At 37.8% G+C, this 72,089-nt stretch overlaps 2 protein-coding genes and 1 long non-coding RNA gene across 7 annotated transcripts; 1 reads left to right on the top strand and 2 right to left on the bottom strand.

Moving 5' to 3' along the window:
* Positions 1-10,440: 10,440 nt before the first annotated feature.
* LOC145789812 (uncharacterized) lies at positions 10,441-11,688 on the top strand. The gene is made up of 2 exons (XR_014328185.1): positions 10,441-11,430; positions 11,529-11,688. It is a non-coding gene; the product is annotated as an uncharacterized LOC145789812 (long non-coding RNA).
* Positions 11,689-27,086: 15,398 nt separating this feature from the next.
* LOC114264730 (uncharacterized) lies at positions 27,087-39,328 on the bottom strand. Of its 4 annotated transcripts, none has more exons than XR_014328187.1 (4): positions 39,227-39,328; positions 28,131-28,684; positions 27,799-28,025; positions 27,087-27,687 (listed from the first exon to the last, which is right to left on the bottom strand). XR_014328187.1 is itself a non-coding variant. In XM_082867270.1 (3 exons), the coding sequence occupies exons 1-3, from the start codon at positions 39,237-39,239 to the stop codon at positions 28,023-28,025; spliced, it is 570 nt and encodes a 189-aa protein (XP_082723396.1). In that variant the 5' UTR covers positions 39,240-39,328; the 3' UTR covers positions 27,087-28,022. The 4 variants fall into 4 exon arrangements, 2 of the variants coding, with proteins under 2 accessions (XP_082723396.1, XP_082723395.1); XR_014328186.1 differs by having other exon boundaries at positions 27,799-28,022; XM_082867270.1 differs by having other exon boundaries at positions 27,087-28,025.
* A 195-nt stretch (positions 39,329-39,523) lies between these two features.
* On the bottom strand, positions 39,524-42,832 carry LOC114264729 (uncharacterized). Of its 2 annotated transcripts, XM_028205428.2 has the most exons (3): positions 42,618-42,821; positions 40,340-40,712; positions 39,524-40,238 (listed from the first exon to the last, which is right to left on the bottom strand). In XM_028205428.2, the coding sequence occupies exons 2-3, from the start codon at positions 40,709-40,711 to the stop codon at positions 39,837-39,839; spliced, it is 774 nt and encodes a 257-aa protein (XP_028061229.2). In that variant the 5' UTR covers position 40,712; positions 42,618-42,821; the 3' UTR covers positions 39,524-39,836. The 2 variants fall into 2 exon arrangements, with proteins under 2 accessions (XP_028061229.2, XP_028061228.2); XM_028205427.2 differs by having other exon boundaries at positions 40,340-42,832.
* Positions 42,833-72,089: the final 29,257 nt, after the last annotated feature.

Here is a 72,089-nt window from a genome sequence, read left to right as displayed (position 1 = left end):
GGGACGAAAATTGTAATTTTTATTATCCTTGACTTTAACAACATTTACAGATGAAGTTAGATTGGGGGGCCAATTTAAAATATTTGTTTTACATTTAGAATCAAATTGAAAATTTAAACATTTTAAATTAAAATGATACAAATTACACATTTTAGGGATTAGGGTTATTAACCATAAAAATTAACTTGGCCACCAAGAGAATCTTCGAGAGATTGAGCTTTTAGCTCTGTTTTCTTCACTATATTTCAACAAATGAAAATTAGAGTATCAAAGCACCAACTTAATATGTTGATATAGTACTTTTCAAACTAGTAAAAGTAGTAACCATGGATAGATGGAACCGACGTGAGACATGAGATCATTTGTCTTACTCTCTTGATTCTGACAATATTATAATATAAAATAAATATGAGATAAAGAATGAGACAAAAAGTGATAGATAGTTTGTGCTACTGATCTGGCCTACTTTAGTCAATTAAGTAGAAAACAAAATCGACCTCATGAATTTTTTTTATATAGTTTTAATAATTGAGAACATCTCACCTATTTCTTTTTATGTAGTTTCAATAATTGAGAACACCACATATATATTATTAACGAACCGTAATAGTTTATCATAAATCAAGACATGATATGTAGTACTAATACCAGAGCAAAAGTTGGGCTGTGTATGTGAATGAGGGAGACAGAAGATTAGTCTGGCTGCGGATACATTGCTTGGAGAAATTATTGGTTTGTTCGGGGTATCGTCAATTGGGCTTAATAGTGTTGTGATTGGTAAATGAATTGTTGCTCACCATTCTATGTTGATTGATTGAAAAACATAAAAGAATATGAGAGGAATTTATAATGTGTACCCTTTCAAATGATACATACTGTAAAAAAGTTATGATTTTTTTATGATAAATGTTATGATTGTTTGTGAGGTGTGTTATGACATTTTGTAATAAAGTTATAAATAGTAAATTTATAATGTGCACCATAAAGTTAAGTATGATAATGTTATGATATTTCGTATTTTTTGTTATGACACTTCAAGATTTTATTATGACATTTTTTAGTGAAAAAAATTATGACTTTTGTAGTGAAAAAGTTATGATATTTTAGGTTTAAGTCATAAAATTTTATAAAAAAATTATGAAATATATATCATAGATACCTTTTTAAGGGTGTACATTATAATATCTTTCCAAAACATGATATATTATAATTAGTGAGAAGTGTGGTCGCGTACACCTTAGAAACACCAAATAATTTTTCCATTGCTTGGGGTGGTTTATGATTAAGGAATCATCTTCTACCATTAATGGAAAGTTTTTTTTGACAAAAGTCTATTAATCTGGGACACCTCATTTTGTTTTAACAGTGATGCCTTATACCCAGTGGGGGTCGCACCCCTAGTGAGGTGGCGCATCCCCACTGGCTGCCAATTGAAAATAAAATAAAAAAAATAATAATTTTTTTCCGCCAATCATGGCCCTCCACCTCACTAGGGGTCGACCTCTGTGGGGGATATAAGTCATTTTTGTTGTTCTAATATGTAGGTACATCCTTCTGATTGAAGAAAAGAGTGAAAAGAAAGTCTAGATGCACTGGTTCACTAGGTAGGACAACCTGTCGTTGAGGAAAGGACATGCATTCATTTTTCATTTTTTTTTTTTGGCAAATTAAATTACATATTCTTTCTTAATATTTCAAAATTACATTTTGTCCCATTACAATTAACATCATTGATGTAGATAATAAATTGACTAAAATGCCCCTCATTGTGTTATGTAGAGAAATGATGATATTTGACTGATACATTTTATCAAGTTAGTCAATAGTTGCTCAGTACTTGTTTTAGAAATTTTTTTAAAAAAATTTAAAATTAATTTAGGCAAATAACCTACACTCCCTTGAAGTTTAGCTAAATTATAAATTTCACCTGAGATTTCAGAAATTACATCCCGTCTCTCAAGATTTATATTCGTATAATAATTTACCCTTTACCATTAAGTAAATGTTAAGAATTATTCTTAGTAGACGATATTGTCCCTGGTACCTTTCCAAAGTATTGAATAACATGATTTAACTTGAAGTCTCTTTTGAAAAATCTAGAAATCCCCTAAATATTGATTTGTGATTATGTATCAATTTTAAGTAATAAATAACAATTCCAATCAAGACGAATCGGCACACCGATTTTACGTGAAAAAAATCACAATTCGAACACCTTCAATTGTGATAAAAAACCACGGGCAACAGCTACAAAACAATCCACTAAGAAGATATAAAGGAATTATACAAGTATACTCTCAATTACCTAGCGAATCCACGCCCGAATTGAACCAACCGCTATGTGCCTCTTCTAGCCCCGTCTTCACCTCAGAATTGTCTTGACGATGAGCCACTCCCGAATCCACCAAAGCTTCAGGCTCGAATTCTTTAGAATCCACCGAAGAACAACTCTCTCTTTTTTAGTTTAAACAAACGAAAATTTGATGTATTCTTCTTAACCCATGAGTTGAATACTCAATTAAACATCAAAGAAAAACTAGCAAAATATCCCCAGATCTAAACCTTAATATCCAAAAAGAAGATCTGGAGCAGTAATCCTAAAATCTAACAGAAACACGTACTTATAGAAATTTGGGACTGCGAAGCTCGCTCGCTTGAGCAAGGAACCAAAAACATGTGTTTTCTATAAGTGGCTTCGCTCGAGCCATGCAACTTGCGCTGGAGCGCACATTCACCTCTCTCAGGTTTTTGCCAGACGCAGTCTTCGCTCGAGCGAGTAAGGGCGGACAACTTCGAAAGCAATTTTGCAGTTTGCTTCGGGGGCGTTGCCCCTCGACCTCGCCTGGGCACTGCCTTGGACCCGCCAAGGGACGTTGTTCCCTGGACCCCCACGAGCTGACCGGGCAGCTCAATCCCCGTCATAGTCAGCGAAGTGGCAATCTTGAAAGAATTAACATCACAAACTTCTCTGCACGGCACAATTCGGGTTGGATTCACATCTAACAAACTCATAGCCTTACTGAAATAAAAGTGCAAAAACAAGTACAACTGAAAGGAGTTTTGTCTAACGGGATTGCCAAGAATAAAAACCTAACAATCTCCCCCTTTGGCAATGCCGTGACAAAACATACCTAACAAATAAAATCCTAATCACCCCAACCCATTACAGCCAACAAACGCAAACTTCTTTCTCAAGGTCATGAGCTGCAAAACAACTATTAGTGCCACAATCTCCAAAACAACTATTAGTGCCACAAGAGTATATGAAAAAGTAATACACATATGACAAGATTATCTTGAAGCATGAGATGGAAAACATGAAATAAAAGCGACTTGGAGATATTAAGAACATGTAGCATGAAAACATGAAAACTAAGACACATGCACCTGGCAACATTTCCCCCTATTTTTGTCACGAATTGACGAAAGAAGCTCAAACAACTAAAATAAAAGCATAAAACACACAAGTAATGACATGATAACGATTAACCAAACTCTCCCTCACTAAAAGTAACCACAAACACTAAAAACAGTGAACAAGAAGAAAACGACAAAAATAATATGACGGAGCAAGCAAGGAATTTCAGAGTTATACCTTAAAACACACAAGATTATCCAAGAAGCACAATTACTTGAAAACATAATGTGCACAGCCTTTAGAGGATTCCTCACAAAAAAAAGTGATGCATTACGTGAAAAGCACAGATCCCATGATAAAAGTGTGTGAGTGACTCTTGGAGTTCGACAAACACTAGATTCAAATCCTAGTAGTGATCGGATAGATGAATCTCCGTCAAGAGAATCTAAGCACAACTACGGAAAGTCAAACCACTAGGAATCAAGGGGTATTTGGTGAGTAAAGGCGGAGGCTCCCCCTCAATCAATGAATCCTTTATTTTTTCCTTTTTTTTCTCACATCTTTTTATTTTCTTTCTTTTGCACATCCTTTTTTTTTTTTCTTTCTTTTGCACATTTTTTCTTTCTTTTACACACTCATTGGCGGCTGGCACTCTCAAAAGTATGGAAACCGAACCAGAGAAGCACGGATATAATAAGGATGGCCTGGTTAGTGACTCTGAGGTAGTCTTTTCCTCATGCCTGGACTACAAAGAACAGAGGGAAAAGCCGTAGAGATGCAAAAAGATGGAAGGTGGTTTAAGAGACTCAACATCACCCATGATATGCTAGTATAGATCAATTCCTCTAGAAAAACAAAAGATACAATGCCAAAAGTCTATAGAAAAAAAATAATCACTAAGGCGGAAGACTCCGATATTTGCTGATCTAAGAGTGTGTACAGAATAAGACATACTAATCACAAAACACACACTTCAAAATGAGTAATGACCATAGAAAGCACACACATATTAACATGTAATGGATATTTTTATTAATTCCAATATGCACCAAGGACCACTCAAAAATTTTAAGTTTGCAAAACCATATTAAAAAAATCTTTTTGGTTTTTTTATTATTTTTTTTTGTTTTTCTAAACAAAGCAAGTGAAAGTGAGAATGTCAAAATAAAGGCGGAGATTTCCGAGGCTAGGATTGATGCCATCAAGATAGCTAATGATCGACAAGCTCTTTTTGCAAAACTCTTGACTTGTGAGATAGAGAGGAATGAGCTACAGCAAATCTATGCAATGTATGAAGAAAAGATTGAATCTCTCGAGATGTCTCAAGTTACCTTGGAAGAACTAATGATCAAGAAAGAGGAAGAGCTCAAGTGTGCTATGGTTACCATTGGTCTTTGGAACAAAGGATCAAAGACTTTGGAGGATATCATTGGGTCTCAACAAATGTGTTGTGACAAGAGTGACATTGGCTTTGGTGATAACAAAGAGCAAAAACAGAGTGCATCTATATTTCATGATACAAGAACTCAAGGAAAGGGAGAACAAAAAATTCAACATAAGGATAGACTTCTCAAACTTCCTAGAGTTGGTAAGGTAAAAGAAAAGAAGGTACACCCTGTACACCCTGTTTTTATTTGTCATCATTGTGGTATGCATGGTCATATTCGCCCTTTTTGTTATAAGTTACATGGGAGAGTATCTCATAGAGATGGAAGAAATTCTAACATCTCGTGGGGTAGAAGACACTTCATTGGTAGTAATGAGGTTAAAAGTCATAGTAGACCTCGTTATTTTGATCAGCTTGAGGCCAAACATGGAGCGAGTTTGTATTTGCCTAGACCTAGAAATAGAAAGTTGGAAACCAAGTCGGGACGGGTTCCATTGAAAGCAAAGGGAACTACAACGTCAAGATACCATCCAAGAACCGCAATTCTCAAAACTTTCTTCATACTAAAGCGGTTTGGGTGCGAAAACTTAACTTGTGTTAATTTGTATATTCTTTTTAGTTTTTAGGTTTCTGTGTGTTTTTTTTTTCTTTTTGAGTCACTTAATGTGTGCATGTTCGTTTTCTGTCTTACTTTGATACCAATTGAAAAATCTAGAAATCCCCTAGATATTGATTTGTGATTATGTATCAATTTTAAGTAATAAATAACAATCACAATCAAACAATCAAGACAAATCGACACACCGATTTTACGTGGAAAAAATCACAATTGGAGCACCTCCAATTGTGATAAAGACCACGGGCAACAGCCACAAAACAATCTACTAAGAAGATATAAAAGAATTACACATGTACACTCTCAATTACCTAGCGAATCCACGCCCGAATTGAACCAACCCCTATGTGCCTCTTTCAGCCCCGTCATCACCTCAGAATTGTCTTGATTATGAGCCACTCCAGAATCCACCAAAGCTTCAAGCTCGAATTCTTCAAAATCCACCGAAGAACAACTCTCTCTCTTTTAGTTTAAACAAACGAACCTTTGATGTATTCTTCTTAACCTATGAGTTGAATACTCAATTAAACATTAAAGAAAAACTAGCAAAATATCCTCAGATCTAAACCTTAATATCCAAAAAGAAGATCTAGAGCAGTAATCCTAAAATCTGATAAAAACACGTACTTATAGAAATCTGGGACTGCGAAGCTCGCTTAAGCGAAGACTCTCTCGCTTGAGTGAGGAACCAAAAACGCGTGTTTTCCATAAGTGGCTTCGCTCGAGCCACGCAACCTGCGCTGGAGCGCACATTCACCTCTCTCAGGTTTTTGCTAGACGCAGTCTTTGCTCGAGCGAGAACTCCTTCGCTCGAGCGAGTAAGGGCGGACAACTTCGAAAGAAATTTTGCAGTTTGCTTCGGGGGTGCTGCCCCTCGACCCCGCTTGGGCGCTGCCCCTTGGACCCTCACGAGCTGACTGGGCAGCTCGATCCCCGTCATAGTTAGCGAAGTGACAATCTTGAAAGAATTAACATCACAAACTTCTCTGCATGGCAGAATTCGGGTTGGATTCGCATCTAACAAATTCATAGCCTCACTAAAATAAAAGTGCGAAAACAAATACAACTGAAAGGAGTTTTGTCAAACGGGATTGCCAAGAATAAAAACCTAACATCTCTGATAAGCCAACAAAATTTACAAAAGAATTATGTTATATGGAAAAAGAAATTAAGGCTCCGTTTAGTTTAGTTTTTGAATCATTATTTGACTTTTGAAGAGAGAAAAATTGTTTAGTTTTGAGTTTTTGAGTTTTGAATTGTATTTTAAAATTTCTTGGGTTTATATTTTTTGATATTTAAAAAATTTCTTAATTTTAATTTTTTAGGGTAAATATTTTTATTGTAAATATTTTTTTTAATGTTCATTGTAAATAATACATTCGCGCACTGTATTTTTTTAAAATATATTTTTATTTTAAATATATAATTTTTATTTTTTATTTTGAATATTTTATTTTATTTTTTAAAATATGTTAAATATTTTTACAAAATTTTTTGAATATTTTTTGAATATTTTTAAAATTTTAAATTTGTTTGGATCTATATATCTAAATCATAACAAATTATTTGGCCACTATTTAAAAAATAATAATTTTTTTTTGAAAAAATAAAAAATAAAAAATATTTATAAAAATAAAAAAATATTTTTTGAAAAAAATAATAAATAAAAAATAATTTAAAGAACAGAATAAAAAATATTTTTTTTGAATTTGTTTTTTTTTAAAATAAAGTTTTGTAAAGAGTTTTGAAAAGGGTTTAGTTATGAATTTTGAAATTTTTTTTTATTCAAATCATGATTTGAGTTCTAAACCAAGTGCTACTTAAGTTTTTGGAACCATATTTGATTTGTTGTTTAGAAAAAAATTTCAAAATATTTTTTTGAAAAAATGGAAACTAATTTAATAAAAATATGTTTAATTTGTAAAAATTATTTCTAACCTCTCAAAAATAAAATTATATAAAATGATAATTTTTTTTATTTTTTTATTTCTTAACTAAATTAATTTCTGAAACTTTAAGAGAGAATATGTAGTTTATCTAAACCTCAAAGGTGTATAGGTAATTTGTCTCTGTTTTTATCAAAAAAAAAAAAAAAGGGATGTTCTATAATGTCATCGTTGCATCCGCAAGCCTGATCCCGAGATAATCGATGATTGGCTAAATTTAACCAAATTCATAAGAAATGATTTATCACCTATCAATGAAATTCAACCATACAGCACCAAGAAGTCAAAAATCGATCGGAGCATGTACGGAATCTTTTAAAAAAAATAAAAAAAAAAAACCCCGCTGAATTCATTTGGACACCCACATTTTCATCTAACAATAGGGTACACACTACAGACCCACCAGATCATGATTCAATTCGTGGTTGCTTGGTCATGTACCTTTCAAAATTCTCGTGGTTGCTTGGTCATGTACCTTTCAAAATTCTGAGCTGTCCTCTTCTATGGAGTAAGGATCCTCTAGAGTGATTTTTTCTTAAAGTTTCCTAAAGTGTTATATTGCGTGGTTGAGATTTACTGGCAAGTCACATCAATTTTTCTGATGTGACTTACCAGTAAATCTCAACCACACAATATAGCACTCTACGAAACTTTAGGAAAATTTCACTCTAGAGGATCTTTGGTGTCTCCTATGGGAGTAAATTTCGTTTTCACATGCCCCTAAGCACTCCAAAAAATATAAAAATATTAAAAATCTTAAAAATTATATTAAAAATTCAATTAAATATCTCACGTAAAACTTACATAAGACCCATACACGCTCATGTAATATATTTGGTATAATTTTTTATAAAATTTTTAAAATCTTTAATATTATTCCAAAAAAAAAAGTTATAAACCCTGATTGATATAGTTTATTACGATTGTTTATAATTTATTTTATTTTTTTATTATTTTGAGAAACAGGTTTAGAGTCAGAGTATAGTGCAATTCTATTTATAATTTACAAGTCATAAAAAAATATGGGTAAATTACGTTCACCTCTCTTGAAATTTAGAAAAAATACAATTATTAGCCTTATATTTTTGACATAGTTACACTAATCTCTTTCAGTATGGATAAAATGACTGAAAATAATATCATTAGTGGATAGACACTATAATAAATAAATATAAATATATATTTTGGTAAAAAGAAAAAAAGAGAAGATGATAATATCATTTTTTTAACTCAAATAAATAACGAATTATAATATCATTTTTTGACTCAAATAAATCACGAATTATTGATAAAATAAAAAATTTAAAGAGAAAGGAGTTCAAGCGTTATTGTGAATTAAGATATTGAGACAAATCAATATAATTATGTCAAAAAGTTAGGACTAATTATATATATATATTTTTTCAAATCTCAAAAGATGTGAATGTAATTTGCCTAAAAACTAATTATTTAAAAGTTCAAAAAAAAATATGTTTTTAACTTAAATTTTTTAATTATCAAATTTTAATTTGAGAAAAAATTGCACCAAACAAATGCTTCATTACTTCGTTATCCCAAGGACTGCATGCCAGAAATATTGGCCTTTCAAGAGTCTAAGCATGTCACATGCTTGTACAAAATTTTATACAAATGTCCTTAAAAGATAGTGACTCTGTATGAAATAATTGTTTCTATAATTTAGTTCATATATGTTAGTTTTAGATTTTGAATTTATTGAGTGAATTGCGGTGAGAAATCAAAGAAAAAGGAAAAAATTAAAAAGTTTCTATTTTATTCTCTCTTTTTTTAAACAAATTTTAAATTTAAATATAACCATAAAAGATTGATAGGACTGACTTGAGCAAAGGCCTACAAAGCGGTCACTTATGATCAGATTTTGACTAGAAAAAGTAGGCCTAACTAGAAATAGACTAACTAAGGTCAAATACAAATTTAGAAAAAGATCCAGACCCCCTTTTCTGGCCCGCCCTCTTGACCCCTTCTTTCTCTCATTGGTCAATTTTTATTTATTTATTTATTTTTTTTCACCACTCGCCATGTTTGTGTGGGGGTGGTGGAGATGGTGATTGGAAGGGGTCTCTATCAAAGCTCTACAAATTGATTCTTGTTAAGTTTCGATTAAATGAAATATCTCAAATTCAAGTTCAAAATCTAAACATTGTTAACCTGCCAATTTAAGTTCAAAATCAAATGGATTTTAGTTGATTGATTGTAATGAGAGCTTAATGAAACAAAGTGAGATTTAAGTGCCGAGAGAAAATAAAATTTCTCAACCTTCAAATACACTTATAGAATTACGCAATATATAGTTTTAAGAATGATAATCTAAGGGTTTTTTTTTTTTTTTTTATTTTTTTATTTTTAAATTTTTTTGGGGGGTTAGGTATTACTTTATAATAAAATAAAATAAAAATTACCCTCTACAATTATAAACTTTCTTTGTCGGTTTTGATGGGCATAGAGAGGTAAGTTTTTTGATAGGTACTATTTATGAAAATAATAGCATAAACAACAATGATTCATCCCATTAAAAACATCATCACTAATAGTACTAATGCATTAAAAAAGTAAAAAAATAAAAATAAATAAAACTCCAAAATCAAAACATCACATCATTAATAACAAGACCCACTACCACCTAATTAATAGGAGTATTAATTAGTGCTCCCAAGCATTTTTCTAGCATAAAGCGAGTGATGCAAAAGTAATTGATGGATAAAATCATAAAAGTGATGCCGTGCTGCTTTTGAATAGGTATAAGATGAACCCATCTTGTCAATTTGGTTGAGTGTGGTTTGACACCTCCCACAAATTTTAAAAAAATTTATTCACACATTTTTAAATTGTGTAAACAAAATATAATATTTAATTAATTTAAATTGATGATCTTACAAAAAATTAAAAATTTAGGAAAAATCATGTAAATGGTCCATATAACTTATACGTTTTGTCATTTTGATCTTAAATTATACAAATGGTCCTTCTAATTTCAATTTATTTGATTTTGACCTTAAATTTTAAATTTTGTATCATTTTAATCCAATTGAAGATGGAAGTTAAGAAATTAGATGGAAAAAGCCCACGTGGACAACATGTGCAAAGTTTTTAAAGATAAAAAAGTCAATTTGCTCGCACTCTCAATTAACTCAATGATTAATCCATCTACCGCAAAGTGAGTTAATTCACTCCCATTTAACTCAATGATATATATATCTGTATATATATACAAAAGAGAGAGAAGAGGGGGCAAGGAGGAAGTGTCGTCGATGAGTTGGGGAAGAAGAGGGAGATATATATGTATATATCTCTATACTCAATGGTATATATATATCTTTATGTTCAGAACTGGGTTCAGTGCAATGACACAAGAGGGTTTGAACGGGTTTTTCAATGGCGCATATCTCAGCCTCTAGAGCTTCAAAGCAAAGAAGAATTGGTAGAAAAAGCTTCGAGGAATCTACTCCAACCCAGATTCAATTGATTGTTCTTCGGACGAAGAACATGGTATAAGGGTAGATAAGAAGTGAATCATTCATCAAATTGATCTTGAGGATGTCGTTTCTTCTGAAGGAACAACAACCCAGAAAACCCTCAAAAAAAAAAAAAAAAAAGAGGGTTTCGATTCAATCTTCGAAGAAGAAGTTGAATTCGAAGAGTCCTTATAATGGGGTTCGACAGAGGAAATGTGGGAAATGGGTTGCTGAGATTCGAGACCCCATTAAGAAAATTCGCCTCTGGTTGGGCACTTTCAACACCGCCGAAAAGGCCTATTAAGTCTATCTCGGCAAGAAGATTGAGCTGGAGGAGAAAAAGGTTAGGATTGCTGCGATTTGTAAGGGACTATGGTGTTCAACTGGTCGTGTCTCCTTATTTTGTGCTTGCCAAAGATGGCCCTATTTTCGCCTAATGATGGTGGTACAGAGACAAGTGCGAATGCTCAAAGTGGTGGTCTCGGTTTGTTGATTATCGACAAAAATGGGTTTCTTTTGGGAGAATTTAGCAGCCTTGATGATATGCGAATTTGTGATGCCAAAAAGGAAAACAACTGAGCACGACCCGAAAATATCTTTGTTAAACGATTGTCAGCATGTGATAGTTTCACAGTTTATAATGAAATTGCAAGGTTTGAAAACTGTTCATGGAGAGAACCCGAAGATATTTTTGTGTTGTGATTTTTGATCTAGGGTTGAAAATTGATTTTTGTTTTGTAATTTTTGATAGTTATGATGATCTGTTGATGTTGGGATTGTTGTTTGGCTGTGGTGGCGGTAGTGGAAGGCAATGGAACGGCAGACAGCGGTGGTCGACGCCTCTGTTCAATCACACGTAAGGAAAAAGCTAAAAGGGAAAGCAAAATATCTATTTTGCCCTTGGAAACCAATCACATGTCATTCACGTGCAAATTTTCCGTCCAATTTCTTAATTTTTGTTTTTAATTGGATCAAAATAATACAGAGTTCAAAATTCAAGGTCAAAATTGAACAAATTAAAAATTAGAGGGACCAAAATGACACAACGTATAAACTATAGGCACTATTTGCATAATTTGCACTAAATTTTATTATTTTAGATCAAGAGAATTTATTTATTTATTTATTTAAAAAATGTGTGAACAAAACAATTAATTGTTGGTAAAGGAAGGATAAAATGTGTGAAGATTAATGGGACCCATTCCCCATCAAGTGACTCCAGTTTGTGCATACAGCTGATATCCTCGTATGATCAAGAAGTATGAGGGTAATGCCTCAATCATTAATTATGGGTTAGAAAGCTATCAACATAAAGGCAACATCTAAATCTTTGGCTAAAAATTCTATGCATGCTTAAGTGAGAGAGATAATTATTCAATGTTTTTGAAGCGTGTACGACATATCATGTTTTCACTAATAGTCACTGATTTAGATTGTAGTGTTTATTAATTTTGTGTAGTTATTTTAAGAGATAACATGATGTGTCAATTGATAATAGTTCTTAGCATTGATTATTGTTAAAAATTGTAGAAAAATATGTAAAAATGTTTTGAGACATGTAGAAAATATATTGTAATTATAAATATTTTAATATTTTATATTTTTTTATTAACAACTCGTTAGACCTTTTTCACAAAATTTATATAGATGTATATAGACAGTGTTGTTGATGCGATATGAGTAGTATGGTAACATGTATATTAACTATCAACTCTCGAGAAATTATGAGAGAGAAAAAAATTATTAAATTAATACATCCATTTATTAAAAAAAAGTAATGTGAAATCAATATAAAATAAAATAGAGATTTAAATTCCACAATGGTAATGGAATGGATATTTTGATCCCCACAAGCTCTGGGTTTTTCCCACCACACAACTATGGGGTTAGATGCCATTCTTCATGGTCCCCCTTTTCTCACTCACTTTTGGTAAGTTGACAAAACAAGCATTCTTTGTTGCAAGAAAATAGACGTAAAACAAATAACATCTTACTTATATCCCTGTCATTTCCTATTTGAGAAGGATGGTTGCTATCTTCGTGTCCAAATACCCTCAACATAATTTTCTAGGAAATACATGAATATGTAGATTTTTTTTTTATATAATTTTTTTTTAAGGACTAGGTATAGGGATTACGAGAAGGTGCTCGTCAAGTTCTAAGCTTTTGGGACCATGGATTGATGAATATAGGACCACACTTATGCACCAAAAAATGGGTACTTTGATGTTAAGGGTCGTAGGATACCAACATTTGAAATGGTGGGAAGATGCGATCTCTAATCGTGTATGATACTCGAGTTTTAGTATGACATTTGGGTGATGCAATTTCCCCCCATCTTATTCCTCTCTTATTGATTGTCCAAAAAAAAAAGTGAGAGTAATAGAATTTGGAGATTGGTATAACTAATCTCACAAAGAATTTAATAAAGTGCAACATTGGCAATAATTTTTTTCTTTTTGTGTTGATGAAGAACCTGTTGGAACAATCTTCTGTGTAAATAAAATAAATTGAAACTGTGTGAGTGAATTTTCGACCACATTGCTAAACTCAGTATTCAACTGGAGAATACTGGCAGAATAGATGGCACCTGACTAACCTGTAACAGAAAGAGAAGACTCCGGCGGTGGTTCGTCCACCCGAGGGCACTTCGATGATCAAGTCAGTATATCTCTAAAAGATAATCGATAGTGCTAAACTCACTGTTCAGAATATAAATTGCATACCTTAGACCTATCGGGGATGCCTCTCTTTTATAGCTAACTCAATCCTTGTCCTAATAGAAACCTTGCTCTAGTGGACTTTAGCTCAGTGCTTATCCCGGATTCTCTTATAGATAAAGATAAACTCCTAAGAGCTTTTATCCTTATCTAAGCTGAGTTCCTATCCTATTCTAGGACTCTTGTCCCTTATCCGCTTATCTCAGATTCCGATATCTTCGAAGATAACCTCGGTCTAGCCGAGATCACCTCGGCGTCATGACTAGGACACGTGGCACCTTGGCTGACACGTCGGCGTCACCTTGGCCACGTGTTGGCACTTAGAAAATATATCCCCACAACTGCCTCCTAGGTTCTATTACCTCGGCATGTCTGAGGTGATGGAACCTATATCGGCACTTCCTGCCAATACATCGGCTTAAAGTTTCTCAGCCGAGATCATCATATAGGCCGACATGTCTCTTTTAAGGATTAAAAATTCCAATATCTCCTTCACGAGTAAGAGCTGTCATACAAAATAACTCAACCGTTTCAGCCACGCGTCTTCCCTTTACTGGATCGTACTCCGTACGCGCTTGTAAGTCGTCTTGCGCTTGTATGTGCCGTCTGACGAATCTGTCGTTCTAGGCTTATTAATTTTATTTTACCGTTGTTTCAAGTTTTAACAAAACTTTTTCCCCCTCTTCCATGTTTTCACTTTTCTCCATCGTTTCTGAGGCTTTCTCTCTCTCTGGCTTTTTCAAATCCTCCATTGTTCCAAGTTTCTAAAGCTCTGCAACTTGTTCCGTTCACCTCCTCCGGCGAGGTTCTTGCTAATCTTTTCCGCAGCTGCCGTTCGTCTCACCTCGGCAAACTCAACACCGGCCTCTTTTCTTTGGTGAGTTTACTGTTTCTCCTAATTTCAGTTTTTGATGCTCTCCATTACTCGTTGCCATTACTGCTTTGTTCAAACATTCGATTTGCGAATCATATATCTGAACGTGTTTAGCTCTTGCCCATGTCTTGAATATACGTACTGCTCACAATTTTTCTGCACTTTTGCCACTGTTCTTGACTTCGTGCCCCTGTGCATACTCTGTCATAGTGTTCTTGATAGTTTCATTACTGTTTTTGATTCTGAAACACGTTCCTGTCTTCTGTTTTCCGTGTTTTTGCCAGATTCTTGCCTCCAATCTTTGTTTCCATAGATCTAGATTTGGGATTTGTTTGTAGAACCCACAAATTCTTAGGAAAAATTGAAACGTATTCAGTCGTCAATTTTAGCCGAGGTCATTCAAAGTCATCACAAAACATTCCCTTCCGAAGTCTCACACCTTTCATTTAAGCCGATATTATGGGTATGTGGAGGCATAGGGTAGACACCCCGACTAAGCTAGAATACTTTAAGCGAGAGTTTTCCATCCTTGCCGACGTAAATCTGAGGCTGGCTGGGGAGGATGACTTTATCATGCCCACAGCTAATTCTATACCCCTCTCAGTTGTAGCTTTCATCGAGTGCGGACTTCGGCTCCCACTCGATATCCTTTTTCGTGAGATAATCTATTATTATAAGTTGAACCCAATGCAGCTTGCCATCAATTCCTACCGAGTCATAAATGGTATAATTGCCTTAGCCAAATAAGAAAATGTTTGGGTTACCTTAGCCGACATCCAATATTGCTATACCATGTGTGGCCTCAAAAAACATACAGGCTATGTTTACTACCTCAAACCGAGGTCCACAGAGTACGAAATTATTGCCGACCTCCAAGACTCCAACAAGGGAGCTGAGGATGATTACTTCATCACCTCGGGAAACTGGGAGTTCGCTCCAGACGAGAACCCCCACCTCTACCCTCTTCCTCGAACAGTTTTTGTAGAGGGTAATGGTAAGAGCCCTGTGCTCATACTTACTTGTTTTTAAAGTCTTCAATACTTTGTTTATTCTAATGTCTGTTTTTTCTTGTAGCTCTTCCAAAACCAGAAAAAGGCTTCCGAAAGTCTTTTTTCCCCAGCAAAAGTCTGAAGAAGCTATTGGACCTTCCAGTCCACAAGCGCAAAGCTCTTCTGCTACTCAACTTTATCCCGACCAATAAGTCGGTTCTTCCCGACGTTCCAAAGAAGAAGAAGAAGAGTCTGTCTCCTTCTTCCGCCACAACTCCTCAAGCTGCCTCCTCATCTCGACCAGATCAAGGATCGACCTCTGACCCAGCTGAGCAGCTTTCTACCTCGGCTCCATATCTGATCCCGATATCCAACGCCGTCTACGTCACCGAACAGTTTTTGTTGCTAAAATGGGCCGCCAAAAAGCAGTCACTAAGGATCTTTTGGCCAATATTCCTGATTCAGTTGATGCCCAATCAGCGCCAACCCAACCAAAGCCGAAGAGAAAAAGGATCAAGAAGGCTCAGCCAAAGGCAACGGTGACTCAGATTGACACTGAGGACACCTTGCCAATCTCCAAATTGGCTGAGAGCGACAAGTCCCATTCTGCCGTTGAGAAGAGGCTTGCCGAGGCCCAACCATCCGAGTCTACTCGATCAAAGAGGCCGAGGTCATCCGCTACAACTACCTCGGGGTCTCGAAAGCATGATTCCCCTTGGGCCCCCCAAATCACACTGGAGAATAAGCCAGTTAGGGCTAGCGATAGCACTGATGACATTAATGTCGGCGTTGCCCTTAGTACCGCTCTGCTTCTTCCCGGCGATCTCGACCGAAACGCTGAGTTGAGTGAATATGAAAACTATGCTCTGATGCTCCAGCACTCTGTTCAAGTAAGTGCCTTTATTTGGTAATTTTTCTTTCTTTCTCTCTTTTATACTTTAGAAAATTTTGTAATAACTTCTGCTCTGTTTTATTTGTTCTTAGGAAATCCAGCATGCTCATTCCTTCTTAGTACAATCTTTTGAGAACCGGAAGGAGCTGGCCGACAAGAAGAGGGAGGTCTCCAGTCTGCAAAAGACTAATAAAAATTTGCAATCAAAGATGAAGACCTTGAAGGATCAAGCCGAGGGTGCTATCAAAGCTCAAAATGACGCCAAAGAAAAGGCGAAATCTGCCGAGGCCATCAGGAAGGTTCTCGAGGCCCAGAAAAGCGAGGCCGAGGAAAAGATGTCCCAGGCTCAGAAAGAACTTCAGGATGCCCTGGCCACAAAAGAGGCCGAAGTCAAGGCCGCCGACGAGAAGGGATATAATGAGGGGTGGCCGATGTCACGGCGGATTACGAAAAACAAGTAAAGCAGGCATGTAACAAGGGTTTCACCCTTGGTTGGATGTCTTTACTAAAAAAGCTCGAAATCCGCCGATGACTCCCTCCTCAGGAACACTAACGTCCTTTCTCTGCCATTCCCCCCAACTCCAAGCCAATCTGACGACGATTCTAAGTCTGAGGAGGAGGTTTTGGTTAGGAAATCAAAAGAAGCTGCTGGGGCCAAGTCCCCTACTCAGAATGAGCAAGTCCTAGACTTGACTCAAGATGAGGAGGGTGAGGAAGTTCCCAAGGATGCCACTCCTGAGAAGGCATCATTGGATGTGCCTTTCGTCGACAAGAGCCTTGATCAAACCCTTTAAGAAATAGATGTCGAGCTTGCGGTTGAGAAGGCTACCGAGATGTCTTCCCAGCAGTCTTCTGAACTTCAAACCCAACCATCTGCTGTTGCTGAGGAGTCTTAATTTTGATGTCTTTTTTCTTCGTTTTGTGCCTTGTACTTTGTTTTTTCTTCTTTTTTGAAACAATGTAAGCTCTCCATGTGGCCGATGTGCCTCATTTTGATTGTTAATACAGCTTCCTTTCATGCATGCTTGTATTCTTCTCTTTACTGTTCTTTGTATGATTCCATACTTGTAATTTTCTAGGGGTCAAATACCTCGGCTATACCCACTAACGGTTTACATTGACAAGTACATAAGTACTCAGTTTTGGCCTTAACTTGTAAATTTTTCATAAATTTCAACAAGTGTTGGGCGCAACCTTAGTTTAACTTCAACTTGTAAATTTTTCACAAATTTCAACAAGTGTTTTATTATCTCGGCTAACTTCAACTTGTAAATTTTTCACAAATTTCAACAAGTGTTAGACGTATCCATAGTTTAACTTCAACTTGTAAATTTTTCATAAATTTCAACATGTGTTAAACATTATCTCGGCTAACTTCAACTTGTAAATTTTTCACAAATTTCAACAAGTGTTAGACATTATCTTGGCTAACTTCAACTTGTAAATTTTTCACAAATTTCAACAAATGTTAGATGTATCTATAGTTTAACTTCAACTTGTAATTTTTTCACAAATTTCAGCAAGTGTTAAACATTATCTCGGCTAACTTCAACTTGTAAATTTTTCACAAATTTCAACAAGTATTAAACATTATCTCGGCTAACTTCAACTTGTAAATTTTTCACAAATTTCAACAAGTGTTAAACATTATCTCGGCTAACTTCAACTTGTAAATTTTTCACAAATTTCAACAAGTGTTAAATGCATCTATTTTCCAACTCTCTGCCCCCTAATGTGAACTTAAGTTCCACATGGGTTCTCATTACGCATGTATTCTAGAAACATCGACAAATATCTTATCAGTCATAACTGTAGAAGAATTCTGTTAAAATTTTATTCATTACTTTGGGAAAAAAACAAGAAAAATCTAATGATAGAAAAATTTCAGATTACAAGTGTTTCAGGGTCTTGTTATTTTCAAGCCGATATGCCCCATTGCCCAATACCGAAGTGATTCTGTGGAGTCCCTCCCAATTTGGGCCAAGCTTACCCTTTCTGGGATCCTTTTTGTTGCCGACGACTTTTCTCAAGACCATGTCGCCGACTTGAAATTCCTTTGGGTTGACCTTTTTATTATAAGCCCTGGCAAGCTGTTGCTAGTACGTTGCGAGCTGAATTGCAGCTTTCTCTCTTCTTTCTTCTAGAAGATCCAGATCTCGGGCTAAAAGTACATCGTTAGTTTCGTTTTCTACTCCTTGGGTTCTGATCCCTGGGATACCGACCTCTAGCGGAATGACAGCTTCTGTGCCATAAGCCATAGTAAAGGGGGATTCCCCTATTGATTTTCTCGGCGTAGTCCGATATGCCTAGAGTACACTTAGTAGTTCATCCACCCACTTTTGTTTTGCTGCTTGTAGCCTCTTCTTTATTCCATCCAGGATAACTTTGTTGGATGCTTCTGCTTGTCCATTGCTTTGAGGAAAGTTTGAGGTTGAAAAATAATTCTTGATCTTGAATTTTGCACAGAAGCTTTTGATTAGCTTGTTGTCAAATTGTGTTCCATTGTCGGCAACTATTGCTTTTGGAATCCCAAATCTGGTAATGATGTTCCTCCATATGAAGTTCTTCACGTCTATATCTCGGATCTTGGCCAGGGGCTCAGCTTCTATCCATTTGGTGAAGTAATCTGTTACTACCAGCAAGTACTTCCTTTGCCCAGTTGCTTAGGGCAGTTTTCCAACAAGATCCATGCCCCATTAGGTAAACGGCCAAGGACTGGATACTGGGTTTAGGTCTGCTGCTGGCTGGTGTATTAGGGGTGCAAACCTTTGGCACTTTTCACACTTCTTGACATAGGCCTCTGCATCTTTCTACATGTAGGGCCACCAATATCCCTGGGTGATGGCCCTATGAGCTAGTGATCTGCCCCCAGCGTGGCTTCCACAAATTCTTTCGTGTATTTCATATAAAAAATCTTCAACTTGTGAAGGATGTACACATCTCAAAAGGGGTCCAGTGAAGGATCTTCTGTAGAGATGTCCTTCCGCTGTCAGACTGAATCTTGCCGACTTCAATCTGATCTTGTGTGCCTCTTTGTGGTCATCTGGCAACTTTCCTTCCTTTAAGAATGCTACAATTACATCTATCCAGCTTGGTCCCTTATCCACACACATTGCTTCACGCTTCGTGGTCAGTGGCTCAATGCTGGGGCCCGACAAGTAATTGACCATTATGGTCCTTGCTTTTCCAGGTTGCATTGCACTGGCCAGGTTGGCCAGTGCATCGGCGTGACTATTATAAGGCCACTAACCTGTTGACTACATCTCGGCTAACCTGATGTAGTCGGCAATTCTGAAATAAGGCCACTAACCTGTTGACTTCCTTTGCGTAGGCCGACATCCTTTCATTTCGGGCTGCAAACTCGCCCGTTGTCTGGTGACTATGAGCTGGGAGTCACAGAAGACTATGACCTCATCTACTTCTGCTGTTGCTGCCAGTTTTAGTCCTGCAATGAGTGCTTCATACTCTGCTTCATTGTTTGAGGCCTTGAACCCCAAACGAATCGATTGTTCTAGTACCTGCCCATCTGGGGATATCAGTACTACTCCTGCCCCTACTCCCTGCCGGTTTGAACTCCTATCGATAAACAGTCGAAAGGAGTCGCCGATGTAAATGCTGCAGGGTCTGAGTTTTTCTTCCTTCCTTTGTTCCGTTGCCCCCAGTTGGGCTTCTTCTCGCTTGCTTTGACATTGTTTATCTCGGCTCAACGGAGCCCAATGTACGATGGCTCCTGGTGTGAACTCGGCTACAAAGTCGGCAAAGACTTGGCCTTTGATTGTTGTTCTGAGTCTGTATTCCAAGTCATACTGGCCTAAAGCCACTGCCCATCTGGCTATTCTTCCTGTTAGGTCTCCTTACTGCAACAAGGACTTCAATGGATGTTCTGTTAGCACCACAATTTTGTGGGCTTGAAAGTAATGGTTCAGCTTCTTTGAAGCTGTTACTAATGCCAGCGCCACCTTCTCTAGGGGTAAATACCTGATTTCTGCATTAGCTAGGGTTTTGTTTACATAGTAAACAGCCTTTTGTTCACCTTTTTCTTCTCGGATTACCACTGCACTTACCGTATGTTCTGAAACTGCCAAGTACAGGAACAGCTCCTCTCTAGGTTCTGGATTTGTAAGAACTGGAGCTGTGGTCAGATACTTCTTCAAGTCAGTCAAGGTGGCTTCGCACTTCTCGGTCCATGAGAAGTCTGTGGCTTTCTTCACTAAGTTGAAGAAAGGTTTGCACTTGTCTGAACTTCTACTTATGAACTTATTCAGGGCTGCAGCCCTTTCAGTAAGCATTTGCACCTGTTTAGCCGACGTCGGACTTTTTAGCTCCAGGATGGCCTTGATTTGATCTGGGCTGGCCTCAATGCCCCTTCTGGTTACCAGATATCCCAAGAATTTTCCAGATCCGACTCTAAATGCACACTTCGATGCATTGAGTCGGAGCCGATATGCTTTAAGGATTTCAAAGACTGCTTTTAGGTCGGCCAGATGACCTTCTGGTTCCCTAGTTTTCATGACTATGTCATTAATGTAAACCTCCACCGTTCGTCCGATTAGGTGTCCGAACATCTTGGTTACCAATCTTTGGTAAGTTGTTCCTGCGTTTTTCAACCCAAAAGGCATCACTTTGCAGTAATACAGCCTTTTTGGGGTGATAAACGCAGTTTTCTCTTCATCTGGGGGTACATGGCAATCAAGTGATACCCCCTGTAGGCATCCAAGAAGCTCATCTTTCCATGCCCTGATGTGGCATCCACCAGTTGGTCAATCTTGGGTAGAGGGAAGCTGTCTTTGGGACAGACCTTGTTTAGGTTGGTAAAGTCCACGCAGACTCTCCATTTACCATTCTTTTTCTTTACCACCACTGTGTTTGACAGCCATGTCCGGTAGTTTACCTCTCGAATGGCCCTGGCCTCCAGAAGTCTATCTACTTCCTCCTCCACTGCCTCGACGTGTATCAACGTCAGTCTTCTTGCTCGTTGGATTACAGGTTTGGCCGACTTGTCAACGTTCAGTCTATGGCAAGTGACCTCAGGGTCAATGCCAGGCATCTCGTAAGGCGTCCAAGCAAACACCTCAATATTGGCTCTCAAGAAAGCTTCTAACTCTTATTCTTCTTCTTCGGCTAAGCCCGAGCTGAGAAGAAAGAAGCGTTCTTCATCCCCTTCCTGGATGAGGATTTTCTTCAGTGCTTCTTCACTCTCAGCTGGCTCCTTGCCAACATCCTTTAAGACCTCCACATTTTCGTCTTCGATTTTTACCTTCTCTGGTTCTCATATGCTGCAGGTAGATTTCATTGCTGCCATGGAGTAATTCTTTGCCTGCAGTTGATCTCCTCTGACTTCTTCTATCCCATGCTCTGTTGGGAACCGCAGTAGTTGGTGTAATGTTAAGGGAACAACCCTCATTGCGTGCAGCCATGGCCTTTCTAGAATTGTATTATATGGGGAGGATGTGTCAATTACGGTGAATTCTATCCATATCTTCCTGGTGCCAGCCTGCACCTCCAAGTTCGTTGTTTCCAGTGGCCACATCGGCGTTTTATTGAACCCGACCATTGGGCCCTTGGATTGCTCCATGTCGTCTAGGTAAAGGCCTAGCTCCTTGTAACACCTGACATACATGATGTCACAAGAGCTACCTTGGTCAATCAGGATGCGCTTCACTTGGCATTCCCCAACCTGGAGAGATACTACCAAGGCATCGTTATGTGGATGCTGTACCATCTCAAGGTCGGCTTCAGTAAAGGACACTACTGGTCCCTGACACTCCTCGGCCCGATGTCGTTTCTCCCCGACCTAGTACACGTGTTGCAAGTGCTTTACCTCTGGGTCTCCTCCCGTATTTCGTTTTCGTTGACCTTCGAGTGAATTACATTAATTACCCGAGGTCCTCTTGCCTGAGGTTGCTGTGCTGGGGGAGTCAGAGCTACTGGTGCCTAAGGCAGTCTTGCCTGCTCTTCCCTCATCCTGGCTTCATCTACAAGGTCTCTCAAATGGCCTTGCCTTACTAGGTCTTCTAGGTATGCCTTCAGGGCTCTGCAACCCTGAGTTATATGCCCATTTTTGTTATGGTAAGCACAATGCTTACCAAGGTTTCTTCCCATAAATTCTCCTGGCACTTTGGCTGGTGCTCTGAAATAGGGCTGAGATCGAATTTTGTCCAAGGCTTTGTGGATTGGGATCCGGAACACAGTTGTGACTGCCTGTGCAGCCCTCAGTCCTACCTCTTGCTTGTTAGACCCGTTGTTACCTCGGCCTCGCTTCGGCGAGCCGTTACCCTTCTCTTGCTTCGTCTCCTTAGCTCCTGAGGTGTCTTCCTCGGTTCTGGCATACTTCTCAATTCTGGACATGAGCTCTTCCATGCTTTTTGGCAATGTCTTTGCCAAAGACTTTCGTAGTAGGCAGTCGTCTTTTAGGCCGTTCTTGAAAGATACGACCGCCACCTCTTGATTGCACTCGGGTATGCGATTGAACACCTCATAGTACCTTTTTGCATAGGCCCTAAGGCCTTCATCCTTACTGATTCTCAGAGCCATCAATGCATCCACCCTTAATGGTTGTAGCTTGTTTGTCACGAACCTGGCCACAAACATCTCGGCCAGGCCTTCCCAAGTCTTCACGCTTCCCTTTGGCAGCTTGTGAAACCAGTCTAATGCAATCTCCCCGAAGGATGAGGGGAACACTTTGCAGAGCAATGGCTCATTCCCACTGTACAATGCCATTGAGTTCAGGTATAATCCAACGTGAAAGTTGGGGTCTGACTTACCATCGTATATTTGGAACCTTAGCATGCTAAATCTCTTTGGAGCCTCAAATTTGTCCAATTCCACTGAGAATGGTGTTCTCGGCTCATCATGAGAAGTTACCTCGGCATCGGCATTTTGTTGCTTTCTCTTAAGGTAATCTCTTAAGTCTTCTTTGCTCTGCCCAGGTGGTCGGCTATCTCCTGACTTCAATCTTTTTGGTGCATTACTTTCAGCTTCATTGTGAGCCCTCGTCGATCTTTCTCCATTAGACGTGTCGAAGCATAGTGCCTGCCTTTGAACATGCCGATGTTCTTTGGGGTTTGCCTCCTTGGTGCGATGTGTCCTTCGTGACTCTTCTCTCCTCGACTCTCCTCTTTCGACCTCCCTTGAAGGCCGGTGAGAGTGTTTTCCGCTCCCGGTGTATTGGGGGGCTACTGGGATTGATTTCTCCCCCCCTTCTAGGCATTGGCCGCTGGAATCGGTGTGTCGTGCAGCGGGAACGGTGGTTGCATGACGTTGTTTTGCATCATAAAATTGACGACCGATTGCAGGTCTGCCAATTTGTTTGCCATCTCTTTCACCTCTTCGTCCCTCCGCAGGCATCTATCCTTCTATATCTGGAGGTCGTTCTCGTTGTAGTACCCGCTTCGATCTGGCTTCTTTGGCACGTCGCCATCCTGGCCAATGTCTTTCTTGCCGTGATTTTGGTTCTGAGTCTCCTCATTGCGACCATCTTCCTCCACGTTTAGGTCAACGTATTTACCACTCCCAACAAGGATTTCGTCCCCAACCTTATCCTTCTGTCCGTCACTAGCCATCTATTCTCTTTTCTTTCCCACAAACGGTGCCAAATTGTGTGAGTGAATTTCCGACCACACTGCCAAACTCAGTATTCAACTGGAGAGCACTGGCAGAATAGATGGCACCTGACTAACCTGCAACAGAAAGAGAAGACTCCGGCGGTGGTTCGTCCACCCGGGGGCACTCCGACGATCAGGTCAGTATATCTCTCAAAGATAATTGATAGTGCTAAACTCACTGTTCAGAATATAAATTGCGTACCTTAGACCCATCGGGGGTGCCTCTCTTTTATAGCTAACTCAATCCTTGTCCCAATAGAAACCTTACTCTAGTGAACTTTAGCTCAGTGCTTATCCCGAATTCTCTTATAGATAAAGATAAACTCTTAAGAGCTTTTATCCTTATCCAAGCTGAGTTTCTTTCCTATTTTAGGACTCTTGTCCCTTATCCGCTTATCTCGGATTTCGATATCTTCGAAGATAACCTCAGTCTAGCTGAGATCACCTCGGCGTCATGACCAGGATACGTGGCACCTCGACTGACACGTCGGCGTCACCTTGGCCACGTGTTGGCACTTAGAAAATATATCCCCACAGAAACTAAATCAAACAAAATAAATAAATAACGTACCGAATTTATTTATCGAACCGAATTAAAAATAAAAGACCAAGTCGAGTGTGTAACACTCTATCCTTAAGACAGATTCGCCCCGCTACGGTGCTTACGGTTGAGTGGCGTCTATCTCCCAGGATACAGTGATCTTCACAAACTTATAGTAGCACTCCACACAAATTTGTACGGCGAACTAGAACCTTGGGTTCTTATACTCTCTTTATTCTATCTCTAAAATTAGAATGAAGATTAAAATGCAAAGCAGAAAATTCTGGACAGCAATATGAAAGTTGCAGACTGATTTTCAGATGCCTAGACTGCTGGAATTATGGCTGTATTTATAGGCAAAATTCACAGCCCGAACAGGTGCTGTTTGGACTGAACAGGTGCAAACAAGTGTCAACAGATACTGTTTGAAATTCAAACAGATTCAAAGCAGCTATAAAACCGAATTTGTCCGTTGCTTCTTGGAACAACTTTTTCACACAGTTTGAAAAAATTAGCCGTTACTGGAATAGTTTAAATACTGTTGAAACAGTTTGTATCAAAATTGTTGGAACAGTTTTGGAAAAAGAACAACTTTAAGAAACAAAAATTTGAATTTAAATTGGAAAAAATTCAAATAAATTTTTGTCTAAAAAATTAATATTAGAACCGACTCGACCCCCGCACCTGGACGGACAGACGGCGGCGCGCGTGGTAGTTTGGGCTAAGGTTCACTTTGTCGATAACTCCTCTCTTCTACAAACTTGGGATGCCCCTTGGGGCCCAACCCAAGTGTTGCAGGCTAGAGTTGATATACTCAACAAAACTCTCTTAAAGTTTCAATGTGGGACAAGCTTCACAAGGAAACCCACATTTAAAACTTAAATGTTCATTCTACGAACCCGAAAACGACGTCATGTTCCCATTCATTTGTAAACGGTTTTGACGAACCATCTTCACCGTGTGACTTGCCACGCGGCAAGGAACACTTCACCTCTTCGGACCCACCCAAAAGACATTTGGGGCTCACTCAATTTTGAGCTCAAAATTCATCCAAAATAAGCCTTATATAAACCAATTTTCCAACAGAACCTCTTTAGGGTAAAGTGACGTTAAACTCACCGTGATAGTGCAAATTATAAATACTCACAAACTATGTGTATTAATTAGAATTAATGAAGTGCAACACTAGAAAGAACTACAAAATAGATAATGAACTATTGGTTCTAACATTTCGGGCAATTAATCATCAATTCGTAGTGTTTTTCCTATGTATTCTTCATACATCAGCCTTTCTGTATGATGATTTGTTAGAGAAGCAAAAACCTCTTTGACATTTCTTTATTTACAATTATTTTTCTATGTGAAAACACAGAGATGAAAGACTTTTCAATGAATAGGCCTATTCGAAAATTAATTGGCTCATTCAATATTTATTACATGCTAAGCTCTGTCACCCCTAGGTTGCAATGGGTTAATAGCCAATAATACAACCAAAAAAAAAAAAAAGGTTTTACCTTTTTTGGATACAGGAGATATTGTTTAAGAGCTCTAGAATTACAGCAATTTTAGATTATTATTATTTTTGATTGTGGAAAAGGAATTTAGATTAACTGAAAATTAAGAAAGATACGAGGCATACTTGATCGCTCTAAAATCATTATACAATTTCAGATTATTTTTTATTTTGGTTGTAGAAAAGAAACTTAGATTAATTGAAAATTAAGGAAGGCACGAGACATACTCGATCCCTCTAGTATCATCATACATAAAGACAACGAGGGCATAAAAGAAAAAATTTAAAATTTGGGACTTTTGTTGATAGGGGATGGAGAGATAATCTGCAGTTGCGAGAGGAAAAAAAAATGGTAACCAATGCTTAAGGAGAATTATTTTAACATTAAAATTTGTGTAAAAATTATTTTAAAAATAGCAAAAAAAAATTAAGGTCAATAAAAATGTTTTGAAATTACTAAAACGTGTTATTAATTTTTTACTTGTTTTATCTTTTCCTTATATTCCTGAAATACAATTTAGTTAAATCTAGCTCAAGTTTTTAGTACTACTTTTATATGAGGTAAAAACAATTAAATTAGACTAAAAAAAAATTAATATTATGAAATTGAAAATGAATGCTTCTAGTTTCTCTTTGTTTCTCTTTTTTTTAATTAATTTATTTATTTTTAAAATCATAAACTTTACAATGCAAGAAACTAGCAAACAACTTTGCAACAATCCTAATATTTGTTATTTTTTTTTTTTTGAAGTGTGAAGTTTGATAATTATTGGTTTTTTAATTACTATGTTAAAAATGGAAACTACATCAAGATTATCAATGACACTAATGAAAATTGAGTGCCTTTAATACCTCTTGCAGGAATCACTTTGGCCCTGTTTAGTAGAGTTGTGAGAAAATGATTATAGATTATACCTTAACAGATTATAGCTTATAACTGCGAGTATAAGCTGGTAACCTGTTTAGTGTAGCTATGAGATTATAGATTTAAGAAGCAGAGTAGTATTTGGTAAATAAGCTGTAAAATAGCTTTTTGCTGTGTAATTGTCATTTTTGACTTTATGAACAGAAAATTTGTAATTTAGTCATTTTCTTCTCATTAAATTTTGAAAAAGTTATTTCATTAATGGAAGTTGATTAATTAGTACCTAATTTGGTACATTTCATTACCTCAAATTTATTTTTTAATTTTTTTAATTTTTTTTGTAATAATATTGAGTTAAGACGAAAACAAAAAAATGTTATTGCAATAAAAATACAATAAATTACTATTAAAGTAATAAAAATAAAACTTCCTACATATTTAAAGATCTCCTAATTTCGTTGGCAAATTGACATACAAATATTATGTCTCCTCACTTCCATCTCGTTGTCATCACAGTCAACATCATTCCATGGCATGCTTGTTGAGACGAAGATCCTTCCTCTTCATTAGGCACATAATCCACGAATCTATCATAAGAGTCAAATGCAATAGTGCGGAACTCACTTCGTCAGATGAAATTATGAATTGTCATTGTTGCACAAATAAGTTTGACTTGGGTCGCCCAACTGTAGTTTGGTGGGATATCCTTTATCATCGACCATCTTGCTTTCCAAACCTCAAACGTTCTTTCTATTACACTTCTAAGTGATGAATGTGCTTGGTTGAATTTTTCTTGTGCATTTTGAGGAAGTTGACCATGTTCAAATTGAGCTAGATGATATCTCTCTCCTTTGTAAGGTGCAAGATATCCTTTCATGTTTGGATACCCAGCATCCACCAAGTAAAATTCATCTATTTTAAAATTGTAAAATGAAATTAAAGTAAGCAATTATAAATGTAAAAATAAATATGGAGATGTAAGTGTGGTGCATCTACTATAGCAATGAAATATAAAACAGTTACCTCATTGTGGTTTTGGAAAATTATAACTAGGATTCCTAATTGTATCCAAGAAGATCTGAGTATTGTGTGCACTTCCTTCCCATCCTGATAAGCAAAAGGTGAAACACATATCAAAGTCACATGCGGCCATTATGTTTTGAGTTGCATACCCCTATTAAACGAGGTTGCTTATCTGGAGATAAATATGCTTTGATGTGTGTTCCATCAATTGCTCCAATACAATCCTACTACAAAATAGTTCGTAAAATTATTTTTAGTCACAGATTATTAGAAATATCTGATCAACATTATTATATGTAACACCGAAGTTCCACTTGTAATTATTTTTTTACCTTGAAATGAGGATAATATTTGCGTTTCCTTCGAATATATGGATGCACACCATTTCTTGGTTGAGGCCTTACCCAATCAATAGACATCATTGTAACAGCTTTTAACACATTCTTGAAGTATTTTGAAATAGTCTCCCTGGAATGTTGAAATCTTTCTTGGGCATTTATGTTTCGAATGTCACCGCCAACAATATACAAAAATATTGCAACCTGCTCCTGAACCGAGACTCTTCGTCCAGTTTCAAGGCCATACTTTGTATGTAACAAATCGTACAATTGATAAAATACCTCTCTTTCAATTCGAAAATTTTCAAATATTCTTGTCCGATTCCCTTCTTGTAATTCTACCATCCACTTCCCTCCTGTTAAACTAGATGTCCTACATGGTTCTTTCATCAAATAATTTGTCGCATATGTCACTGCAACTGTTGCCGCCGTAGCTAAAAGTATGTTATTATGTTGTTGGGTTTCCAATGTGCTGCCTTCATCTTCAGTATTTTCATCATGGTGATCATCATTCCATTCGTTATCACTGTTACTCATCTCTAAAATACCTACCCATTTAAAGGCTTAGTTACTATTGTACGGGAAAGAAATACGCCTTCTCGTATAATCCTGTTGACCAAGTCCACGCTCCTCCGTACGACGTCGCTTTCTCACCTGAAAGCACAAACGTGAGCTAGCCGGCGGGTGTGTGCCGGAAACCTCTCCGATGCCTAAGTCAGAAAACTTGACAAATAGACAAGGCTCTATGTTCTCAGAAAAAAATTGTGTTACCTCCTCCAAGGTGATGTTTGTGAGCTTTTATAGGTTTCGAGTGGCACAATCCTAGTTGGACTTGTATTCCTCCATGCAGAGTCCTCCTACGATTCATACTCCTAAGGATAATGCTTATCCTTTTACCCCCCACTGCTTAAACCAAGTGGGATGGTTTTCAACATGGCCGAACTATCATTTTTGACCGAAGTAAAGCCGGCTATGCTGAGCCACAAAGCAGGCCGAAATACCTTAGTTCGGTTCTGCTTTTACTCCTCCTTACCTCGGCTCTCTCCTGTCAACCCATGGCACGGTTGGACCAGACTTAACAAATTGCGACCGGTATGACTCCTAGGTTGGTCTAACTCAAAGGTACCGCCAGACCGACCTATTCAGGAGACATCACGACCGGACCGGAGTAGCTATACATCTTCTTGAACCGAAATAATTATACCTCTACTGGGCCGGAGTAACTATACCTCTACTGGGCCGAAATAACATTACGGCCTTTTACCGAGTCCTTCACACTTTGGGCCACAGAGCCCAACTCACAGCTTGGCCCAATTTTTCCCAAAAATTACCCTCTCAATTGCCCCTTAATTTCATCTGCACAGCATGATTGAAATTACAAGTCCTCCAACCGAGCTGAAGTTCTACAAGCCTTTCCAGCCGAGCCAAAAACCCTTTAGTGTATCCAGCTGAGCTAATTTTACTCCGAGCTTTGCTTTATCCGGTCAAAACGTCTCTTCAATCACGACTGTAACGCTTCCCTTTCCAATGCCACGTGGCGGGCTCTGATAGGCTGGGGGCAGCTGTCACGCCGCCCTCGTACCACGAAATTTTTGAATAGTCCCGCCCTTTTTCTCTCGTCGTCTTCACAAAACATTCTCTCTATTTCCTGAGTTCATTTACCTTTTCTGTTCATCTTCTTCTCTTTGTGCCTCTGCTTCTCCAACCCCTGAGATCCCTGAGCTTGGTGTTCTTTGCTGGTGCTGTTTCTCCTCTCTTCAGCTTTCTTCTTCCTCTGGTAAGTCCCTAAAAACTTGTTTTTGCTTTTCTTCTTACTGCTTTCTACGTTTTTACGAAACATGTTCGCACATTTTAGTTTTTGCTTCTGTACTCTCATGAGAAAATCAATAGAACCCATGCGCGTATGGACTATGTTGTAGAAAATTAGTCTCTGATCCAAAATCTTGCCCCAACCGAACTAGGATACTGTTTTTGTGCTACAGCGGTAGATCACCTTAGACAATTAACCGAACTAGAACTTGTAAGATGACAGCAGCTTTGAAAAATAAATTTCCGATTCAACTTAGCCGAAATAAGATCACCGAACGAAGTATGAATTCAATAAACTAGGAACCTCAGTCATTAACCGAGCTAAGCCTTTGGGGCTAAGCCAGCTTTCTCGGTTTCTATATCAAACTCCGAAAGCTGCCCCTAGAGGCTCAACCGAAGTAACAAAACACATAGTTCAACCGATTTAGGCCTTGGGGCTAAGCCAGCTCTCTTAGTTTTTAGACCGAACTAAGAAAGCCGCCCCTAGATGGCGAACCGGTCTAATAAGCAACTTGCTCAAACCGAGCTTACCGAACCTTTTGCCAAACCGAGATATCACCTGCCCTTAAAGCCGAAATAGGGCGTTTTTATCTTGTTTCTAATTTGTAGCACGGTCCTATGATCTGTGCTTAACCCCTTTGTTTTCTACTTTGTAGACTTAGGTTGCCCAGGCATTCCTTCTTGTGCTCAACCGAGCTACTTGAGTCCAATCTTCCGACCGAACTAACTTATTAATAATTTATACCACAAATGGGTAAGTATAGGTATTTGGTAGAGACCCCTGGTGGCATGGCCGAATTCCGAAGGGATCATGGCATTCCAGACGATGTACACCTTACCCTAGCCAAGAAGGATATCATACCCTGGGGTGAGGCAGGCTTTGTGCCCTTTACCTTGCTTTCAATAATAGAGACCGGACTAAGGTTCCCAGTCCAGCCTTTAATTTGTGAATTTCTTAGGCAAACCAGACTATGCCCAACCCAGCTATCCACTAATACATACCGGATAATAATGGGTATAGCCGAGCTAAACCGCCAAGCAGGCCTGAACCTCGGTTTAGCCGAAATCTTCCACCAGTATTCCATAGGTTCCAAAGAAGATGGCTGGGTTTACTATCTTAGGATACGCCGCCGTAGAGAAAAGATAATACAAGACACGCCGGATAAGGACGTCAATGATGATGACTTTTTTTGGGTATCGGGCAATTTTGAAGATCAGCAAGCCCAAATCCCAGGCCGAAGTATTAACTGGAAGAAAGGAAAACCTGGTAGAGTTTACTTCGATTTTATTATTTTTTTCTTGTACTTCGGTTTTAGATGTTATAACCGATCTAACAGTTGTATCCTTTTTGCAGACCTAGCTCATCTTGCCTTCTATTACAGCTACCCAAGTTTGAACACACTCCGAGCCGCATTACGTGTTGAAGAAAGGAGTTGGGCTAGGCTTCTAAACTTTGAGCCGACCTACAGATATAGCGGTCGCCGAAAAGCCCGAGTGACCGATTTCCTTCTCAAAGACGCACCTGAACCGGACCCAACCCTGCCCGAAATACGACTTGTTCCATTAACTGCAGAAGAAGAGATGGCAAAGAAAAGCAGAGTCAGGGCCCTTCTGACCGAAACAACTAGGCCCGAAGTAACACCACCCAGCCAATCGCAACCTGCTGTTGTGGCCCTCCCTTCTCAACAGCCGTCCTCTTCTCGCCGAACCAAGCGCGCCCGGACTGCTGAGACCCAACAAATTTTGGTTGATGAAGCAGAACCCATACTTCCGCCGAGTATGCCACCGAGCCCCCAACTGGTACCCTCTGACTGAACTACCGGCAGCTGGGCCCCAAAACTTACCTTCAACGATCGAGACATCCGAGATACAGATTCGGTTGTTGCCGAAAAAGACCACTTGTTGGCCCTCAATCTGGCCAAGTGTGTGTGCCTCCCCAAAGACATGGAGCATCACCAAAAACAACTGAATACCGAACTAAAGGCCATCCGGTCAACGGCAAAATCCATGATTCTGGTAAGCAACTTCGGTCGTCTTGCTGTCTACTTTATTTTTTCAACTTCTACTTCGGTTTAAAGGGAAATCTTTGCTTTGTCAGGCCCTTCAGAAAAACCAAATCACCCATAGGAAAGTACTGGAGCTTAGGAAAGTAACTAGGCAAGCAGCGGCAGAGGCCGAGGCGAAAGCGGCCGAGCTGGAGGAGGCCAGAAAGGAAATGGCCAAACTACGGGGTGAGGTCGGCCAACTTACCGGAATGGTTAGTTCGGCCGAAGCCGAAAAACAAAAGACTGCCATTGTTTTGAAAGACAAGTACCTGCGCGAGCTGTTAAAACTTGAAAAGAAAAAAGACGCCGAAATAACCCAGGCGAAGGAGAGCGCCAAAGAGGCCGAAAAGAGAGGCTTCCAGAAGGCAGAAGATGTTTATGTCAAACAATGTGAGGCCGCCAAGGAGCTTTTCTTTAAGTGCGGCTGGAGGGGAGCCGTTGAGAAGCTCGATCATGATCCTCAAACCGAGGTTTTCGACCCTCCAGCCTACTTTATACCGAAATCCCTTGCGGAGTATGCAAATGTCATGCAGCAACAGTTTCTTGAGGGCTCAGACTCAGATAAAGATTCTGCTTCTGACGATGCTCCGGTTGTTGATGTGGATCGGTCAGTTCGATCGGAACCTATGGTGGAAGACTTAGCTGTTGATCAGCCTGGTGAGACCGTGGTTCCGACCGAAATAACCCTTGTTACCGACACCGAGCTTCCGCCTGAAACCGGTCTTCATGTTGATGCTGATGCTGCCTTTGACGCCGAAATCGAAGATCTCTTCTCTTGACTCTGTATTTTTTCTCTTTTTGTTGCCTTTTGTCTTTGTAGCCGAACTGTGCCCCTTCTTTGTAATGGCTTTTCAATGAATGAAAAATTTTGTTTGACTGTTATTCCGGTTTTGATTTGTATGTTTGCACTTTGTGATGCCTTCTATTATTCCAACTGCTGTTTTGGTTTTAAGTGGTTAAACTATGCTTACCAGCCAACCACTCCTTAGCCGAAATAATTATTTCGGCTGAGGAGTACACAGTGGTTAATTCAGCCAACCACTTTTTCAGCCATACCCTTACTTCGGCTGAAGAGTAACAAGTGTTGGTTTATTCCGCCAACCACTCTTCAGCCATTCCCTTACTTCGGCTGAAGAGTAACAAGAGTTGGTTTATTCCAGCCAACCATTCTTCAGCCATTCCCTTACTTCGGCTGAAGAGTAACAAATGTTGGTTTATTCCGCCAACCACTCTTCAGCCATTCCCTTACTTCGGCTGAAGAGTAACAAGAGTTGGTTTATTCCAGCCAACCTCTAAGTTAGTTTTTCCAGCTAACTTAGAATAATGTTTGGTTATTCCGACCAAAACGTCCTGCAGCCTGGATCCTTATCCTGGGCTTAGGAAGGGTGTTGGTTTAATCCAGCCAACCTCTAAGTAAGTTTTTCCAGCTATCTTAGAACAATGTTTGGTTATTCCGACCAAAACGTCCTGCAGCCTGGATCCTTATCCTGGGCTTAGGAAGGGTGTTGGTTTAATCCAGCCAACCTCTAATTTAGTTTTTCCCGCTAACTTAGAACAATGTTTGGTTATTCCGACCAAACGTCCTGCAGCCTGGATCCTTATCCTGGGCTTAGGAAGGGTGTTGGTTTCATCCAGCCAACTTAGAATAGAATGCTTGCAATATACCTAATCTTTACTAAGGCTAACTTTTACAAAGAACAACTTGTGCTGAAAAGAATTGCTTGTTTTATTGAAGGAAGAAAAAATTACATATGTTTGAAAAAGAAAAGCTAAAAGTAAAATAACTTGAGATTGGCCGTATTCCATGGCCTAGGGATTGCCTTGCCATCCTTGTTTTCTAGGTGGTATGCCCCTTTGCCTGCTAACCCAACCACCTTGTAAGGACCTTCCCAGTTTGGCCCTAACTTTCCATCTCCTGGGATCAAAGTGTTTCCCATTACTTTGCGCAGTACCCAATCGCCGATCTTGAATTGTCTTGGATGCACCTTTTTGTTGTATTTTCTGATTAACTCTCGTTGGTATGCGGCGATGTGAACCAGTGCTCTTTCTCTTCTTTCTTCTGCGAGGTCGAGTTCTAAAGCTATGGCTTCTCCATTTAAGTCTGGATCAAAATTTTCGCTTCGAATTGTGGGGAGGCCAACTTCTAGTGGGATTACTGCTTCCATTCCGTAAGCTAAGGAGAATGGTGTTTCTCCTGTCGATCGCCGAGGTGTGGTGCGGTATGCCCATAAAACATGAGGAAGTTCGTCTGCCCACTTGCCTTTTGCCTTCTCTAGTCTTTTCTTTAGTCCATCCAAGACGACTTTATTTGATGCTTCTGCTTGGCCATTCGCTTGAGGATATGCTGGTGTAGAATTGTAGAACTCTATCTTGTACTCTTCACAAAGGCTTCTGAAGATTCTGCCGTCGAATTGAGTGCCATTGTTTGAGATTAGGGCCTTTGGTATGCCAAATCGAGTGATGATGTTTTGCCAGACGAACTTCTTTACATCTTTTTCCTTGATTGATGCCAATGCTTCTGCTTCAACCCACTTTGTGAAGTAGTCTGTTGCCGCGAGAAAGAACTTCCTGCCGCCGGGTGCTGTTGGGAGTGGTCCTACGATGTCCAAACCCCACATTGCGAAAGGCCATGGGCTAGTCAATGGTAGGAGTTCTCTGGCTGGTTGATGTATTTGATGTGCGAATTTCTGGCATTTTTCACACTTCTTCACATATTTCTCTGAGTCTGCCTGCATGTATGGCCACCAATAACCTTGTGAAATGGCCCTGTAAGCTAGCGACCTTCCCCCTTGATGGCTTCCGCATACTCCTTCGTGTATTTCGAACAAGAATGCTTCTACTTTGCTGGGATGAACGCACTTTAGGTAAGGCCCTGAGAATGACTTCTTGTATAATGCCAAAGATGGAGATAGCCAAAATCGCTGCGACTTTGCCCTTATTCTGTTGGCCTCTTTTTTCTCTTCTGGTAGGATGCCGTCTTTTCGGAACAGGATGATGGGATCCATCCAAGAGGGGCCTAGTTCTGCGCAACATACCTCTTCTGCTTCGGGGTCTTCTATGCTTGGTCTTGGTAGGTAGTCGATGAGTAATGGATGAGGGGTAGATACATCTGCCATCGAGGTAAAGCCTGCTAGTTCGTCTGCTCTGCTGTTTTCCTCCCTGCCAATTTGTTCTATCCTTGCTACATTGAACTTTTTGATCTCTGTTCTGACCAGCTCTTGGTATTTGGCCATTCTGTCATCCTTTGCTTCGTAATCGCCAGAAATTTGGTTTACCACCAGTTGTGAGTCGCTGTAAACCATTAGTTCGATGGCCTTTATGTAGTGTGCTGACTTGAGTCCTGCGAGAAGCGCCTCATACTCCGCTTCATTGTTGGATGCTGGGAAGCCAAGGTTGATTGCTTGCTCTATAACTAGGCCGTCTGGGGAGATGAGGACTATGCCAAGTCCTGCACCATGCCGGTTGGATGCTCCATCCACAAAGAGCTTCCACATCTCTCCAACGAATAACTTCCAGCAAGTGGAGGGGTCAGATGATGTTGTGGGGTCAAGGATGGTGTTTTCTTCAAGGTCCATGTTTACTGTCTGCCCTTCATCCTCTGATTGAACTGTTGGTGAGCCTTTGTTTGTCTCTTCCTTGTTGTCCTTAGTATGGTCTACCTTGGTGCTTGATTGACTACCCTCTACTAGGGGTTGCGCTATTCCGACGTCAACTTCCGTTCCTAGTTCGGTTGTGTCAGTTAGGTCGACTGGGCAGATATGATGACTTCCAGGAGTAAACTCTGCGACGAAGTCTGCCAAAGATTGGGCTTTTATTGCGGTCTTGGGTTGGAACTTGATGTCGAATTGTCCCAACTCTACTGCCCACTTTAAGATTCGCCCAGAAAAGTTCGCCCTTTCAAACAGAGCTTTTAGTGGAAAAGCTGTGAGGACGACTATGGTGTGGGCATGAAAGTAGTGTGCCAATTTTCTGGATGCCATCATTAATGCTAATGCTAGTTTCTCTAAGGGCAAGTACCTTGTTTCGGCTCCCAACAATGTCTTGCTGACATAAAAGATGGGCAAGTGTTGTATTCCTTCTGCACGAACCAACACTGCGCTAACTGCGTGCTGAGAGACTGCCAGGTACACAAAGAGTTCTTCACCAGGTACTGGAGTAACAAGTAGTGGTGGGGAAGACATGTACTCCTTCAAGCTTTCCAGAGCTTGGTCGCATTCTTCATCCCACTCAAACTTGGCTTTTAAAGCTTGGAAGAATGGTCGTAGTCTGTCTGATGACCTGCTTATGAACCGGTTGAGCGCAGCCGCCATACCAGTGAGATGCTGCACTTCTTTGACTGAGTTTGGTCTCTCCAACTCCTGGATTGCTTTAATCTGAGAAGGGTCTGCTTCTATACCCCGGTTGGTCACAAGGAAGCCCAAGAATTTGCCAGATCCAACTCCGAATGCGCATTTGGACGTATTGAGGCGCAATTTGTGTTTCTTCAAGATCTGGAACATCTCGCCTAGGTCTTTAAGATGGTCATTCTCATCCTTACTTTTGACCACCATGTCGTCGATGTAAGCCTCCATTGTTCTGCCTAACAATGGTTCGAACATCTTGGTGACCATCCGTTGGAATGTCGCCCCTGCGTTCTTTAGGCCAAAGGGCATGACCTTGTAGCAATATAATCCCCTTGGTGTTGTGAAGGATGTGACCTCCTGGTCTGGTTCATGCATGGCGATCTGGTGGTAGCCTCTGTATGCATCCAGAAAGCTAAGTCGGTTATGCCCTGCTGTTAGGTCCACCAGTTGATCTATCCTTGGTAGAGGAAAGCTATCTTTTGGGCAGGCCTTGTTGATCGTTTTGTAGTCGACGCAGACACGCCATTTACCATTCTTTTTTGGCACTACGACTGTGTTGGAGATCCATCTTGGGTAGTGTACTTCTCTAATTGCTCCTACCTCCAGCAGGTTGCCTACTTCTTCTGCCACTATTTCGGCGTGGTGGAGTGTCGATCTGCGTGTGCGTTGTATGACTGGTCTGGCGGATGGGTGGACATTGAGTTGGTGACTGATGAAGTTTGGATCAATGCCTGGCATGTCGTAGGGCGTCCAGGCAAACACTTCGATGTTAGAGGTCAAGAATTCCAAGACCTCTAATCTCTCAGCGCTGGACAACGATGAGCCAAGCAAGAAGAACTTATCCGGGTTCTTCTCATCTATTTTAACCTCCACCAAGTCCTCCACCGCTTTCTGATCAGCCTCTTTACCGACGTCCGCGAATAGTTCATTACTTTTTGGTTCTTCCACCGAATGAACATATCCTTTGGCAGCGCGGCTGCCATTCACCGTGGCGAAACATTGCTTTGACATGATCTGATCTCCATAGACTTCTTCAATTATACCGGTGTCGTTGGGAAACCGCATTACCTGATGGTATGATGACGCTACCGAACGCATGGCATGCAGCCATGTTCTGCCCAAGATGATGTTGTAAGTGGAGGGGACCTTCAATACCCAGAACTCCACTTGTTTTGTTACGCTTCCTGCTCTGACCGGAAGAATTATTTTGCCGACGGGCCATTCTGGCATGGAGTTGAATCCAATTAGGGGAGAAACTGCAGGCGCCAAGTCTTTGTCTTGCAGCTTCAACTGTTTGAATGTTTCGTAGCACATGATCTCACATGAACTACCCTGGTCGATCAGAATCCGCTTGACGTCAAAATCTTTGACTCGGAGAGTGACAACCAGAGCATCATTGTGAGGACAGTATATTCGATCCAGGTCTTTATCCGAAAAAGACATGACGTTTGTTGCCTCTGTCTTCCCTTTCTTGGTGGTAGGTTGGGCACCTAGCACTTCTCTAAAGTGCTCAGCCTTTTTGATTGACCCTCTGAGCTCGCATACGCGCTCAGGTTAAAAAACTCCATGTATGACATTGATAGTACCTTGAGGCGGTGCATCGATTGGCATTCCGTTGGGATGGTTATTATGATCTTGGAGGGCTGGTTGCGTTCCTCCTTCAATAGATTTGTCCAAGTGGCCTGCTGCCACCAACTCTTCCAAGTGTTGTCTTAACGGTGTGCAATTCTCAGTTCGGTGCCCCTTTTCTTTGTGGAAGGTGCACCGTGATCTGTCGTCGTAGTCTTTCTGAGCTTCCCCTAGCTTGGCTGGCCACTTGACAAAAGGCTCATCTCTTATTTCGCTCAGAATCTGATATATTGGTTTTTTGAACACCGTTGTTATGGCAGTGCGGATTCTCAACCATCTTTTGTCTGGGTCTTCTCCGTTGTCTCGTCTGCCACGCCCGTTTTCATTTACACTTACAGATTTTAAAGTTGTTAATACAAAATAGAGCTATTAATGAAGTAGGCCACTTCACACAACCAAACAGACCTTGTTTAATTTTCTTAGGGTAAATTTGGGTTAATTAATTACATTTAAGGGATGGAAGGGTAATTTTGGCATTTTGTTTTTAAAATTAATGATATCAAAGCATAAATTACAAAGCAATTCCCTAGATAAATATAAAAAGTATACAATCATGTTAGAATGTATATCAATTCTCTATCATCATTTAAAAAAAAAAAAATCAAGTAACCTTATTCAAAAATTGTTTTGATCCCATCTATAGAATCAATCAAAAAGGAAATCCCTTGCAAGACAACATATCTAGCTCGGTTATTGATAGCATGAATACGTGACAGCTAAAAAAACCGTCAAATTTTCACAAATAATTCAGATTGCAAATAATGCTAACTACTCGATTTATTTTTAACAAATCTTATATGAGTATAATTTTTCTCTCTCTCTCTCTCCCCCCCATTCCAAAAAAAAAAAAAAGAAGGAAAATAAACCCTTGGTCTACCTCCCTGGAAAAAGTCAGAGTACCACATAAGTGGAGAACTAAGCCTAAACACATGTTTGAGATATTAAAAATGTGTTTAACCAACTAAAAAGTTGCTCAATACCAAGCACATATGGAAAATTGCAGACAGACCTGTGCACAAAGCCATTCCATCCCTTAATGAAGTAGGCCACATGTACCAAAATATGTAATATGTAATACTTTCCACTTCCACAGTACCACATGTACTAAAATACATAACATAGCTACAAAGTGAATTAGAAAGACTGGTTCACAAGAAGGAAAAGCTAATTGAAAGACTGGTTCAGAAAAAAGTCAAAACCATCTTTTATGTAATACAAATGATCATTTCAAATAGCAAGCAAATTGAACTTCCTGAAATTTTACCTTCAATGAACATAGCAATACAGTAGTAAAAGATTGAAATTCAAACTAGAATGACCTCCAAATTTAGCTCAGCTGAAAACACCATAATAACACCACCTGGAAAATATCTACATATATATAAAAATCTTTACCATTCACCTACCATTCATATTCAAAATTCAAACCAACCATTCAACTATTCAACTAACATTTCAACCATTGAACTAACATTCAACCAGTCAACCATTCACCTACCATTCAACTATGAAAATGCCATCTACCCATATATTAATAATAAAAGTCCAACATTTTTCAATATTAATCAAAGTCCAACATAGTCAAATATTAATAATAAAAGTCCAACATAGTCAATAATATCCATCAAAGTCCAACAAAAATATTAATAAAAGAAAAAAAATAATGAGTTCAACGCAACAGTCCATCTCAAAAACAATTAGCCGCGATAACTTGTGGTGGTCTTCTCTATCTCAATCTCTAACTTTAGAAACCTCAACCGAACTTCATCTGTTGGAAGACTCATAAAGCACTCACGACGCTTGTCTCGTAAGAACAATCTGGTAGCCCATACATACAGCTCATCATCTAGGGACACACCAGGGATGCTTTCCAACTACGCCAAACATTCTGCAATTGAAGGATATCTTAATGAGGTTTGTGTTGAAGTTGCTGAAGATGATTCAACCACATTGACTATACAATCAAGTGTCTTGTTCAGTAGAGCTGCACCAGTAAATTTCTTCTTTGTCTTGCTCTTGGTTGATGAACCATCAGTGTTTGATGACCCTTTTTTGTTTAACTCGGAAGGACGAACCACCACCAAATCAGCATCATCATGAAATTCAGCATCATATGGGGTATGAAATTCCTCCGGCGTCTCATCAGTCTGAGGCATTACCCCTGAGCTAGGAGTGTATGCCCATTCTCCTGTAGCAGCTGCATCTGAGAATAGTATGTCTAAGTCTTCAGCGAATTGCAACGGAATACGCCAGAATTTAGCAGCATCAGGATACCTCTGCAACAATTACAAAGGAAAATGTAACAATTTCAAGTAACAAAATTTGGTGTATTTAAACTAAAAACAAACAAAATATGTACATTAAGCAATTCACGTACCTCCAATTTCAAAGTCCACCACTCATCATATGCAGATATAGCTCCAGTTAATGGATCACGGCCAAAACCTGTCTTACCCCTTAACAGATTATTCCATAAAAGCCAATCTTTTTTCAACACATCCCAATAATTTTTCATTTGTATTCGTTGGTATGATTTTCCAGTCATACTTTTAAACTTAGTTATCACATTTTCCCACCTGACCTTATCTAAGTGTGTACCAGGTCTATGTCCAACCTTCACTTTCTCAACACAAATCTTAATAAAAATTTCATTTGATTTTGCATCCGAATGAGCTTTAACGGATGGTACTTGACTTGATTTTCCCTTGTTCTTCCTATTTTCAGGTTGTGTTTCCTCTTGGGTACTCATTCTATGAAAGAAAAAAAAAATTTAAAACAAACTCATTCATTAGTACTTGCATTATAATAACTAGATTAGTACAAAATAACCATACATGGAAACTATGTCAACTTTCATTGGGTACAATAGTTCATGGTAAACTACTTAGCACAAAAACATCGGGTATCTCTAAATGGCACCTATCATCATTTAAAGAGTAATGCAACTGACATAACAATACAAATCGTGACCAGACCCACAACAAGTTGCTTCATGAAAGCATTGGATTGCTCAAGCATTTGGTTCTTCACTTTTAGTCCTACAGTCTCCATATGTTGATTTTGATAAATCATTCTCTCGTTCCTCAGCCTCTCTACCATCGTAATAAATTTTGGGGTACACCACCTCCAAAATTGACAATTTCTCTTCTTACAATTGAAATACAGTCTCCCTTTAGATGGCTTGTCAGACTCGGTAACCCTTATGGCAGCTCTTAGCCCACAATCACATTTCAAAGGCTCATACCTCAAGTTGAAGCTCTCACCACTAGAATAATAGTTACTAGAGGATGACATGCCTCTCCATTAATTAGGAACATTAACTAATAAAGTCAAAAGATTTATGAACTAATAAAGTTAAAAGATTCAATTCAACCATACAAGATTTTCAATTGGTTTTTCAAGGTTTACCAATGTGCTCTACAAAACTTTTTCTTCCCTATTCTCCTTAGGAAAAAGAGGAGAACCTCCAAAAAAACTCATTTTCATTCAACTATTAATTGAAATCAACTATTATTTACTCTTTTTTCAATTTTTAGTAATTTTTTAACTTGTCAGTTTTTATAGATAACTTTTTCTTTTTCAAAAATTCATAAGAAAAAAAAAAAAAAAATTGCTAAAAAATATTACTCAATTAGTTTTACAAAACAAAAGAGTTTAACACAATCTAGAATAAGAGTTTAGCATTAACCTTTTTTCTTTTATTTTATGTTTGTTAGATACTAATATTTTGTTTTTGTAGAACAGAACATAACATTCCCTTTTGTTAATTAACAACACATGTGTTGGCTATACTAATATATACTAATATTTTCTTATAATTAACAACACATGTTTTTGTAGACATGATTTTGCTAGCAACTCTTAACTTCTTGTCTCATTTTCATATGAAAAAAAAAAAACAGAAGTGCATAACTCACATGTTTCATGCTCTACAAAAAGTAATTATTACATATAAAATAATTATTAGATCATGCTTGTTTTGGATAGAATAGATCCTGCTTATTCACAGTTTCACCAAGAACACTGCTCGAAGTTAACAATCAAAATGGCTCAACAATTTAAAGTTATTCTATGTATTTAGATATGCACAGAAGCGTGATTATAATGTGGAAAGGTAAAATTATTCAATAAGCTGAAATTCATTTAAAAAGAATGAGTAGAGAAATCATCTTCCAAGTCCATGAACCAACAGGTAACTTTTTTGCTTACATTTTCCATTCATTTGTGTGCTATCAGGTTACATAAATCATTAAAATTACAAAACTAATTCCACAAATTAAGAGCTATTTTATGCTCAAGAGAAAATATCAAAAAATTAATATTAGGGCACTCAATGTCTCAATGAAAAGACCAAATGATTCAAATTGCCAGGCAGTTGAAAAATCGAACATCATATTCAACCTGATTAATTCATAACTTATATCATAACAAGAATCTGGAAACAGAATTCAAACAAATTGATGAATATCAACATGTTCATTCACTAAATCCTCTTCAACGCACAAACAGAATATTGAGACAGATCGCAGTCAAAGCACCTCAACTAATAACAGATCGCAGTCAAAAAGGGGTTTTCAACCCTAATCACAGAGTGAAGAAGAGAGAGAAGACACCATTTCACATAATGAAGAACAAAACCCTAATTGAGTCCATACATGTATCATAGTCATGAAATCTTATCTTTTCGGTGTAGATGAACGAAAAAATAGGGGGACGACTCTTTCTGGAGTGGTAGACGAAGGCTTTACAAGCTCGATCTGCTATGATCAAAGAGGTCGACCACTGTTTTCGTGGGTGTTGGTCGAGCTTCTTTTCAGTTGCTAGAGGAGAGGAGAATAGGAGAGAAGAGTGTGAGAGGCGAGAGTTAGGGCAATCAGACGGGTATATATAGTGGCATTTTCGTAAATAATGGAGATTAGGAGGGACATTTAAGTCATTTTAGCACCCACTATATAGCTGCGCGCTTAAGCTATAAACTTAAGCATCCCCTGACCCACTTGGAAAATAAGTTGAAAATTAGCTTTATTTAAGCTATAAATTGGTAAAATAAGCTAAGCCAAACACATGTTTTTATCTTAAATTAAGTTAAAAGCTGAAATAAACTGCTTAAAAGTTTTACCAAACAGGGCCTTTATATCCCTGACGTTACCATTCAAAACAGACATTACAATAAAATATTCAATTTTTTTATTATTAAACACAATGCAATGAAGTTTATATGTATTTATTTATATAATACTATCTTTATATTTTTTTTAAAAAAAAGTGTGAAATTTATTTATTTATAACATTAGCTCCTTATTAAAATCTTATACGAAAAAACTTGGCGCATTCTTCTTTGATTAAAAAATAATAATTTGCATGCCTTGCGTTGAAATATGATTTCATTTTTTATTAATTAATCTCTAATTTTTTAGATATCTTAATACAATGAAGGTGGAAGTCAAAAACCGAGATTTGCCATAATAGATTAAAATTATTTCATGAACAAAGAAATATATATATATATATATATATATATGGGTTGACTAAGAACATCTCTAATTTTATGGGCAAATAAGCTAGGTAATCCATTAATAAATTTTTCTTTCCAAAATGATTTAGTACAGTCTTCGCGTAACATGACACGAGAGGTAAATACATCTTTATACCATCTAAAATCACTTAAGGTTGGACAGTTAAGATTACTTAATTGATCATGGATCCGAGAATAAATATTTGTTGGGGTACCAATAAAATGTCGAACTATCGTATAGATTAATTGATTAATTCCATCAGGGTGACAACATCCAATAGATTCATCAAAAAGAGGGAGTCCATTTTCATCAGTTTGATTGGCATAAATAACAGAGTCACGGTCTGTTTCAGTGAGGTATTTTTCCCACCAAGATTTAAGCATACCAGTAAAACCAGAGGTAAGTAAGGAAACAATTTCAGATTGAGTGTATTGGGGATAATTACTGAGATAACTATTGGCGACCATAGATAAATGATTTAATTTTTGAAGGATTTGATCTTCACTGAGACCATCAATATTCCATTCGTATAATCTTTTAGCAGAAACAGAAAATTGATTACTAATATTTGTGTCTTCAAATTGGAGGTCGACAGGAGTAGGTTTAGAGTACCAGTTTTTGGTAGTTTGAGGATTAACTTTGGGATAGTGAATTTTATTAAGAGTAGTAGGTTGAAATTGTTGAGCTAATTGATTTAGTTCATTATCAGTAGTGTCAGTTTCAGATTGATCAGATATAGTATTAGTAATAGGTTGTTGATTTAAAACAGTAAGACCTTTATCTTTAGATGTAGAAGTATCATTAGGAGTTAATTTGGTAAATAATTGTTCAATAGCTTTGACAGTAGATTGGTCAGTAGTAACTAGACTATTTCGTTTAGAACGATGACTAGGCAGATTAAGTAATGGTGGATCTAAAGTTTTAGCTGATTTGGCAGATTGGTCATCGAAATTAGTTTCCAATTTATCTAATTGTTTACCAATTGTTTTGAGACATTGATTAGTATAATTGTTTTGTTCAATAACTTTTTTGATTTCAGGATCAGTACCTGGTAGTTTAAAAGGAGAGGCTGGAACTTCAGAACCTTGGTGTTCAATAATTATATTTTCTAATGGAGGATGATTAGAACTAACAGAAGTATTTGGAGAAGTTTTCCATTTATGTTTGGTGATTGTATTAACCTTTTTGTAATATTGATCCATATAATCAAAGAAAGATAATTCAAAACTATATTGAACCATAAAATTATACCATTCTCTAGTGATTCTGGATTGTTGGACAGAATTATATTTAGCACTGTAAGCTTGTCGTTTAGTTTTATTTTCTTTGGATCGGAATTCAATAAGTAATTTATTTAAATCAGGAGTAAAATCTTTTTTGATTGTCATTAACTGGGGATTGACAGGTGGTATTAATCCTTCGAAATCAGTTTGAGTTGGGGAATTATTTGAAGCTATTTCTTCTTCAGGGAAATGTGAGGTAGTAGTATAAACAGGTTTACTAATTTGGGAAGTGGTAGAATTATCAATTCCTTTTAATTTATTTGTTGAAGTTGGATTAGTTGGACCAAGATGGATTTGACTGTTTTTCCTAAATAGAGGAGTGTTAAATATTTCATCCTCAGTTGATATTTCAGAAGGGATACTAGATGTACTATGTCTAGAAGATTGACTTCGATTGAATTTAATATTAACGGATCCATCATTGTTTTGCTGGATATGTTGAATGTCTTGGATTGAAGATTGTTGTTGATTATGTTTGTAATTTTCATTGACAGTGACCCATTGATCCGGTAAATTAATATCTTTCCATTCAATCATGTGAGGAATATTAATGTTTGATTCATTAGTACTACTGCTTTGGATTAATAAAGTTTTATCTTTAGGACTTTTATGTAGAGCATGAACATTTAAATTAGTTTGCATACATTTATAATGAACACGATAAATTAAAGCAATATTATGAGAAGAATCTAACATTTCAGTATATTCACCATGTAATTGAATGTTCAGTGTTAATGCTTTGAGAATATGTGGATCTCTTAAACTTAGTGTAAAATCAGGAAAACAATTAAAATGTACGGGACCTTTATTAAGACCAGTTTCCATCATTCCCATTAAACTAGCATTGTAATTAAGAAAACGAGCATCTCTTAAACAGAGTAAAACAGAAGTATTTTGTCCTATCATTGTTAATGGATTGACACCAATTTGTATTAAACCAATATGTATAAAATTGTAACCGCGATCTAAATGTCGTTTGATTAATTTTTTATCAAATAACTGACAGGTTTCTCTTGGTTTTTCTAAAGCATAAACTTGTTCAATAGTTTTAACATGGAGAGTAACTTTAAAAACATCCTGTATAAAAGAAGTTTTATAAATCTCTTTAATAGGTAGTTTTGGAATATTCCATCCAGAATTAATTTGATCATTTTGTATTTCAACATCTTCTTCATTAATTATGATGCCTGGATTAGGTATGGAAGGCAAGGCAGTTGACCTAGAACTGACTGATGAGTTACTTCTAAATAATCGATTCATTGTTCTGTATTAATTAACCAGTTTTACAGATATCTTAATACATACCCTATTCTTGTCAATTTTACCACATACCTAGTGTACATACATACCCTATCTTTAAATCCCAAAGTCTGACTCTGCCTAAAACGAAGGACTTACTGAAGACTGGGAAGAAGTGGGTGACTTAAACTAGGTGGATAGAACAGACTGATCTTGTGGGTGATTAAGATGAACTGAAAACAGGATTAATTAAGCAAACAAGGAAGGCGATTAAGCAGAAGTAGCTAAACAGTTAGAAACAGGATACAACATCACTTGGCTCTGATACCATCAATATATATATATATATATATACTGCTTCCCAACTAATCCATCTCTGTATGTACTGCTTCCGCCTTGATGGTATCAGAGCCAAGTGATGTTGTATCCTGTTTCTAACTGTTTAGCTACTTCTGCTCAATCGCCTTCCTTGTTTGCTTAATTAATCCTGTTTTCAGTTCAAATCACCCACAAGATCAGTCTGTTCTATCCACCTAGTTTAAGTCACCCACTTCTTCCCAGTCTTCAGTAAGTCCTTCGTTTTAGGCAGAGTCAGACTTTGGGATTTAAAGATAGGGTATGTATGTACACTAGGTATGTGGTAAAATTGACAAGAATAGGGTATGTATTAAGATATCTGTAAAACTGGTTAATTAATACAGAACAATGAATCGATTATTTAGAAGTAACTCATCAGTCAGTTCTAGGTCAACTGCCTTGCCTTCCATACCTAATCCAGGCATCATAATTAATGAAGAAGATGTTGAAATACAAAATGATCAAATTAATTCTGGATGGAATATTCCAAAACTACCTATTAAAGAGATTTATAAAACTTCTTTTATACAGGATGTTTTTAAAGTTACTCTCCATGTTAAAACTATTGAACAAGTTTATGCTTTAGAAAAACCAAGAGAAACCTGTCAGTTATTTGATAAAAAATTAATCAAACGACATTTAGATCGCGGTTACAATTTTATACATATTGGTTTAATACAAATTGGTGTCAATCCATTAACAATGATAGGACAAAATACTTCTGTTTTACTCTGTTTAAGAGATGCTCGTTTTCTTAATTACAATGCTAGTTTAATGGGAATGATGGAAACTGGTCTTAATAAAGGTCCCGTACATTTTAATTGTTTTCCTGATTTTACACTAAGTTTAAGAGATCCACATATTCTCAAAGCATTAACACTGAACATTCAATTACATGGTGAATATACTGAAATGTTAGATTCTTCTCATAATATTGCTTTAATTTATCGTGTTCATTATAAATGTATGCAAACTAATTTAAATGTTCATGCTCTACATAAAAGTCCTAAAGATAAAACTTTATTAATCCAAAGCAGTAGTACTAATGAATCAAACATTAATATTCCTCACATGATTGAATGGAAAGATATTAATTTACCGGATCAATGGGTCACTGTCAATGAAAATTACAAACATAATCAACAACAATCTTCAATCCAAGACATTCAACATATCCAGCAAAACAATGATGGATCCGTTAATATTAAATTCAATCGAAGTCAATCTTCTAGACATAGTACATCTAGTATCCCTTCTAAAATATCAACTGAGGATGAAATATTTAACACTCCTCTATTTAGGAAAAACAGTCAAATCCATCTTGGTCCAACTAATCCAACTTCAACAAATAAATTAAAAGGAATTGATAATTCTACCACTTCCCAAATTAGTAAACCTGTTTATACTACTACCTCACATTTCCCTGAAGAAGAAATAGCTTCAAATAATTCCCCAACTCAAACTGATTTCGAAGGATTAATACCACCTGTCAATCCCCAGTTAATGACAATCAAAAAAGATTTTACTCCTGATTTAAATAAATTACTTATTGAATTCCGATCCAAAGAAAATAAAACTAAACGACAAGCTTACAGTGCTAAATATAATTCTGTCCAACAATCCAGAATCACTAGAGAATGGTATAATTTTATGGTTCAATATAGTTTTGAATTATCTTTCTTTGATTATATGGATCAATATTACAAAAAGGTTAATACAATCACCAAACATAAATGGAAAACTTCTCCAAATACTTCTGTTAGTTCTAATCATCCTCCATTAGAAAATATAATTATTGAACACCAAGGTTCTGAAGTTCCAGCCTCTCCTTTTAAACTACCAGGTACTGATCCTGAAATCAAAAAAGTTATTGAACAAAACAATTATACTAATCAATGTCTCAAAACAATTGGTAAACAATTAGATAAATTGGAAACTAATTTCGATGACCAATCTGCCAAATCAGCTAAAACTTTAGATCCACCATTACTTAATCTGCCTAGTCATCGTTCTAAACGAAATAGTCTAGTTACTACTGACCAATCTACTGTCAAAGCTATTGAACAATTATTTACCAAATTAACTCCTAATGATACTTCTACATCTAAAGATAAAGGTCTTACTGTTTTAAATCAACAACCTATTACTAATACTATATCTGATCAATCTGAAACTGACACTACTGATAATGAACTAAATCAATTAGCTCAACAATTTCAACCTACTACTCTTAATAAAATTCACTATCCCAAAGTTAATCCTCAAACTACCAAAAACTGGTACTCTAAACCTACTCCTGTCGACCTCCAATTTGAAGACACAAATATTAGTAATCAATTTTCTGTTTCTGCTAAAAGATTATACGAATGGAATATTGATGGTCTCAGTGAAGATCAAATCCTTCAAAAATTAAATCATTTATCTATGGTCGCCAATAGTTATCTCAGTAATTATCCCCAATACACTCAACCTGAAATTGTTTCCTTACTTACCTCTGGTTTTACTGGTATGCTTAAATCTTGGTGGGAAAAATACCTCACTGAAACAGACCGTGACTCTGTTATTTATGCCAATCAAACTAATGAAAATGGACTCCCTCTTTTTGATGAATCTATTGGATGTTGTCACCCTGATGGAATTAATCAATTAATCTATACGATAGTTCGACATTTTATTGGTACCCCAACAAATATTTATTCTCGGATCCATGATCAATTAAGTAATCTTAACTGTCCAACCTTAAGTGATTTTAGATGGTATAAAGATGTATTTACCTCTCGTGTCATGTTACGCGAAGACTGTACTAAATCATTTTGGAAAGAAAAATTTATTAATGGATTACCTAGCTTATTTGCCCATAAAATTAGAGATGTTCTTAGTCAACCCACTGGTATTATTGAATATGATAATCTCACGTATGGAGATATAATTAGTACTATCCAAAAAGAAGGTTTAAAAATGTGTATTGACCTTAAACTTACTCAAAAAGCTAATAAAGATAAACATAGAGCTAAGTATGAATTAGGAAATTTCTGTGAACAATATGGTTTACCTCCTGTTGCACCCTCTCGTAGGAAGTCACACAAATACTCCAAACATAAATCATCCTATAAACATTCCAATAAATATAAATATAAGAAGAATTATTCACCTTCCCAATCCAATGATCAATTTTATACCAAACCTAAAAAGAAATATTATAAATCTAAATCACATCCAAAATCTAAATCTACTAAAGATGTTACTTGTTATAACTGTGGTCAAAAAGGTCATTACTCTAATAAATGCAAAGAAAAACAAAAATTAAAAGATCGAGTCAATCAACTCCACATTGATGATAATTCCAAAAATCAATTATATGAAATCTTTCAATTAAATCAATCATATAGTAGCTCCTCTTCTGATCATTCTAATACTTCATCCGACTACCATTCACCTAGTAATAATTCCGATAATGATATTACAATAGGTTGTAATGACGTTTGTTGTAAACCAGTTAAACAAATAACTGTCCTCACCAAAACTACTCAAGAAGAATCTGCCCTCATCGACCTAATTAGTAAGTTAGATGATCCCAAGTTAAAACAAAAATATACTGATAAATTAAAATCCCTCTTAATTCATTCAGATTCCAAACCTAAATTTGATAAACCTATCATTAGTCTATCCAAAACTTTAGAAAGATTTAAAAATAAACAAAAAGACAACGTTACATTACAAGATTTACAACAAGAAATTAATCAGATTAAACAAACAATCAAAGAATTACAGCACAAAGATAAAAAATTAGAAGATGAAATTATTACTTTAAAACTTGATAAAAGTTTAGACAATTTCCAAACCAATGAACATGAATCCCCACATGGATCTGAACATGAATCTGATCCTAATCCGGATAACTTAATATTTGATAACCGATCACACCAATCTCAATCCAATAATCCTGAAGAAAAACGGTTAAGTCTAATCAACAAACTTTACATTCAAAAATGGTATTCTAAAATCAAAATAATTGTAAATGATTTTGAATTAGAATTAATTGCCTTAATTGATACTGGTGCTGATTTAAATTGTATCCAAGAAGGATTACTTCCTACTACATATTATGAAAAATGTCAAGAAAAATTAACTTCTGCTAATGGTACAAAAATGCATATTAAATATAAATTACCAAAAGTACATGTTTGCCAAGATAATATATGTTTCAACACCTCTTTTGTTTTAGTCACTAATATGACAGATAAAATTATTTTGGGTTCCCCATTTATATATTTACTATATCCCTTTACTACATCTAGTACCGGAATTACTACACATGTTCTAGGCCAACCAGTTACATTTAAGTTTTTATCTCCTCCTGAATTATTATACTTAAACCAATTAAAAGATTGTTCTATTTCTCATCAAATTAACCGCCTTACTCGGCATTTAAAATTTCTAAAAGAAGAAATCAATCACAAAAGAATTGATCAACAATTAACTAATCCAGTTCTTGTCTCTCAAATCAAGGATTTTCAATTAAAACTCGAATCAACTGTTTGCTCCACTTTACCTACTGCATTTTGGCATCGAAAAAAACATGTCGTTACCTTACCCTATATTAAGAATTTTCATGAATCCCAAATTCTTACTAAATCTCGACCTATCCAAATGAATCATGAATTACTTGAAATGTGTAAAAAAGAAATTAAGGAATTATTGAAAAATCGTATAATTAGTCCAAGTAAATCACCTTGGTCCTGCCCCGCTTTTTATGTTAATAAAAATGCTGAATTAGAACGAGGTGTCCCTCGACTTGTTATTAATTACAAACCATTAAATTCTGTTTTAGAATGGATTCGGTATCCTATTCCTAATAAAAAAGATTTAATTAAACGACTTAGTCAAGCCGTTATTTTCAGTAAATTTGATTTAAAAAGTGGTTTTTGGCAAATTCAAATTCACCCTAAAGATAGGTATAAAACTGCATTTAATACACCCTTTGGTCAATATGAATGGAATGTCATGCCATTCGGTTTAAAAAATGCTCCTAGTGAATTTCAACATATAATGAATGATATATTTAACCCATTTAGTCATTTTTCCATTGTCTACATTGATGACATATTAATCTTCTCAAAATCAATTAGTGAACATTGGAAACATTTAACTGCATTCTTTTACACCATTAAAAGTCATGGTCTTGTTATTTCTGCTCCTAAAATTAAATTATTTCAAACTAAAGTCAGATTTTTAGGATATGATATTCATCATAATACTATCCTACCTATTAGTCGATCCATTGAATTTGCTTCAAAATTCCCTGATGAAATCCTTGATAAAACCCAATTACAAAGGTTTTTAGGTTCCCTCAATTACATTGCTGAGTTTTACAAAGACCTTAGGAAAACTTGTCAACCTTTATTTGATCGGTTAAAAGATAATCCTCCTCCTTGGTCTTCTGTTCATACTTCTATTGTTAAACAAGTCAAACAATATGTTAAGTCTCTTCCTTGTCTTGGTATTCCCACTGAAAATTCATTCAAAATTATTCAAACTGATGCCTCCGATATTGGTTATGGTGGCATTCTCCTTCAACAACTTACTCCTCAATCATCTGAACAAATTGTTCGTTATCATTCTGGTGTCTGGAATAAAGCACAATTTAATTATAGTACTATTAAAAAGGAAATTTTATCCACTGTTTTATGTATTCAAAAATTTCAAGATGATGTTTTAAATCAAAAATTCTTACTTCGTGTTGATTGCAAATCTGCTAAATTTATTTTAGAAAAAGATGTTGAAAATCTTGCTAGTAAACAGATTTTTGCCCGTTGGCAAGCTATTTTAAGTATTTTTGATTTTGATATTACCTATATCCCTGGTTGTCAAAATTCCCTCCCTGATTTTCTTACCCGGGAATTTTTACAGGGGGGTAAGAGATGACTGCACCATTTACTGCTTACCATAAATCCCGAATTACCTATTTCAGAACTCTCATTAAACAACTTACCCACCGCATTCGCCGCCTCAAATCAGCTAGACCCACTACCAAAAGAGCCCAGTATATCAATTACCAACAGATTCAAGCTCGCCGCAATTTACTTGCTCACAACTACAATTGTTTACATCATCATCAAGATTATTTAGATCTTCTTTCTGGTTGCTAATCATTGTTTATTATTTCACAGATGTCTCGACCAAGGCCTCCTTCAAAGGCTTTGGCCTCCTCTTCCCATAAACCAAATCAACTCATTGTCCCTCCTCTTTTGGAGTCAGTTACCCCCTCTTATTCACTTGACCTCATTAACCGTTACCAAACCCTTGGTACTATTCCACGCCCTGATTATTCATCTGCATTGGCCTCTGATCCTTTTGTATCTAGCCAATCAGTTTCAGTTACTCCATTCCCAGTTAACCCTGTTAAATTATCTCGGTCTGAATATGCCAATTCACATGTTACCAACCTGTTCTATAAAGAACCCAGTCACCCAAGAAATCAAACCATCAATGACATTACTAAATTCCATTTTGGCTCTGGATGCCATTTCACCCTTTCCCATCCAGAGAAAACTCTAGCCTATTACAAGGATATTTTAATCAACCATCATTCCATCTTAATCAAGCCAATTCAGGACCGCACCTATGCCTATAAGGTCCTATACCATTCACTCTATATTCACAACATTGTTTCCATGGCTGAATGGGGAAATCCTAACCAGCTTCGTGACCTCCCTGGTCATTCTATTCCATACAATTATCATGATTACGTTGATGCTTGGTTCAAGATTTTCTTGTACCAAAATGAAACTTTCAGTCATTCCTGGTTCATCTCATTTGATCAAAAATTCAAATCTGAGTTACCAACTTGGTTTCTGAGATGGTGGTCTCACTATGGCGTCATTTCAGCTATCCTTCCTGATGATCTCAAAAATATAATTCATTATTTCAACTCTGTTTTCCCATTTTCTGCTCACCAGAGGCAATTTCCCTTATTACTCATATTCATTGCCAAATACAAGGTTCCCTGGATATTCAAATGGAATTATGGGATTGATGATAATATTATCATCCGCCAACACACAGTTAAATGGTGGGATAAATTCAATGTTCCCAGAATTCTTGAAATTGTTCCAGCAGAATTTCCACCTGATCAATATGCTCCAACTCCTGCTCTTGCTCAAACCCAGCAGAACCCAACTGCTGCAATCACTCAAGGCAGCCAGCCTAGTCTTCCTCCAGTCAACCTTGGCAGCCCCTCATCCAGTGGCTCCAAGCCCAAATCAACAAAATCAAAGTCCAAAGCTGTTGCTGCTCAACCAGCCCATTCCAAGCCCAAAGCACAGTCCAAAGTCAAGACAAAGCCCATTCCACCTCCTGTTCAGCCCAAGGGGAAATCCAAAAGTAAAACCCAATCATCCAAAGCCGACATGATCCAGTTAGCCCATCAACTGTTGAATCAAGCTAAAGCCCAATCCACCGATTCAGATAATTCAGATGATTCAGCTCAGGTCCATTCCTCAGAAGAATCAACCAATCAATATTCCGGACCAGAGTTTCAAGATGCTCAAGACCCATTTATCTGATCAACATTGGATTCCATATAGATACAAATTAGCTTCAATCAATACTCTTTTGAGAAAAGCTGCCAATTTGTATTTATATTGATTCATAATTCACATGTTCCACCGAAAGTAATGAATAGTAAAAACTACTGTTCACTTTTACTGTTCACCGTCAAACCAATCAACTTTTGCTAAAGGCTGCTCAGTTGTGTAATCACTCCACCGAAAGCATCCGACAGCATCTGCTTTTCACCTGCTCGGCCAGCTGCTTTCAGAATTCACATGCTCACTGTTTTGCTTTTTATTTCTTTATATTGTAATCAATTGTAGGCATTCAGGCATCCTTCAATTTTCTTCTCCATCTTTGTTGTAAGAAAAAACAGAGTGTTTTGAGAGCCTTACCAGTTTCCCCGTTGTACCTAGTTAAGATCCTTGCAGTTGCTACTAATACAATTGTAAGTTATGGTTTCAGTTTATATAAATGTATTTTATTTAAATGTTTTCAGTTAAATGTTTTAAATGTTGAATTGTTATTCCAGTGGCTTTTTGATTTCATAATCCATCTCCTTCATGTATCGATTTCATAATCCATCTCTCCTTCATGTATCGATTTCATAATCCATCTCTGTATGTACTGCTTCCGCCTTGATGGTATCAGAGCCAAGTGATGTTGTATCCTGTTTCTAACTGTTTAGCTACTTCTGCTCAATCATCTGAACAAATTGTTCGTTATCATTCTGGTGTCTGGAATAAAGCACAATTTAATTATAGTACTATTAAAAAGGAAATTTTATCCACTGTTTTATGTATTCAAAAATTTCAAGATGATGTTTTAAATCAAAAAGATAATCTTTATTTGATCGGTTAAAGATAATCAAGTGGTTGATTAGCTAAGCAGTATATATATATATATATATATAATTATGTTTTCTAGGTCATGTCTTCTCTAGGTAATTTTTCTTTTTCCGTTTTTTTTTTTACTCAAAAATTAATTTTTAGGTCAAACAACAAAAAAATCTTTATAGCATGACTAAAAATTAATTACTATCATACATTTTGGAGTAAGTTCGCACGTAGACGTAGAGAGTGAAAATCATCCAGAGATGATACAAGTTGTTGGATTTGTGGTACAATAGCAACTTGGGATTCTTTGTTACCTTGAAGATTGAAATTTGGACTATCCGCTTGTTGTTTGTTTCAAGGGATTGGAGGGTGGGATATGATTAGAAAGGATATAGGATTTATGTCCTTTGTTTATTTTTTAATTTTGTTTCGGATTATTAGTCTCAAATGTGTTGGATTATTGTGTCCCATGGGAGAGGACACAAATGGAAGATAAGGGGGATATGAGGTTAGGTGGTAAAATGATTATTTTGATCGTTTACTATTTAATTATGTATTATATTTAGTAAAATTCAATAAAATTTAAATGTCTCAGTTTAAAAATAAAATAATTTAATTTAATTTTTATTGATGTTTTATTTATTTAATTTTTTAAAATAATTTTTTATAGATATTTTATTGATGTTTTATTTTTATATTTTGTTTATATTTTATTTAATTTCATTATTTAAATTTTAATAAATATTTTATTTAATTTCATTATTTCATTATTATTATTTTTTAAAATAAATCTATTTAAAATTTTAATTAAAAAATAACATATATGTTTATTGATATTTTATTTATTTGATTTATTTAATTTTTAAAAAATAAAATAATTTTTTATTTAATCTAGCTAAAAATAATAAAAATATTAAAGATATGTTTAACATTGCTATTACTCAGTAAATAATTGAAAAGGGTAAAACAGTCATTTGAGCATTTATCATTCTTCATAATATCCCAAACAAACATAAGATTCATATCCTATCCAACCAAATAGTCATTTTATGATATTTAATCTTATGACTAAACAAATATGAGATACATATCCTATCCAACCAAATAGTTCAAGTACTAAGAATCTCAAGATTACAATCCGATTGATTTTACTCCTCCCTTATCCAGTCTGTCCAAACAAACACGCCCAAAGAATTAACAATTATTTTGAAGATGTTCACAAGATTTGAATGTATCATCAATTACATTATGATAAAAATAAATAATTGTGTGGATAAGTAGTTAAGTTTGGAATAGAATAGAAAGATCATTTTGCGATCGTGCAATACCTCATTAGGAGCCATTAAATTTTTTTTTTTGTTGATATAAATAAAATATGTTTTGAGAAAACATAATTCTTTATTCTGTTCTTTATTTTGCTTTTAGGATTGATTTGAGATGTTCTAAAAAAGTACACTTTTTGACTTATTAGCTTATATGGGTTGAGTTTGAGTTGGGTTTGATGTGATGTGTTAAAGAGATGATATGATTTAAACAAGATGATGTGACTTAAATAGGATAGTGACTTTTTAACTTTTTGTATTATTTAAGTTATACCAAACTTGATCTTAATTTCTCAAACATATAAAATATAGAGATAGAGGAGGAGGAGAATTTATAATTAGTAAACCCTTAATCAATCAAATTATGAAAAGCAACTTAAAGTGACAGATATTTGCATGGTTTATTCTCTTATATCTCACCCAAAAAACAAAAAATTGGGCCAAAAAATATTTTTTTTTTTTTTTTTTTTTTTTTTTTTTTTTTTATGGTTATGTACAGACCAACCGGCTGCTCAATCATGTGACTTGGGTCCACCACTATTCTTTCCTGTTGACATGTGTGTATTGATTTAGATTTAGTGATAAGGAAAATCTTTTGAAAAGATTCTGATATTGGGCTAACAAACCATTGAGCTGTCATGTATGAAAATTATTAGGGTAGTTGGATTTGATTCCTTAAAAATAAGTTTTAGTAGAATTATTGTTATAAATTAATTTTTGTGATTAACTTTTTTTTTTTTGGTAGATATTGTTAAAAATTAATGGTTAGTAATTTTTTTGTAACAAATTTTTTAAATTGACGTTAAAAATTAAAAATTAATAATTTTTTGTTAAAAATTTTTAAGCTGTCATTAAAAATTAACAATTAATATTTTGTTTTATAATAATTTTTAATAAAAAATATCATTAATTATTATAAAATTTATTGAATAATAAATTTATCTATTAATGCCTATATATAAGTCTCCCAAATTATTATGGTATATGATGTGTGTCTGTCTCTACGGATACCTTTTATGTATTTATCTAAAAAATTGTGACGTGTCAGGAATTTTGTAGCTGCTCTATCTCACTGTCTAATTGGGTGTTGACATGAAGTGTTTGGAAGATTGAATTAAAAAAAATAAATAAAAAATAGATGAAGTGTTCGGAAGAAATTATATTAGAAAAAATTATATCTTTGACCAAGTTTACAATGAAATAAAATCATGGTAAAAATTAGAATTTATTATAAAATTAAAGAAAATAAAGAAGAAAAAGTCACAATAGAATAAAATATCACACATATAATACATAACTTTTCTATATTTTCATTACCATGCAAACTCACTTATTTATAGGTGACAAAACATTCCCTATAAACCACTATTCATCACACCATGTGGTTTACCACATGACATACCACACTTCTCACATGATAAAACTTTTTTCATATTTCTACTTTGGCCCAAAACTCATTATAATTCCAATTGCATCTCTTTTGATGGTTATCTAAATATTTCACAACACTCCACCTTGATAACTATATATTAAGAATACGTTTCGTTAAAATCTTACTAAGGAAAATCCAGTGGGATAAAATCTTTGGAGAAGGAAAAAGACTACAATATTCTTGTATGTGATTTGTGTAGATTGCCTCATTAAAACTTTACTAAGGAAAACTCGGTGGGAAAAAACATTAGACTGTAACGCCCCAAGAAAAATATACAATAATAGTGCATTGATCTCTACTCTTCATGAAAACAAAAGTAATTCTTCAACATTTGAATACATGATCATAAGGTTTTCTTTTTACAAAATAATTCTACATGCGGATATACATTCAATGACTTCTAATATATGAATCTATAGCATGTAGAACATTTAGTCAAAATAATTAAATGCCCTCAAGGGCTACAAATTCCAAGGCTTAAGCCGGGTTACACAAAAATGGTTACTCGAACCCATACAGATATAGCCATTGGCTTACAAAATATAATCATAGCAAAACAAGAGTCTTGTGCTCTCAACATGCACATCCGGCAGAATAGCCATATCCTTTCTTGCACCAAGATCCCATAGGGTGACCGTAAAGCCCAGTAGAAAATTCTTAACAAAGTATATACATTTTATACAAGTCCCGTGAAATGAAATGTACATGCCATGCCATGTAAGGTATCATTTCTTTTTATCATTTGAAAACCAACATGCATAATGAAAACTTGAAATTTCACTAGATTCAATGATTTTAAATCAAATTCACGGGGAGGTAAATACGACTCAGGTAATCCCTAGATTAGTGTCTGTAAGTAGGCATAACTAGCACTACTAAATCCCACTTTACCGGTAGCTAACCGAAAGGCACGTGGTACCTCCTCCGCGCGTGTTTTTGGTCTTTCACCCTGGACACTTAAGCCAACTTAATCAATTTCATCTACACCCCTATCCGGACTTTCCAACGTATTTACCTTAAAGATTTCAATGAGATCATAGTGGCCATAATGCGTGCGAAAGGCCGTTTTCTAGATGTCCTCCTCCGGGACTCTCAATTGGTGGTACCCCGACCTCAAATCTATCTTCAAAAAGTAGCGAGATCCTCTAAGTTAGTCAAATAAATCATCTATTATGGGTAGAAGATACTTGTTTTTAACGGTAACTCGATTTAACGTGCGGTAATCGATACATAACCGTAACGACCCATCTTTCTTTTTTGCAAAGAGAGCCGGTGCTCCCCAAGGTGAGATACTAGGGTGAATGAAGCCCTTATCTAAAAGCTCTTGGAGTTGAATCTTCAACTCGTGCAATTCAGCCGGTGCAAATCTATAAAGTGCCATGGAAATCGGTGTCGTACCAGGCACTAAGTCAATGGAGAACTCGATCTCTCGGTGGAGTGGCAATCTAGTAAGATCCTCAGGAAAGATATCCAAGTAGTCACAAACTACCCGTGGCAATTCAATATGGGCCCTGTCACTCTCACTATTGCAGAGAGTCGCAAGAAGACCACTAAGCTCGTCCTTACCACGAGGGCCAAAAACTAATGACAAGACCCTATTAACCCAGTCCCCTAGAAAATAGAAATAGTCGCCATTCGAGGTGCACACTGTAACTCTCTAACAATAACAGTCAATCATAGCTCGATACGAAGATAACCAATCCATACCTAAAATGACATCAAAACTTGACATATCTAGCAACACAAAAGTGAACGAAAGTCGCTGCCCGGTAACCTCTATCTCACAACCGCGACACCCCCAGTCTAAATCAACCGTACCCCCAACTGGTGACTTTACCTTGAACGGAAACACTAACCCTGCCATCTCTAACCCCAATGTAGAAACAAATGCAGTAAATATAAATGAATGAGACGCACCCGTATCTATCAACACATTAGCCAAAGAATCACACACAACAAAAATACCTCTCACAACTGAGGATCCTGGTAACTGCTCTGGCACGGTAACAGCATACACGCGCCCCTGTGGTCTCTAATCAACCTACTCATCTCTCGGAGCATAGGCCTGCTGTACTGACTGAGCCGAAGCGGCTCCGTGATTAGCTCGTGAAGTCTGAACTGAGTGAGCTTGCTAGTGGCTCTAAGTCTTCCTCGACCCTAATGCGCCAAACGCGCCTCCCAACTGTGGGCAAACTTTCCTTATATGTCTTGACTGGCTACACTGAAAACAAATAAGCCTTTGCCCTCTGCTCTGAGACTGACTTTGAGATCGATTAGGTGGCGGTGGCGATAACATCTGTTGCCCTCCTCTCTTCTGTGGGCAGGAAAAGGCCTTGTGACCCAGTTGGCCACACTTGAAACACGAGAAATTATCTGGTATGCTCTTCCTCGGGCCCACACTATGTAAGGAAAAGGTAGATCTAGACTATTGTGACTGGGATTGGGATGAAAGGGTTCCCATATTCTTCTTACTGGGTCTAAAATCTCCTTGTGACTCTTGGCCCCTAGACCTCGAACCCCGAAATCTCTCCTCCTCGGCTTGCACCGTAATCTCCACATGTGCCGCCGTCTCCACAAGCTGATCATAGTTTTGAATCATATTTCCGGCAACCTTGAATAAAATTTTTGTTCTCAAACTTTATACAAGGACGTTCTTTCGTTGCCACCAACTCCGGCGCAAACCGGGATAAACTAGTGAAGGCTGCTTTAAACTCGACCACAGATAGGTTAAGTTACTTGAGGTCTTGAAACTCTTGCCTCAACCTCTCCCTAACAGTGAGAAGTAAATACTTGTCTTGGAAAGCAATCACAAAGGCTTCCCATGTCGGCTCTACTTTACTCTTGGCGTACTTCCACCATTGACCCACATTCCCCTTAAGGTAGTAACTCGCTAAAGTCACCCTTAGTTCGCTATCTTTAATGTGGAGAATCTCAAATGTCTTCACCATTTGCTCGAGCCACTTATCCGCTTTCTTTGGCTCGGGGCCACCATGGAACTCATTCGGTTTGGCCCGCAAAAACTCTCTAGTGAGAAAACTCGCCCTTGTCTCCACGGTGTTCTTGTTGGCTTGGTTCTCCGCCCACAACATATTCATCGATTCCCTCAGAGCCCCCGCCATTTCTCGGGCTAGGGCCCCCATTGCGGCTTGACTCGCTTGCCCTGGAATTTTCGTTTGCCCTACTTGCTCGACCACATTAGCTTGGCTCACTTGCTCGGCTGCATTGGCTGGGCTGAACCCTTCCTCTTGCATCGAAACCACATGGACCAGTACTTCATGTACACCTCGGCGAGGTCTGCCGCGCCTCTCACCTCTACCACCATTGGCTTGACCCCTTTTTAACATCCTAATTAAGAATTAAGGTAAACAATTCAGCACATAGCCTCAAATGTGCTTGCAACTTGCCTCACACGTTTGACTACAATAATCTCATATATTTGTCTACCATATAAACAATTTAGTTTCACTCCACATAGGCACTTAGTCACATAAACATATACGAATTATTCCTTTGCGATGAAATTCGTCCCACGAAACACCAAGAATTCTTAGTAGAATGAAGTCATATAAACATGTTATCACATAGTCACGGAATATACAACATCTCCTAATCATGCAAAATGAACCCTTTGTGGCAAAATAACCACTTCCCGTGAGCCCCAAGTATTCAAACCCAGTAGCTCTGATACCAAGTTGTAATGCCCCAAGAAAAATATACAATAATAGTGCATTGATCTTTACTCTTCATGAAAACAGAAGTAATTTTTCAACATTTGAATACATGATCATAAGGTTTTCTTTTTACAAAATAGTTCCACATGCGGATATACATTCAAGGACTTCTAACACATGAATCTATAGCATGTAGAACATTCAGTCAAAATAATTAAATGCCCTCAAGGACTACAAATTCTGAGGCTTAAGCCCGGTTACACAAAAATGGTTACTCGAACCCATACAGATACAACCCTTGGCTTACAAAATATAATCATAACAAAATAAGAGCCTTGTGCTCTCAACATGCACATTTACACCCTTAGTTCGGCAGAATCGCCACATTTTTTCCTGCACCAAGATCCCATAGGGTGAGCATAAAGCCCAGTAGGAAATTCTTAACAAAGTATATACATTTTATACAAGTCTCATGAAATGAAATATACATGCCATGCCATGCAAGGTATCATTTCTTTTTATCATTTGAAAACCAACATGCACAATGAAAACTTGAAATTTCACTAGATTTAATAATTTTAAATCAAATTTATGGGGCGGTAAATACGACTCAGGTAATCCTTAGGTTGGTGTCTACAAGTAGGCATAACTAGCACTACTAAATCCCCACTTTATCGGTAGTTAACCGGAAGGCATGTGGTACCTCCTTTGCGCGTGTTTTTGGTCTTTCACCCTGGACACTCAAGCCAACTTAATCAATTTCATCTACACCCCTATCCGGACTTACCAATATATTTACCCCAATGTAGCTCGACTTTTTCGTGCCCCCTTTCGGAAGACGAATAAGCTCTACAGTATTGGACTTCAGAGTTCTGAATCTGATTTCACAAGTGCAATGTGAAATAGATAAACACCAAAGAGTCCCAATCTAGAAAATCTTTTGAAAAATCGATTTTGAATCAAATTGCAAAAAATGAACTACTTTGTCAGATACAGAATCGCCACCTAAATATTTTTTTTTTTGTGGAAAATTTAAAAAACCCATGACTAGTGCCAAAGGTCACGTGTCCGTTATCACCAAGATTGTCTTGACTCAAGAACTTAGGTACGAGAGGGGAAGGTCATGAATTGAGCACCCCCGCTCACCTAATCAAAGATCGGCCTCTACTAATCTTAATATGAATCTTATTTACATCATATGTTGTTGTTCTGGTTTATCAGGCTAGCATTACTATGTGATGCGCGCACACACAAGTATAGACTAACTTTTGCAAGAATTGGAACACTTGATTCATGTTTATTTTGAAAATTGTTTCGAAATATGTATCACTTGAAAAGTGATACATATAAACATTTACTCAAATTATTCCAATTCAAGAAATTAGCCTTCATCCACGGGCATTCAAGCAATTTAGCATTTAAGCACTTAGCCTCATGACAAGCATGTTAAACATGGCAATAATCAAACGTATGCGATATGTTAAAGCGAGTAAAGGCTCATTTAGTTCTCCAAGCCAAAAGAGAAATGACTTAGAAAATGCATGATCCCTAACTATGCAATATGACTAATGCAACATATGCGATATGCAACTAATAGGCTCGGCTACTAATATGACATATGAAGCAATTTGATAGCATGTGGTCTAAGCACGTATTCAAAGAAACGTTAAACTAACAATGCAAGTCAGAATGATGAACCGAGACTTGGTGCATGCAAACAAGTGGATGCAAGTATGAAATGTGCTAAACAAAATATGATGTCCCTAAACTAACCATCATAAGCTAGTAAATAAAAAAGAGAAAGACGTGGTGTTGGAAGACATACACATTATTACAAGTTTGTGCCCTCATGAAGGAGGGTTTGAATGAACTAACTAGCTAATTAATTAAAGCTAAGCTAAAAGCTAACTATTACAAACCGAAATGAATAATTAGCTAAACTACTTAACTAATTATTACAACAAATTAATTAACTATTCTAGCTAATTAAAATAATTACAACACTTTTACAAAATCAACTAGCTACAACTAGTTAATTACAATAAATATCTAAGTTAAGTATTTAAACTTAAACAGGCTTGGTATGTGAGGAATGCTCATGCACATGCTTGGTTTTCACCCAAAAAAACCACTGTTTTGTTTGTAGAAAGCCTTTATTGCACAGTAGAACACTTACACCATTGTCCACTTCCAAAATGTCTCTACTCTGCTAAAAAAACACATTGTTGGATTTTGCAGAGGTGGCCGGCCGGCCAGGAGTGATGGCATGCCGGCCACTACTGCACAGTTCATTTTGCTGCAACAGAAAACAAACAGAGCATGCACAGGGTATTCTCAAGGGTTTGTTTGCACAATTCACCCCTCCTTATCATGAACAGATCAAAGGAGAGACAAAACTTGGTCCACAAACCATCAACTCAAGTAATTTCATTGCATGATGGCTTATGAACCAAAGAGTGCAAGTTCAATAAATGTAACAAAATAAGTCTCTAATCTCCTTTCTTTCATGAATTGATCAAGGGAAGTGGTGACCTTGGAAACTTGATCCATTTCATCACTAATGAGTATGAAATGTCTCAAGCTTCCATGTGTTCAATTAACGTCTGATTGAACACAAACCAAATTCTTATCTTGCATCATTTTAGTCCCATTTTAATTACCAACCATCCTTTAATTCATTGAGTCCAAAAGTGAATTTAAGTCCTCTAATGGAAAGAGGGCTCAAATCAAGTGTTGCTTTGGGCATGAAAGAGATATCATACCGTTGGTAGTGAACCCCCAAAGGGATTAAACCATTAAGCATGGCATCTCAATCCCATGTTTAAACAAACAAGTAATTTGAAACCACTTTCAAAGCAAAACAAAAGGCAAGAAAGGGGGGAGGTTGCAGATATGATTAAGAGTGATCATAAGTATGGAAAGCCATAAATAAATGCAATCAACTTAAACAAGATAGTGTCTAAGGCCTAAAACACCAAACTCATGAGGACAATTACACTATAAGCATGTAAAACAATGCTAAAATGCAAATATCAACCAAAAATAGTGCTAAAATAGTCCTAAAATATGCTGGAATTAAGACAAAAATAGCTAGATTAATAAGCTAAAATATAGAGCATGCTAGGCTAGTAAGTAAGACATAAGGAGGGGAGGCTAACCCCTCCAAATTTGGACTTCAAAATATGATTTTAGCCACTGAAATAACTCTGAAAATCAATGTTTAAAAGCTTAAAAAAAGATAGTGAAAGGATGAGAAACACAAGGGAAAATGCCTTCAAAACAAGGTACAAAGAAGGGTGAACCACCCCTCAACCTTTAATGGCATTAAAACCCAAGTTTCAGCCAAAAAATACAGAGTTTTTACAGCCTAAAAATAGTTAAAAAAATTGCAAGAAAAAGAGTAGTTAAAGCAAGTAAAAAGGCAAAGCCTTATACCTCTTGAAGAGGAAATCAATTCCAAGCAATAAAACCAAGCAAACACATCCTCAAGAGCTCAAACAAGGCTCAAGAATACCTCAGCTCAAATATGGAGAGGTTTGGTTAAGAGTGTATAGGCAAAGGTGAAGGATATATAAGCAAGGGTTAAGAAATTTAGAAGAGAGAGAGAGAGAGAGAGAGAGAGAGAGAGGAAAAATTTTGCTCCAAAATTTTTCTAACCTTAAAAAAAGAGAGGGAGGTCTCCTATATATAGAAAACATGAATTTTCCTCAAGAACATCCAACCATACACGTGGGAGTAGATGCAAGCATCTGTGCAAACAGTTGGCACAGTTGTCACAAAATATCTGCAAAAGACATTGGTGGCCGGCAAGCCACATTAGTGGCCATCAACCAAGAGTGATGTTCGAAAGCCCAAAGAGGTGGCTGGAAAGCCACCAGAGGTTGCAGGCTTGAAGATCTCAGGTTTGGTCCAAGAATGAGGCAACATGCGTATAGGGTTTGAAGGACTCATAACTGTGGCATTCTGCTGAGGACTTTGAGAACTTGACAAGCAAATACACTCATCATTGGGTGTGTATGCGATGACGTCCAAGTCGTAAGAGTCGTCAAAAATGGGGTGTCTACAGTTGCCCCTCTTTGACAGAACTCAAAGTCATGAAATGACGTGAGTGAATGTCAAAGCAAGAAGATGACCCATTTTGACAAGGCCGTAAGACTTAGAGAAACAATCAAGACAAAAATAAATGGTTGCGCCCGTAGGCTGCCTATGTATCCCTTTGCAAGGAATCAAACCAGCGTAGTTCAAGGGCAGAATGCAAAATGATATCCACAATGACTTTGAAAGCTGGACTCACACGCTTCGCGAAGCCGGCTATTTTGAAAACTCATGTTCATGCAAGATGATGCAATAAGCAATAACAAATACAATAAACAAAAATAAGACAACAACATATGAATGTATGAATAAGTAGCTTCAAGTTGCAAAAGGAATATAAAACACGCTCTGACCACACCAAAACACGAAACGAGGAAAGAAAACACTGCTCAGGGTTGCGCCTCACGCGTCTTGAGAAACTGAGAAACAAAAAAAATCGCTTGGGCTCGCGCTTCACGCGTCCCAAGAAACAAGAGAAATTGCTCGGGCTCGCGGTTCATGCGTCCCAAGAAACAAGAAAAACTGCTCGAGCTCGTACTTTACGCATCCCGAGAAAAAAGAAAACATGCTCGAGCTCGCGCTTTACGTGTCTCGAGAAATAAGAAAAACTACTTAGCTCACGCTTCACGCGTCCCAAGAAACAAAAACAATTGCTCGGGCTCGCGTTTCACACGTCTCGAGATAAAACACACCCAAGGCCGTGTGTCACGTGTCCTAAGATACAAGAAAATCGCTTGGGTTCACGCTTCACGTGTCATGAGATAAAACATGCCTAGGGCCACGCGTCACGCGTTCTGAGATACAAGAAAACCGCTTAGGCTCTCGCTTCACGTGTCCCAAGATAAAACACACCCAGGGCCGCACGTCACACATCTTGAGAAACCAGAAAACTGCTTAGGCTTGCGCTTTACGCGTCTCGAGATGAAACAGAGAGGTGTACAATAGATACACAAAGTGAACGTATGCGATAGATGCACAAAATGAACAAGTGGGATAGATGCACAAAGTTAACATGTGCGATAGATGCACAAAATGAACGTGTGCGATAGATGCACAAAATGAACAAGTGCGATAAATGCACCAAGTGAATAAGTGTAATAGATGCACAAAGTAAATAAGTGTGATATAGTGACAACGCATGTTCCATGCAAGATAGACAACTGACGTATGATGTTAATTGAAGGCATGTTGCATGAAACAAAAGCATATTCTATGTATGAAATAAGAGCATATTCCATGGAAAATTGATAGCGTGTTCTACGCACAAATGATAAATGATGTAAGACATGCATGCAGCATACGTATATGTCACATGCGCATCCTATGCAACGGAAAAGCATAAATATGTAATTCAACAAGATGACGAAAACCAATATTCAGTGATGACCTCCGATTTACCTCTCGGAGATGTTGTAACATGTTCACAAAGGATACACCTTGTTTATGTTGGCAAGTGAGGAACATCGTGCACCAAAACATAGTTTTGAGCTCCCTTAGGAACAATCTGAACCCAACAGTAAATTTTCCTTACACCTTTTGGGAAACAAAGACACAAAACAACATCAGGATACAGAAGAAGGCCACCGGCCACTCACTGGCCACAAGGAGAGGCTGCCGGCCACCTGCTGGCCATCAAAAAGCCTTGTCGACCACCGGTGGCAATTCGGGGCATTTCGGTCCTTTTGCTCACAGGTCTTTAAATACAAGCCTCAAGGCTTCATTTCTTCATAACTCTAGGCCCGAAAATCTTCTCTCTCTCCCTCTAGACACTTTCCCTCTCTAGATCCGAGCTTTACACGCATTTTCCAACGCCCCACGCACATTTTATTCATTAAACCCTCTTCATTATTAACATTTTGAACCGATCAAAAATTGTTTTCGACACTTTTTTTTCCCTCATTTTCACCCCTCTGGGCTTGTTCTCCTCGAGTTTCTCTCAGGTTTCGTGAACTTTTCCAGGCCTTGACTTTTTTTCCTATTTTCTCTCTCCTAGGGTTGACTTTTTCCAAGTTTTCCCTCTTTTTTCCATTTCTCTTCACTTTTCACCTATTTTTTACCCATTTTCCAGATGGCCAATGAGATTCCACATGACGGATCCCCTCCAGAGGTTCCACCTGCATTCCCACCCGTTATCGAGGTAGCAGAGCCAGTAGTTGCTGAGGCTGGTGAGGCGGCTTAGGGCATTGAGGCCGACCTTGAGGCGAAGTTTGAGCTCGAGTTTGAGCTAGCGCCGTTACTTTTGAGGGTACGACCATTTGATCCGGCGAGATATCATTCCTGCACGCACATCTTACCACCTAGAGACATTAGGCGGTTCAATGACCTTGCTCGCGATGTACCAGAGGACCTCTTGTTAAGAGATTCGGCCTCCCACCTTTCATCCAACGCCACTGAGGTATGAACTCTATTTTCAAGCATTCCTACCTTTCTTGTAACTGCATTTCTTGCACTGTCTTTCATCTGACTGTACTTTTTCATCACTACCTTTCATCTGATTATATTGCATTTCATCTGATTGTACTTTTATCATTGTGTTTCATCTAATTCATCTGTTCTTTGCCACAAGGAGAGTCCGGTGCCTATAAAGGGTACGGAGCTACGACAACGAGAGATTGATATAACGAGCTCCCTGCTGAAGTCTGTGATATTGTCGACGAGACTGGCTTTGGACTTTTCTGCTCTGGCCTAACACGGGTCATTATGAGCCGTCCTCTTTTAGGAGCGCTTATGGAATGGTGGTGGGATACCATCAACTCCTTCCACTTCTCTACTGCCGGGGAGATGACGATGACTCCTTACGACTTTGCCATGATCACATGCTTAGGAGTAGGGGACGATCCGATCCCCTTTGACACCGATATGAGGGAGTGAGAGGCTGTCCGCATTGAGCTGATGGAAGCGTGCCCACCTCTATACCTGCTAGCCATGGTGAGGTACAGTTGATTTGCTGAGTAATTCCGAGAGAGCGAGCCCGAGACGCTGGAGGAGATAAAGCAGTATGCCCGAGGCTTCTTGATATTTGTCCTCGGTACCGCCTTGTTTTCGAACAGGTGGAACACCGTGGGCTTATATCTATTAAGCGCCCTTGTGACTTTTCCTCGGGTACGCTTCTACAACTGGGGCGGAGTTGGCCTCGTCACCCTGTACGGCCATATAAGCTCTACCTCTCGTCTGAGGAGAGAACTGATCAGAGGCTACTAGCGAGCCTGAGAGGTATGCATTTCAGTTCCCTCTTTGCACTTTACGCTTTCTACTTTACATTTTTTGCTTTATATCTATTCAACACGTGTGCTTTCTACTTTGCACTTTCTGCATCTGTTCATACATTGTGTTTTCTGTTTTGCACTTTCTGCATCTGTTCATACATTATTGATCACATATCACTGCATTTTCCTTACAGCTGTGGGTTTATGCATATTTTCTTGCCCTCGCCTCAGAGCCCATAGAGGAACTTCTCCTGATGGTCCTTTACTCAAGACGATCTAATGGCAATTGTTAGCGCCAAAGTGACGAGTCATTTTCCTTCTTCCGCCACTACTTTGACACTGTGGTCTCCCATGAGGTAACCCGAGACACAGTCATTTTTGTTTTAACACTGTTCTGATTCACATTTTAGCAACTAACAGTAACTAACAATCTATACACTCTTCGTTTGCAGATCACGTGGCAACCTTGGGCCATGATGCCGGCCGGGGTACGGAACCAGTACGCGGTAGCGTGGGCCACATCATGCCTCTGGATCATGCTGGAGGGTCTAGTCTGCCGGGCCTAGTTTTTGAAGAAGAGATTCATTCGCCAGACCGTGGGCTTGCCGGATCCAATCGTTCCGATGCCACCTCCAGAGTCTATGAAGACAACGGACAGTTTATCTGTTGACGCAATCACACAGTTTATGGTGGGTTTTGATGCTGATTACTTTAGAGACAAGAGCGACTACACGACCTTTGTTCAGACCCACCTCATGCCACCTATGACAAGCACTCATGGAAGCGAGGAGGCGAGGGCTCCTGCGGTGACTAGGGCGACTAAGGACCGTGCTAGAGGGGTTCTCCCTGCGAAGCAGAGCACCCGTTAGCCAGAGCTTCCCACTACGCTTACATGTTGGAGACATACTGGGGTTGCTTACCAAATCCCGATCGAGTTGGCCAAGGCTGGACACGAGTCCAGGGTTCGTCTGAAGTATGGACTATTCTTTACGCTTGGCAACCCACATTTCATTTCAGATATGTTTATTGCGAACACTGATCATTCAAATGCATTTGCAGGCATCCATAGAGTACACGGGAAGTTATATCGCGCTGATAGCTTCCTTGATGGACATGGTACAGAGGAGGGAGATGTTGTTTGGTCTCCACGGTATCCAGGTAATTTCTTCAGTTTGTGTTTCATGCTATCATCTTTCCACTGATACATTGGCATTTCAACTGTAAACTTTCCCAAACTGCATTGATACACTGCATCTAATACACTGCACTCACACATTACATCTATACACTGCACTCATATTATATATGATATACATACTGTAGGTGAAATGTTGACAACTGTTTCTTCTAGATTCCACCTGCACCGATGGCTTTGGTGGTAGCAACAGTAGCACCGGTAGTACCTCTTCCAGTAGCAGAGAGGAGAGAGAGATAGGCCCCAGCTCGCGGCCGAGATGCGAGTCGCGGTCAGGGCAGAGACAGGGGTGCTCGAGGCCACAATAGTCTTTCAGAGCCCATCTTGAGCGATGACAATGTTAAGACCAGTGACTCCGAGGAGGCAGTGAGTCAGCATTCTGAGTCATCCGAGAGTGGAGATGATGATGCTGGATTGGGTTCCGAGAGCGGAGGTAACGATGCGGCGGGCTTTGAGGCAGAATACGGAGACAATACCGACTCAGGTTTAGAGTCTGATTCTGACAGCGGTGCTGATGGAGATAGTGCCCCTAAGTCCTCCCCTTCGAGGAAGAAGACGAAGAGGGCCTCTCGGGCTTGAGGCGACTAGCGCTGATTTTTATTCTTTTTGCTTAGTCTTTCTGTTTGGTAGTATTAGCACATGTATAACTTCAAATAGGTTTTATTTGCTTTTGAAACTTATAGTTTTTTTTTTTGTAAAAACCATGATCGGAATAAAACCTCGTAGTATTTATAAAAAGTGTTGTCATTTTTACATTATGAGCACCATATTTGCATGAAAATGGACATGGGATTGAATTTGCAAATGAAAACTGAACACTTGTATTGGCACGACGTTTTTAATCAGGTAATGAGTTGACCAACAACCGAAATACAAAATACAAAATATAACTCGATAAACAAAGCGAAAACAACTCAAATACAAATAAACAAGCTTGCTAAAACCAAGAACACTCAAAACAAGACTTTAAAACACATAAAGATCAAAAACAAAACACATGCTTCTAGCACTGCTCAACATAAAGGTGGACGGCAGGCCTGAAAAGAAGGCTGCCGGCTAGAGATAGAGCTTGCTAGCTATAGAGAGTGACCTACCGGCCACCACTGTGGCCTGCCGGCCATAAATGTGAGAATCGCCGGATTGCTGACAGCTAGCTTCCATTCACAGCCTTATTTTCTACAAAAGGTTCAGCTTCGTGATTTCTTTTCAGAACCTCATTTCAGTAGCAATTTTTTTCACAAATGGAGCTATTTTTTGCCGAAAAGCTCTCAAATCGGATAACGACCTTAGACAGCACGTAAAAGGTAAATTTTCAGGGTTTCGACATAAATGCACACCGTTCCTTCATGTCGTGGTTCGATGCTAGGACTCGATTACACATGTCTTTCTTTTTGGGGGACAAGCAATATGTCCGACAATTGAAGAATTTCAGGCACTAATGAAATCCCGCGCGCGATGAGAAAATCATGCCTCATCCCCGTTTCGGCCACGACCAAGCTTTGAGATGGATGTGTGGGCTTACTCTGCACGAGGCTCGATCTTTAGCCCACCACGAAGAGCTAGACATTCCCAGCTTGATTCATCGATTCCGACATTGGTGACAGAGGCAACCTTTTCTGGCGAGGTTTTTGACAACATGCCCTCTGCTTGTGTATGCTTGCTTATTTCCTTCTTGCCCCTAGCTTTGGCGGGTCCAACATTCGGTTGATCGAAGTGGCCCAAGGTTTGAAAGAAGGCAAGAGTTGCATTGGCTCGGTGCTGGCCAAGACCTTGATGGGCTTAGATACCTTTTATCGGTGAGAGACTATTAGATTTGCGAGGAGTTCACTACTTCTTCAGGTATTGTTTCCCATCCTTTCTCATATGTGTTTCTCACATCACTCAACACTCATGCTCTATTTTTCTCTCAAAGCCCTTTTCTCACTTTTCTCTCAATATATATCTCTTTATTCTTTAATCTCTCTTTTCTTTCATCATTTCCTAGGTGTGGCTTATGGATAAGCTGAAGGTAGTGGATTCTTACCCTGAGTACTCAACTCGAGGTTATTTCTTTCACCACCGACTAGTGGATTTTTCGAATGAGGAATAGTGGTGCGATTGGATGTGCAACAGGTCTGCTGCTGACATAGCTCGGGCGTTGCCCCTGGCTTAATCTGACCGAGATGAGTTATAGCATGGCTCAGTAGCTTTGCATACAGTTGATCGGACTGACGCATTGTGTGTTCTATTTCTATTTACGATTCAGACGTCAGTTCAGGTATGATCAGACCTATCCAGAGGAGGGGCTAGAGTACCCGATTTCATTCTCCATCCGTGGTTCACACTTGGCTTGGTACCTTACTGCTTGGAGGACGAGAGAGCTTCTGGCCCCAGCCCCTAGTTTCAGTAATGCTATTTTGGCGAGTGTTTGGCTTGGCTCAAGGA

The sequence above is a fragment of the Camellia sinensis genome, chromosome 4, assembly GCF_055761805.1.
Source record: "Camellia sinensis isolate YWXY chromosome 4, ASM5576180v1, whole genome shotgun sequence".
Taxonomy (NCBI): Eukaryota; Viridiplantae; Streptophyta; class Magnoliopsida; order Ericales; family Theaceae; genus Camellia; species Camellia sinensis.
This window is presented reverse-complemented; position numbering and strand designations above follow the sequence as displayed.

Coding starts and splice junctions, on each gene's coding strand:
- LOC114264729 (XM_028205427.2), bottom strand. CDS start 40,711: ATGAGTACCCAAGAGGAAACACAACCTGAAAATAGGAAGAACAAGGGA. Junction 40,239..40,339: donor GGTGGACTTTGAAATTGGAG/GTACGTGAATTG, acceptor TAATTGTTGCAG/AGGTATCCTGATGCTGCTAA.
- LOC114264730 (XM_082867269.1), bottom strand. Junction 28,023..28,130: donor AATATTATCCTCATTTCAAG/GTAAAAAAATAA, acceptor ATTTTGTAGTAG/GATTGTATTGGAGCAATTGA.